General features: G+C 49.7%; 2 protein-coding genes across 2 annotated transcripts; both read left to right on the forward strand.

The window, feature by feature from the left end:
* Window positions 1-17,309: 17,309 nt before the first annotated feature.
* On the forward strand, window positions 17,310-33,352 carry MFAP5 (microfibril associated protein 5). The gene is given in 11 exon segments (XM_054163574.1): window positions 17,310-17,344; window positions 17,346-17,466; window positions 17,469-17,520; window positions 17,901-17,963; window positions 22,199-22,250; window positions 23,085-23,096; window positions 26,514-26,569; window positions 27,786-27,821; window positions 29,514-29,601; window positions 30,845-30,918; window positions 31,836-33,352. Coding segments are annotated over 11 exon segments (711 nt in total). The 3' UTR covers window positions 31,958-33,352.
* Window positions 33,353-44,777: 11,425 nt separating this feature from the next.
* AICDA (activation induced cytidine deaminase) lies at window positions 44,778-52,526 on the forward strand. Its single transcript, XM_009907911.2, has 6 exons — window positions 44,778-44,853; window positions 44,997-45,057; window positions 49,921-50,068; window positions 51,272-51,542; window positions 52,177-52,292; window positions 52,473-52,526. Exons 1-6 carry the CDS (start codon window positions 44,778-44,780, stop codon window positions 52,524-52,526), a joined length of 726 nt encoding a protein of 241 aa, XP_009906213.2.
* Window positions 52,527-70,808: the final 18,282 nt, after the last annotated feature.

Raw genomic sequence — 70,808 nt, forward strand, 5'->3', positions numbered from 1 at the left:
TTCACATCTGCTGTTTTCAAGAGGAAAGAAAAAGTCCACATTGTAAAGTAGAACTGAGGAAGAACAACCTCCTCCACCAGTATAGCTTGGAGGCTGACCTGCTGGAGAGCAGCTCTGGGAAAAAGCACCTGGTAGACCTGGTGGACAGCAGCTGACCATTAGGTAGCAACGTGCCCTCAAAGCCAAGGCAGCCAGTGGCATCATGGGGTGAATTAAGAGAGTGACAGCAGGTCGAGGGAGGTCCTCCTCCCACTCTGCTCTGCCCTGGAACGGCCTCATCAGGTATCCTGCATCTAGGTCTGGGCTCCCCAGTTCAAGAAGGACAAGGATCTGCTGGACAGTGTGCAGCAGAGGGCCACTACGATGATGAGGGCACTGGAACACCTACATTATGAGGAAAGGCTGAGAGACCTGGGGGTGCCTGGAGGAGACCGAGGGGCACAACAACCTCAGGGAGATTTTCAAGGCTTTTATCTACTGCTGCCCATCTGGTCATTCTTCCCCTGGTTCTTCCTGCTTCTGAATCTGGTAACATTTGCTATTCCCTCCCATTTGTTGATGATTTCTCTGCTCTTCTTTCCCCACTCAGGTGAAGACGTACTCCCAGAACCAGAGGATGAAGCTGAAAAAGCTGCCAGAAGCACAGGCTGTGGACCAAACAGGCTCTGAACCTCATGCAATTAAGAACACAGCACGTGGTTCAGCATGACCTTTCAGTCTCACAGAATCACAGAATGGTAGGGATTGGAAGAGGCCATCCAGTCCAACCCTCCTGATAAAGCACTTTCATCTACGTCAGGTTGCACAGGAACACATCCAGGTGGGCTTTGAAAGTCTGCAGAGAAGGAGATTCCACAACCTCTCTGGGCAGGCTGATCCAGTGCTTTGGCACCCTCACAGGACATAAGCTCTGTTTCTTATACTTAAATGAAACTACTTTTGCACTGCCCTAGAATTAGGCAAGACATGTTTGGGTTTGGGGGTTTTTTTTCTTGTTTTCATATAGAATCATAGAATCAATAAGGTTGGAAAAGACCTCAAAGATCATCGAGTCCAACCTGTTTTGTTTTGGTTTTTTTTTTGCTAGTGAATGTGAGGTCTCTCCTGTCTCCTATATTCTCAGGAGAAAATTTGCACTGTTCCATAGTGCAGTGACAACATTGGCTAGTGCCCCTGGTTTTCATGGGCCACAGTACCATGTTTCACCCTCTAGGAAAGAATATAATTGGCAGTAAAGAGTGGACACCTCTGAACATTAAACATTCTTGGCACCTTTCTTCTGAGATGTTTCTGAGGCACTTTGAAATACAGACTGTATGGATTGGCCCAAAGCCTGGTTTCATGGTTGATTCCATCTTTTGCCACCAGCTTCACTAAAAAAAAAAAAAAAAACAAACCAGACATTTAATCCTGAAGCCAAAATCTGCAGGAAATGACTCTGTTATTCACGTCAGAATCGCAGAACCAGGCTGGTAAGGGTTGGGAGGGACTTCTTCAAGATCTATTCCATCATCAAGGGAGACCTCATTGCTCTCTACAACTTCCTGAAGGGAGGCTGTAGCCAGGAAGGGGTTGGTCTCTTCTCCCAGGCAACCACCACCACAAGAGGACACAGTCTCAAGCTGTGCCAGGGGAGGTTTACGCTGGAGGTGAGGAGAAAGTTCTTCACAGAAAGAGTTGTTAGCTGTTGGAACGTGCTGCCCCCAGAGGTGGTGGAGTTCCCATCCCTGGAGGTGTTCAAGAGGGGACTGGAGGTGGCACTTGGTGCCATGGTTTAGTTAGTCCTGAGGTGTTGAGTGATAGGTTGGACTTGATGATCTCTGAGGTCTTTTCCAACCTTATTGATTCTATGATCACACTCCCCCTCCCTGCCCACTTCACCCCTCACTAGAGTAGGATCACTTACAGTAAAAAAAAAAAGCTTCATAGAGTGTCTCTGGTAGGGTATGGAAAAGCTTGTGATGGAAAGCCAGTGGAATGTCCAGTCTGAGTTGTACAGATTCGCTTGTGTGTGCAGTAGCTACTCACTTGGTCAGCTAAGTGATGTTTCTGCTTCCCATTTGGATGAGTGGATAATAAATAAGACAAGGCAAATAAACTCTTGTGTTCACTCAGGAGTCTTTGGGTTCACACATGCACACAGATGGTCTCAATTCATAGAATCATAGAATAAATAAGGTTGGAAAAGTCCTGAGAGATCATCAAGTCCAACCTATTACTCAATACCTAACACCTCATGACAACTAAACCATGGCTCCAAGTGCCACATCCAAGCCTTTTTTGAACACCTCCAGGGACAGGGACTCCACCACCTCCTTGGGCAGCACATTCCCAATTCTTTCTGGGAAGAACTTTCTCCTTACCTCCAGCCTAAACCTCCCCTGGCACAGCTTGAGACTGTGTCCTCTTGTTCTGGTGCTGGTTGCCTGGGAGAAGAGACCAAGCCCCGGGATTCTTGGATAGTCTCAATGAGAAAATGGCCTTGTCATTGATGTGTCCCCCTCCATAAAATGAGGACCATGCTAGATGGTGCAAAATCCTCTTTAGCTTGATGCAGGCTGTGTTTCTCTCTGGTTTTGACCGTTATGCTGATTCCTGCTGTGCACAAACTCCCCAGGGAGAGCAGAGAGCAGGTATTCCTGCCAACGCAGCAGCCTCCCGGCTTTAAAGGGGCCTGCAGAAAGTTCCAGGTTTCACTGACTCAACCCCGCAAGTATTCCTGCCCAGCTCCATCTGCCAGCTGCTCCGGGCCTGCCGCCCGGAGCCTGTCCCGGAGCGGCCACCCCGCGGTCCCTTTCTCTGCAGACCGCGGTGGCCGCGCTGCCACACTGCCCCTTCACACGCGGAACCCGCCCGGCTCCCACTGCTTCCTCATGTCGCCCCCGTCATTGCTTCAGCATGACCGCTGCTCCACCGCCCCCACGCCAGCGGCTGCCCCTGGCACCCCACGGCCGCCGCGGGCACGGCCGGCGGGGCGCGCATGCGCACTGCGGGCTGCGTGCGGGGCGTGGGGGACAGGACGCGGCAGGGCAGTGGCGCTCCAGCCCCGCTCCAGCCCTGCAGCGGCAGCCGGCTGAAACCGGCAGCGGCCAGCTGGAACCGGCGGCAAGCAGGGAGGTGTCAGCGTCTAACCTGTCTGCCCTCGCCGCCATCGCGTCCAGCGCAGTGCCGCTTCCGTTCGGACAGTGCCCCGGGGCGGGGCGAGGGGCGGCTGTGCGAGTGGGTTCCAGCCTGCTGCCGAGAGCGCTGCTGCCGTGCCGGAGCTGGCGGCGTCCTGGCAAGGAGAGGGCACGACGCGGCCGATTCCTCTGCCGGGCGCTGGAAAAGGAGCAAGCGAGCAGGTTGCTAGGGTGGAAAATCCTTCTTTGGATGTGAATTCTGGGATAAAAGAAAGGAGTTGTGTGTGCAGGTGGTGGAACAGAAGGAGCAGGACCTGCCTTGTTCCCAGCATGTGAAATGAAGACTGCAGAGGCTTAGGGCACCAGGCTCCCAGAAGGAAGGGGCACCGCAGGGCTTTTCCCTGCCAGCCAGCAGCCGTTTGGAGCCATGAGGGAGGGCAGCGTGCATCTCCGTGAATAGGAAACTTTGGAGAAGGTCAGCGGCTTCTGCTGCCCTTATTCTGGGCACAGTTTGAGAATCGAGGGACACAGAACAAGTAAGGCAGGCAGAGTTACGAACAGAAACAAAGGGATAGATGAATAGCAGCTGGTAGGCTTCAAAGGCTGGTACAGAACCAGCCGCTCCCCTTCCCAAAGACCCGAGTGAGTTTCTTCCAGCTAAGTGGCAGTTATGCAGCAGGGAAACAGCAGTATGGAGGAGCTGGACAAAAGCAAAACCCTGCTTATGATGGAAACAGTAATTTGGGAGGAAAACACATCCTTCTGCCTTCTTTTTGTCTGCCTGGCCCTTTCTCCTGTTCTTCTCACTCTGCATCATTTTTCCTTTACCATCTGGAGAAAGAACCCTTCTCTTTCCTGTCTGCCTGCTTTTGTTTCCTCTCCCATTCCCTCTTTTCTGACTCCTCTTCTGCCCTTTTCTGTCTCTTTGTCCGTTGTCTTTTGATGAATGCTGTTGCAGTGATGACTTAGGATTTCAGTGCCTGTTGGGAAGGATCTGATGTAACCACAGGGTGGCCGTACCTTGCAGGCACTTTGCTGCATTATGACTGATAAACATCTGCCCTGTGAGCTGAAGAGCTGCAGGTTAAATCTCCCTGAGTTTTGCTGCGTTTTTTTTCACGGTTGCCTTCGTATTTTCCCCCTGTGTCCAGAAAGTTGGTGGCCGGAGCTGATGAAATTATGTTGCAGGGAATGTGTTTTTAAGACCTCTCATTCGTGGGGAGTGGATTCTTCATCTAACTGATACCCCCTCTCACCACTAGCCAGCACTAGTTAAACACCCAGCACCTGCCTGCCTGCCTCCATCTACCCATGGAGACTGAGGGGCTGGTGCCTGCAGCTCAAATTCACATCTCCTGTTGCAGAGCCTGACACTGTTGCAGGCATTGCTCCCTGCAGTGTGAGAGGACTCTTTCCCTTCCCTTCTTGTGCATCCAGGTGCCAGGGGAGGAGGGGGGATGGAGGTGCCTCACAGGCAGGCCAGAACTAGGTCAGCATAGCTGGGAACTGCAGCTGGTGCAGTGCGACTGGGGAGGGGGGAGTGAGAGGAGCTGTGCTGATTGCATGGCTGCCAGCACACATCCTCCCCCCGCAGGCCCTCACCCCCTGCACCCACCACCAAGCCAATTTCCCACCACCCTGGGTCCTGGCCATCACCTTTACCCATCAAGGAGGTAAGGCTGGTGGGGATAGGCAGGAAGAGACCCGCAAAAGCATAGATTGGAGAGGAGGGTGGTAGATGATGCTGGAAGGCGGATTGACAGAAGTTAGCAATGGAGAAAGGAGCTGTATGGGAAGGAAGAAACGGAATAAAATCTGGGCAGGGAGTAGGAGACAGATGGAGAAAAAAAAAATTAAAAAGGAAGAGGAGAAGCCTGAAAGGCAACAAACAATGACAAGTGATGTTTCAGCACTTGCAATTGGTGCAGTGGGGAGGAGGTCATCTGCATTCCTCACAGTGTTCGGGCAAAAGGACACATCCCCCATGCCAGAATCCATCAGGATATGAAACTGCTGCAGGCAGACACTGCCCACATGCTCACCAGCACCAGTGGTACAGGTGTACCTCACTACAGCCCAAAGGCCACACAGTTAAAGCACACTCAGGTTCGTAGTCTGCCTTGTTTGACCTTGGGAGTGTTTCTGAATTTCCAGCATTCCCTCTGTAACAGCTCCAAAGATATTCAGACTGCGAGAGTTGTGTTCTTTTGTTGTTGCTGTACAACCTAAGTCTTACTTTTCTCTCGCTCTGACTTTCTCTCCTCCCTTTCCCTATGGCTTTCCCATTTTCCCTGCCTGTCTGCCCTGTTGCTCACTGAGAGCCTTGTGCTCGGAGCTGGGGTCCCCAGCCTGCTTGAAACCCTGCGGCCTTGGAGAACTGCACGCACCCCCAGCCATGCCCTCCCCATTTCCTACACACACACACCCTTCTCTTCTCATCAGCTTCGCTACATCCTTCCTGTCCTGATGTCCCTCCTTCCCAGCCTCCCTCCCTTCACCATCCCTCCCCCTCTCTCCCCGCAGTGCTCTCAGCCCTCACTGCAGTGCAATCCATCACTCCCTGCCGAGGTCCTCAAGCCAGGGGAGGGGAAAGCCTGGCTCCCTGGCAAGCAGGGGGTGAGCAGGAAGGGCAGCTATCGCCTCCGCTGAGAAGAGGGAAAGGCTCGCAGTATACAGATCCTTCTGGAATGGAAACCTCCCGTCTGCTTCCAGCTATTTTATTTATTCGTTTACTATTTAGTCTCTTTGTTCTCAAAGGAAAATTGTTTGTGCCAACATTCCATTGAAGGTGACTGCAAGGAAACCAGGGTGACAGAGAGAAAGCCAGAGTCAGAAAACCTCGTGCAGGGAGAAACTGGGAGAAAGAAACAAAAGAAAGAAAGAAAAAGAGGGAGAGAAATTAAAGGAGAAACAAAGAAAGGAAAGGAGAAGGAAAATAAACATACAGAAGATGAGAGAAATTAAGAGAAAAATACTAGAATCAGGAAAAAGGGGGGGGGGGAAACTACCAAGAATTAAATCAAAACTCAAGATGGCAGGCAGAGCAAGAGCTCTCCAGCAGGGTACAATAAACAGCCAAAAGAGCCTTGCTGAAGCAGATAGGTTGATTTAAAAAAAGCATTCAGATATTTTCATAGAATTGTAGAATTGCAGGGGGAAAAAAAAAGAATTGGAAAATAAAGCTCATGGAGTCAAATCATTTGAACAGGCAGATGCAGAGTGCTGTGATTTGGATGTAAATATTCCTGTACAGCTGCAAGGAAATGAAATTCTGGTGGGTTTTCTTTTTTTTTTTCATTCTAAGGAGTTACAAATGAGGAAATAATGGGTGAATAGTTGAAATCTTATTTTCCCATAATGGTGCATCTCAGGGCAGCTGCACTGGTGGACAGAGGCAATAAATTATGAGAAGAACACCGAATTAGGGTTTTCAGCTACCCTTTTGCAGTCGTCTTGTAAAGGTGGTGTTTACGCTGACGCAAAATAGCCTCCGTTTGGGTGCTGTTTTCATCTCTTTCAAACTGAGGTGAACTGGATCAGTGCAGGCCTTTTAAAGGCAGACATGCCACATTAGGACAGATCTTCATGAGCACCATTTTTCTGGCTTTCTGTCTGCCACTGAGTCAGAGCGGCAGCTGTAGATGGGGAAGGTCAGAAGAAAATGCAAGTGACCTGGTTGAAGCCAGCTGTGCCTGTGGGAAAGACAGCAGTGATCTACATGAATGCAGCTGCAGTAATGCCCCAGATCTTTGTTTATTCAAATTCTTCTGTGCCAGCTGTAGAATAAAATGTAACCAAGTATTGAGCAGATAAGTCAGCCTTTGCAGTCCCTGCAAGACTGTAGGAAAGGGAGGGGTGAAAATCTGAATGATGGTGCTTCCTAATCCTCCCCATGATACGAGCTCCTGTCAATTTGCTAACATGTAGCATAATTCCCTTTTTTCAGTGCAATTGCTGTTCTCCTCCCTTGCATTCTTCCAGAAGCAGGCTAAGTGCTGTCAGTGCTGACACTGAGAAGGTCTTTTAACAGTTTCCACATTTGGGATGTGGCTAGATTTAAAACAAAAAAAAAAGGCCTTCACAACAGATGTTTTTCTAAATCACAGAATCATAGAATCAACAAGGTTGGAAAAGACCTCAAAGATCATCAAGTCCAACCTGTCACCCAAGACCTCAGGACTACTAGACCGTGGCACCAATGTTACAGAATTTACAGCAAATCACTATTAAAGTCACCGGTTTTGCCCCTTTCCCTCATTGTGCTTAAAAGCTTACTGAGTTGGAAGGGACCTCTGAAGATCATCTAGTCCATCATCCTATTAGAGCAGCATCCTCTAGAGAAAATCACAGAGGAACACGCCCAGGTGGGTTTGGAGTGCCTCCAGATAAGAAGAGACTGCACAACCATCTCCTCCAAGCCCAGGAGCACTGCATCCTGAGAGGAAGAGCAGTCCACTATAAGCAAAGACCAGGTTTGAAACCATGTAAAGAACCTGAAGGTGCACAAGTCCATGGGCCCTTGGAGGGAACTGGCAGATGAAGTTGCCAAACCACTGTCCACCATATTACAAAAGTCATGGCAGTCTGGTGAAGTCTCTGCTGACTGGAAAAGAGGGAACTTAACCCCCATCTTCAAAGAGGGGAAAAAAGGAAGACCCCAGAAGCTATGGGCTGATCAGTCTCGCCTCTGCCTGGCAGCATCATGGAGTGGCTACTCCTGAAGGCCTTGCTAAGGCATATGGCAAATGAAGAAGAGGTGATTGGTGTTAACCAACATAACTTCACCAAGGGCTGGGTGAACTTTCTGTGCCTGGAAAGATCACAGAGCAGATCCTCCTGGAGGCACTGCTGACTCAGAAGAATAGTGAAGAGGTGATTTGGAACAGTCAGCATGGCTTCCCCAAGGGCAAATCCTGCCTGACCAACCTGGTGGCCTTCTCTGAACAGGTGACAACATCAATAGCTGAGGGGCAAGCAACTGATGTAGTTTCCCTGGAGCTGAGCAAAGCCTTTGACACTGTCCCGCACCACATCCTGGTCTCCAGGTTGGTGCCACATGGGTTTGATGGGTGACCACTAGATGGATGAAGAACTGGCTTGATGGCTGCACCCAAAGAGTGGCTGACAATGGTCCATGTCCCAGTGGAGGCCAGGGACAAGCAGAGTCCTTCAGGGATCAGTCCTGGGACCAGGCTTGGTCAACATCTTTGTGGGTGCCATGGACAGTGGCATGGAGTGCATCCTCAGCAGGTTTGCTGATGACACCAAGCTGTGTGGTGCAGCTGACAGCTGGAGGGAAGGGATCCATCCAGAGAGACCTGGACAGGCTGGAGAGGTGGGCACAAGCCAACCTCATGAGCTTCAACAAGACCAAGGGCAGGGTCCTGCAGCTGGCTCGAGGCAATCCCAGGCACAAATGCAGGCAGGGACTGGCTGGAAAGCAGCCCTGAGGAGAGAGACTTGGGGGTGCTGGGGGAGGAGAAGCTCAACAGGAGCTCTCAGTGTGCACTTGCAGCCCAGAAAGCCAATCAGATCCTGGGCTGCAGCACGAGAAGTGTGGCCAGCAGGGCAAGGGAGGGGATTCTCCCCCTCTGCTCAGCTCTGCTGAGACCCCACCTGGAGTACTGCCTCCAGGTCTGGAGCCCCTACTACAAGAGGGATCTGGAGGTGCTGGAAGGTGTCCAGAGCAGGGCCACGAGGATGAGCAGAGGGCTGGAGCACCTCTCCTGTGAGGACAGACTGAAGGAGTTGGGGCTGTTCAGTCTGGAGAAGAGAAGGCTCCCAGGTGACCTCATTGTGGCCTTCCAGGATCTGAAGGGGGCTCCAAGAAGGCTGGGGAGGGACTGCTCAGGCTCTCAGGTAGTGATAGGACTAGGGGGAATGGAATGAAGCTGGAGGTGGGGAGATTCAGGCTGGAGGTGAGGAGGAAGTTCTTCCCCATGAGAGTGGTGAAGCCCTGGAATGGGTTGTCCAGGGAAGTGCTTGGGGCCCTGTCCCTGGAGGTGTTTAAGGCCAGGCTGGCTGAGGCTCTGGCCAGGCTGATCTAGTGTGGGGTGTCCCTGCCCATGGCAGGGGGGTTGGAACTGGATGATCCTTGTGGTCCCTTCCAACCCTGACTGATACTATGATACTATGAAGGAGTTACAGCATCAGTGGCTAAGGGAAAAGCAACTGATGTCATCTACCTGGCCTTGTGTAAAGCGTTTGATGCTGTCCTGCGTGATGTCCTTGTCACCAAATTGGACAAGTACAGACTTGAGGGGTGGACCACTCACTGCATAAGGAATTGGCTGGATGGGCACACTCAGAGAGTTGTGATCAATGGCACAATGTCCAAATGGAGACTTGTGACAAGTGGCATCCCTCAGGGGTCGATACTGGGACCAGTGCTGTTTAATGGCTTTGTCAGCTGCATGGACAGGGGGATGGATTGAGTGCACCCTCAGCAGGTTTGTGTGTGGCACCAAGCGTGTGGTCCAGTTGACACACTGGAGGGAAGGAATGCCGTTCGGAGGGACTTGGACAGGCTTGAGGCATGGGCCCAAGCCAACTTCATGAAGTTCAACCAGGCCCCTTTTCCTGTCAGTGGACACCATCCTCTTGACCTCTATGCTTTGAATATTGATCAGCATTGATAAAGATCCTCTCTCTTGGTCTGTCTTCTCAAGGCTAAAATGCCTAAGGTCTCAGTCTCTCTTCATCAGACTGCTGGTCCAGCCCCCTCATCATCTTTGTGTGTGGCCCTCTGTAGAGCTGAAATGACGTGCCCTGTTCAGGCACTGCCATCTGCCCTGTTTTCACCAGTACTCTCCATTGCCCTGCTACTGGACTCACAAGGATGTGTGAGGATCTCTGAGAGGCATCTCGGCACTCGAGCACTGAATGTCAGAGTAGCCCCTCTGGGGTGTGCCTTCTGCAGTTGATCTGCTTTGGGGGGGTGCTGGCAAGAGCACCACTCCTGGGTTTTGACTCTTGGGGCAGGCAAAACTACTAAAATCAGGTTTACCTTGCAGGACTGCTAAAAAGCAATAAAATGGTATGAAAGGCTGGATCACAAGTGTGTTGTTTGGGAAGCACAGCTGTGACTTGATCTCCAGCAGACCAGCTCTGGTAAACCTTCTGCAGAGGTGTAAGACATTCCTCAGCTTCCAAGCAGGGACTAGTTACTGCTGGTCTGACTAGTCAGCCAGGTCTAGTTACTGCTCTGATGTGAATCACCACACTGCTATGGGAGGATTAGTACTGCTTAACTTCCTTCCAGGGTTTGTGAGATCCAGAAGAGATGGGAGAAGGGGAGGAAGAATCCATCATGTCTTTACTGGTGTTGAACTTGTGGCTGCAGCCTTATGTGTATGGCAAACTTAGAACCATAGAATCATTTCATTTAGAAAAGACCTTTAAGATCATCAAGTCCAACCATTATCTAACTCAACCAAGTCTGGTGCTAAACTGTGTTCCTCAGCACCGCTTTGAGACATCTCCAGGGGTGGGGATTCAACCACCTCCCCAGGCAGCCTGTTTCAATCTTTGAGAACCCTTTCAGTCAATAAGTTTCCTCTGAAATTCAACCCAAACCTCCAGGGATCAGTGCTGGGCCCCATCCTCTTTAACATCTTTATTGATGATCTGGATGAGGGGGTTGAGTCCATCATCAGTAAATTTGCTGACGACACCAAGCTGGGGGCAGGAGTTGATCTGCTGGAGGGTAGAGAGGCTCTGCAGAGGGACCTGGACAGGCTGGGCAGATGGGCAGAGGCCAAGGGCAGGAGATTGAACACATCCAAGTGCCAGGTTCTGCACATTGGCCACAACAACCCCATGCAGAGCTACAGGCCGGGGTCAGAGTGGCTGAGAGCAACCAGGCAGAGAGGGACCTGGGGGTACTGGTAGATGGTAGGCTGAACATGAGCCTGCAGTGTGCCCAGGCAGCCAGGAGGGCCAATGGCATCCTGGCCTGCATCAAAAAACAGTGTGGCCAGCAGGAGCAGGGAGGTCATTGTGCCCCTGTATACTGCACTGGTTAGGCCAAACCTTGAGTCCTGTGTCCAGTTCTGGGCTCCTCAGTTTAGGAAGGAGGTTGACTTGCTGGAGCATGTCCAGAGAAGGGCAACGAAGTTGGTGAGGAGCTTGGAACACAGCCCTGTGAGGAGAGGCTGAGGGAGCTGGGGTTGCTTAGCCTGGAGAAGAGGAGACTCAGGGGAGACCTTATTGCTCTCTACAACTACCTGAAGGGAGGTTGTAGACAGGCAGAGGTTGGTCTCTTCTCCCAGGCAGCCAGTACCAGAACAAGAGGACACAGTCTCAGGCTGTGCCAGGGGAGGTTTAGGCTGGAGGTTAGCAAGAAGTTCTATACAGAGAGAGTGATTGCCCATTGGAATGGGCTGCCTGGGGAGGTGGTGGAGTCACCATCACTGGAGGTGTTCAGGAGGAGACTTGATGGGGTGCTTGTTGCCATGGGTTAGTTGTTTAGGTGGTGTTGGATTGGTTGATAAGTTGGACACGATGATCTTGAAGGTCTCTTCCAACCTGGTTTATTCTATATATTTTACAGGAGAGATTTATTTATTTGTTAAGCTTAAAATGTTACCTGTCTCCCTAAGAGAGTGGTCTTGGGAAAAGTGCTCTGAGAGAAGCTGTATTTGAGCTCACCTGCTTGGAGACGGTGTTGAGGGACATGTGAAACAGCCCAGAAGAATTGGCCCTGAGACAGTACAAAGTTCCATAAAGGAATAATCATAGAATCAATAAGGTTGGAAAAGACCTCAAAGATAAGTCCAACCTGTCACCCAACACATCATGACTAATAAACCATGGCTTCAAGTACCACATCCAATCCCCTCTTGAACACCTCCAGGGATGGTGACTCCACCACCTCCCTGGGCAGCACATTCCAATGGCCAACAACTCTTTCTGTGAAGAGCTTCTTCCTAACATCCAGCCTAAACCTCCCCTGGCGCAGCTTGAGATGGTGTCCTCTTGTTCTGGTGCTGGTTGCCTGGGAGAAGAGACCAACCCCCACCCGGCTACAACCTCCCTTCAGGGAGTTGTAGACAGCAATAAGGTCTCCCCTGAGCCTCCTCTTCTCCAGGCTAAGCAACCCCAGCTCCCTCAGCCTCTCCTCATAGGGCTTGTGCTTCAGGCCTCTCCCCAGCCTTGTTGCCCTTCTCTGGACATGTTTGTGATAGTAAGAACAGAAGAGCAGAGAATGAAACTTCAATGCACAGTGAAGATCCTGACAGCTTCTCACCATAGCCTTCTTGGCCATGAGAAGCCTGAAGCACAAGGCCAAATCACCAGCCAAGCAGCAGAGTTCACTGACTGCCTCTTCTAATGTTCAGTTCTTCGTGGACTCCTGTGGGGAATTCATGACTGCATGTCTGCCTGCCCTTTGCTGATTTGGAAACAAAGGGGTGAACAATTCCTTATTCTTGTAGGTAGGACATCAATCAGAAGGAAGTAGATCGTGTTCCAGCATTCACACTTCTAAAATGAGTTGGATAGAAAGTCAGATGTGAACCTCCCAGTACTGAGGATGGATTTGGAGTGATCTTATGTCCCTTCCCAGAGAGAATCTCAGCAACACCTGTGAAACAACTGTTAGCCATCAGGTATTAACTGATCCCATTCAACAGTGTGGATCCCAAGAAAATCAATTGCAGCCCCAATTCACATGACCAGTAGAGCTGCATTACTGACAGGATACATCTTAGAGTAGTTCATTCATCTCAGCACTCAGATGTGACTTAATGCCCAGTTATCTTGAGGATATGTGAAGGGCAGGGAGGCAGAGAGAGGGAAAGAAATCAGCAGGTACTTAAATGCCTCTCCAAGACCTTTTTAAGTAGGATGCTCCAGGATCACTTACCTCTCTGCTGAGGTGCAGTCAGCTCTGGGATGAAATGCACCAGGAGGCTGTAATTCCCAGGAAGGCTGGTTTTATGTCTCACCCAAAATACCTTGCTCCCCTGGTAACATAATGGTATCAGTACCAACTTGGAAGAAAGAGAACTTTTTGCTGAATCACTGTCACTGCTTCTGATCATAGGTAAACACCTATCAGCACTGAGGTCAGTACAGCTTAAGGGAATGTATGTATGGAAGTGTTTCCTTTATGAGTCATCTACACTGCAGCACAGTTCTCCTTCACACCGTACTGTGGCACCAGGACCTGACTTTAGAGGGAAGACTACTTCACCTTGAGTCTTCTGTGGTAGATGTCCCCAGGATACCTTTGGCTGCACACAAAACAGAAGATGGAAACGTGTGTAAGAAAGGTGCAGAAAGAAGTTAATTACTCATCTCTCCCAGCCATGAGGGATGTGCAGCCATCTTTTGTCAATGTCACGGGGCAAGGGTAGGGAAAAAATTAACCAGGTTCTTTCATACCCCCAAATTATAAACAGTTGTAGATAGGATAGGATGGAATGGAATGGAATGGAATGGAATGGAATGGAATGGAATGGAATGGAATGGAATAGAATAGAATAGAATAGAATAGAATAGAATAGAATAGAATAGAATAGAATAGAATAGAATAGAATAGACCAGGTTGGAAGAGACCTTCAAGATCATCGTGTCCAACCCATCAACCAATCCAACACCACCTAATCAACTAACCCATGGCACCAAGCACCCTATCAAGTCTCCTCCTGAACACCTCCAGTGATGGTGACTCCACCACCTCCCTGGGCAACACATTCCAATGGGCAATCACTCTCTCTGTGTAGAACTTCTTCCTAACCTCCAGCCTAAACCTCCCCTGGCACAGCCTGAGACTGTGTCCTCTTGTTCTGGTGCTGGTTGCTAGAGACAAGAGACCAACCTCTGCCTGTCTACAACCTCCATTCAGGTAGTTGTAGAGAGCAATAAGGTCACCCCTGAGGCTCCTCTTCTCCAGGCTAAGCAACCCCAGCTCCCTCAGCCTCTCCTCACAGGGCTGTGTTCCAAACCCCTCACCAACTTCGTTGCCCTTCTCTGGACACGCTCCAGCAAGTCAACCTCCTCCCTAAACTGAGGGGCCCAGAACTGGACACAGTAGTCGAGGTGCAGCCTAACCGGTGCTGAGTACAGGGGCAGATGTAGCAGACTCACAAATAGAAAAGCTGAAGAGGTCCTTCATGCCAGATTAGGGCCTGCAGACAGAGCCACGTGTCTTGAAGAATGTGCTTGGGTTGCAGAAGTTAAAATGCGGCTTTGCATGCCAGTGTGCTGCAGCTCCCTCCTGTGTCCACAAAGAGCAGCGAGAGGCCTCCACTTCCTTACAGAATCACCGATTCCTGCAATCATTGCGCTTGCAAAAGACCTCTCAGATCACCGAGTCCAACCATTCTCTGACTCCACCAAGTTTGGTGCTAAGCCAAGTCTCTTAGCACGGCTACTTCACTGCAGTTTGTCTGGTATATAAAATACTGAACTGCTTCTTAAGCTGCAATTCCATCCCCAGCAGCACACTGCCACCCAGCTGGAGAGAGGCCAATGAAGGGCCATAAAGATGGTGAGAAGGTTGAAGCATCTCTCTTACAAGGAGAGAGTGAGAGACCTGGGGCTGTTTAGCCCAGAAAAGAGAAGACTGAGAGGGGATCTTATCAATGTTTATCACTATCTAAAGGGGAAGGTCAAGAGGATGGGGCTGGGCTCTTTTCAGTGGTGTCCAGTGATAGGAAAAGGGCCATTGGGCACAAACTAGAGTATGGGAGTTTTCACTTAAACATGAGAAAAACCTTTCCTTTAGGGGTGCTGGAGCACTGTACCAGGACACCAAAAAGGTTGTGGAGTCTCCTTTTCTGGAGACTGAAAACCAACCTGGACACGTTCTTGTGCAACCTGCTCCAGACAAACCTGCTTTAGCAGAGGGGTTGGACTAGATCATCCCCAAAGGTCCCTTCCAACCCCTACCAGTCTGTGACTCTGTGTCTGGAGGTGAATCCTGTGCTCTGTGGAAGATGGTGGTACATCCACACGTTGCAAAAACATGTGGCATCAATGAAAGTTTCCAAATCAATTTGTTCAGAACACAAAAGACCTTCACAATGTTGTAGTTAAGCACTAGTAGAGGTTTGAGTAACTACACAGAGGCACAGAGGGAGGCAAAAACCAAACCAAGCTGTGGGGAAAGGTGCAGCCCAAACATGCTGCTGCGTGGAGTTCCAGAAAAAGCCAAGGCTCTGAGAGGATTCCTCCAGTTATAATTTCCATCACTTTATTTCTGTTGTTTAATCACATTCTGGTCATTTCCAGTTGCCTGTGTTTTAGCCAGTCCCTGGAAATGTGAATGGTGGTGTCTCACGCCAGTGAAACAGAGTCATGGTGCTCGGGTCCAGAGGGCTGCCCTGTGAACAGGGAAATGCCTAGCTTGCCCCATTCCTTCTACTCCACTTCTGGTACTGCCCACCACCAGTGCTTTCCAGCCCCCAGGAGTCTTGGGAGGACTGGAAATAAGAAGGAGCAGTCGTTCCATCTTTTGAGCACTGCCACAACCAATGCACAGTGAGTGTTAGGTAAGAAGTGGTGGCTTCAGTAGCTTTACGTGTGGGCAGCACTCTTCTGGATCTCTGGCAGCAAGGTCATAGTGAGGATTTCCTTAGTAACTGTGTACAAGGCATCAGAGGATTTTATTCCATGCCTGCAATTTGTTGAGAACAAACAAGGGTTACCTAGCTACCAGGGTAGGCCTTGGAGGACACAGCTTTCTCCAGCAAGGTTTCTGTCTTTCACTGCTGTATGAGGAGGGGAGCTTGGGTCATTTCATGGCTTTCTTCTTGGCTTCAGGACTGCTTGTGCCTTGAAGCTCATAAAAGAGTGTCCTAGGGCAACACAGCCTGCTCTCACAAGCCCCTCTTCCCCCCACAGAGACAGGAGGGAAAGTGACACGAAAAAAGCCTGTGTTGAGATGAAGAGTTTTACTGGGAAGGCTCCAATGCACAATGACCTTAGCCTGTTTGCAGAGAAGCACAAATTCAGCAGCAGCAGAAGGCAGTGACCTGCCCCCACCCCACCCCACGGAAAAGACCCACACCCCAAAGCCGGCAGCCAGGAGCAGCAATCAGCAGCGGAAGCCTCTCCTGGTACAAGCTGAACTCCAAGCCCCAGGATACTTTGCTCCAGCCAGCACTTTCATTTTGAAGCTGCCGTGGCGGCAGCGGGGTATAGAATATCGTCGGCAGATTCAACTCAACCCATGACAAAGAGGCACCCTCCAACCAGTGCCTCTCCGGGAGGATCCTGGAGGAGGGGTTAGGGGCGAGCAGCTGTTCCAGTGGCACCTATGGGCTTGCCCCTTGCTCACTCACAGCACGCTCAGAGGCACAAGGGAGTCTGAAGGATGGCAGGGAGGCTCAGCTCTCATTCTTCCTCTGCCTTTCTCAGTTTCTGCCTTACCCATTTTGCTACTTTTTAATTTCCCCTCCCCCACACATTCTCCCTATTCCCCACCTTTCTCAGACTGCCCCGAATGCCAGCCGCGTTGCAGAACAGCCCCCATGCCCTGGTGCCTGTTCATTGCCCACCCCCAACATGAGCCTGGTCCCCAGGGGGAGCCCCAGTCCCCATCTTCATCCCTCTGGGAGTCACCAGCCCCCCACCCCGGGACAGGTCAGTCGTTTGATATCATCACTGACACTGCCAGCCCCTTGACTGCCCATGGCCAGTGAACACCGATGTCTCCCCTACCCCAGTCCTCCCCACTGCCCATTCCCACTGCCCACACCCAGCTACTGGAGCAGACTGGGAGGCCTGGAGCCTTCTCTCTCACCATCCAGGAATCTGAAGGAGCATGGCTCATGAGGTGCGCTGGGTGGGCCGTGTGTCCGGAACATGACAGCCTGGGGGAGAACCGGGGAGAAGGCAAGAGTCCTTCCCAGCACCCGGGCCAGCCAAGCACGCTGTTTAGGCAAACAGGGATGCGGGCTCTGTAGAGTGTCCATGAGCAAGAGACAGGCAGGGGAACAGCAAGAGAAGAGGACTGGGGTGGAAAGATGCAGCATCCCTGTGAGGAAACACAGCTGGATACAGCAGCCTGTGTAGCAAGGCAAAACAAAACAGGAGGCGAATGCGTAACGCAGACACAGGAATCCGTCCCTGGTGCTGGGCTGTCCTGGGGGAATGGGAGGAGCAGGCTCCCTTTGGAGGATAATAAACTGTGGAATGAGGGTGTGGGCTGCTGCTCCTTGCTCCCCCCCTCATTCCAGATGCATGATGACACCACATCCCACCATCTCTCTGGCTTCTCCTTTTTCTTTCTTTTTTTTCCCTCTCCCCAAAATCATATTTTGAGGACAACCAAAAGTAGAACGTGTTCTGGGTGGGGCCGCATGTGATTTACCCAATAGCCAAGGCAGGGGGGGATCACTGAAGGGAAAGACAAAGCGTCTGCTGCTGAAGGGAGTGGAGACAAAGGGCTGCAGTAAGTGATGAGGACTCTATTTGCTCAGTGCTCCTCAAGATAATTTAAAAGTAGAAGAGGAGGGAGGTAACGAGGAGAAATTTCTTTGCATTCTGGGCATGGGGGGGGGGGGCTTATCCACCTGGATGAGGAAAGAGATGGAGACTGGAGAAAGAAGGCAGGAAGAGAAAAAGCAGATGGAGTTACAGATTCTGTCCAAAGTGTTTCAGAAACACTTGGAAAACTGGCTAGATTGGGAGAGAGAGAGGTGGGAGGGAGGCTGGGAAGACTAAATGGTCATGAGAGGGAAACGGAGACAGCAAGCAGAGTTTTTGTGCTACAGAGAATATCCTTGCTCCTGCTTTAGCTTTCCTCTGACTCCTCTCTCCTCTGCCCCACAGGGATGAAGATCTCTGGAGCCTGTATACTGTTGTGTCTCTTAGCAATCTCCTTGTCCCCAGCTGGTGAGTCCTTACACCCTTGGGGAAGATTTCTCCACTCTGGCCCAATGGAGTTTCCTACTCAGACTAGCATGCAATGATCAAAGAAGGACAGAGACATGAAGATGGACAGTGAAGGGGGAAGGACCAAATAGGAAAGGCAAGGTGGATATAGGGCTATAAGGAAAAAAACTAAGAACTGCAGGCTCATTCCCGTGTGTCCACTTTCCAGTAAGTCCTGGGGGTCACAAGATGCAGAGCTTCACAGCTTCCACTGCAGAAATGTTTGGGTAAGCAAAACAGCCAGGTCCACAGCTAAGAAAGGTTAGATGTGGCTTGTGCTTACGATAGGCTGCTGTACCACCTGTGTTTGCATGACCTGAGCATTCCCCAGTGCTCCACAAAACTCCTTCTGTCACAGCTGTGAAGCATTTGCTGTCACTAGAGAACAGCCTTGCTCTGGGCCACTCACAGGCCAGGAGGTTTTGTATTCTTCTTTCTTTTTATATATATAGCTGTTTTGAGAAACCTAATCCTCAGGGTTCAAGCCGCTCTCTGCTTTTGTTGCTCTCTTTTGTTTCTCCAAGTCTTTGTTTGCCTGGAGTCACTTTGCCAAAAATTCAAGTGGGATAGAACTTGTTTAAAAAAAACCCAAACCAAAACTAAAACCAAACCCCCAAGCAAACAAGAAAAACCCAAGAGGGCAACATCAGGCATTATAATCAGCAGACTCAGAACAGACAGTGTGAGAAGATTAAATCCAGTGAGTGGCAAAAAAACTTCTCCCAGGAAAGACTGTATGTAGGAAATAGATAACTGCACCTATCACGATCAAATCAGATTATTCCAGTCTCAGTCTTCTTGATCCTTCCCTCCAGCTGAAGCTTGATTCTGCTGCCAGCGGCACTCTTCCCCCGAAAGGTGCTCAGTGAATGAAGCAGGGAGGTGAGGCATGCAAGAGAGGAGAGGCAGCCTACAAAGTTAGAGACAGAAAAACAAGAGGCTGTGGTTTTGCAGCGACATGCAGGAGGCCTGAAAGGGATAATGCTTTTTTTTGTGTGCATTTTATTTTAGCATTTCTGGGGCTTTGTTTTGTTATGTTTTAACTGGGATAATTACAGGAACCACCAGCTGGTCTGGTCTCTCATTGTCTCTTTTGGGTAAACTACAGGTTCAGTGAGTTAGGATTTCAGCTGCAAGGGTGAATTTATTGCATCTTGGATGATAAAGTCCAGTTGTTTATGAAGCGTGGGAGTTTGGTACCACAGCAAACACAAACTGAAGGGATTGAAGGTCAGGTTAAAAAGTCGGCTCTTTTGTCTGCTCATGCAGAGGTTTTGTGTTCTGTTGTTTTAGAACTGGAGCAGTTTTCTAGTTAAGAGCTAGGGAGGGGGAAAAAATAATCTCATAAGACTTTGCAATATTAGAGAAAAAATGAGGAGAGCCTCCCTGCTTTTCCCATATGACTCCTGTTGCAAAGCTGGCACTGCTGGCATCTGCAGTGGCTTCTGAATTTTCATTTGGTATCAGAAACGTGTGAGAGACTGTTCAATATCACTTTTCTCCTCTACTTGTTACCATTAAGAGATTAGCCAGAAGAGGGAAAGTTTGGGGCTGCATTACATTAAGTTATTATAGGTCACTGCTGGGGTCACTTGCCAGCAGCTGAGCCCTTGCTGCCAGCTGCATGGGGAAGGGAGAAGCAGGGTCCAGTGACTCCTGTAATGCTGCAAAGCAGGATCATAGAGTGGATCCCAAGTGTCTCCCTGCAGCCTGCAAGGGACTGCTCTTGGAATGAGGAAGAATGAAGACAACTCCAGACCTGATAGTTTTACCCTTGCAGTCCTCCCATTAAGAACAGGAGGCTAAAGACTGAGCTCCTAAGATGTAGCAGAGTATATTGATTTTGGGGCTGTTCTTGTGCACATCCCTGCAGTTCCCCAGATACTGGACTTTTCCTGCCAACTCCTTCCTTCATCCCACCCCAGTTACGCAGACATTTCCCTCCTCTGTGGCTGGCAGGAAATATTTTCCATTTCATGACTGCTTTAGGAAGCAGCTCTCTCACTCTTTATATTTGGACAAATTAACAGCCTAGCTCAGTTCCAATTTCTCCTCTTCCACACAGCATACACCACCAAGCCTGTACTCAGCACTTGTAAGGCCACACTTTGAGAACTGGATTCAGCTTTGGGGCCCTCTCTACAAGACACTGAAGTCCTGGAGCAGGTCCAGAGAAGGGCAGCAAAGCTGGTGAAGGGTCTGGAGAACAGGTCTTGTGGGGAGCTGCTGAGGGAACTGGGGTTGTTTAATCAGGAGGAGGCTGAGGGGAGACTTTCTTGCTCTCTGTAACTACCTGGAAGGAGATTGTAATGAGGTGGGTGTTGTGGTGTTGGTCTTGTCTCCCTAGTAACAAGTGATAGGATGAGAGGAAATGGCCTTAAATGCCCAGGCAGAATGATGGACCAGATCATTATTTGCCTAAGGAGCTACAAGCCCTGCAAACTGTTTCTTACTGTGCCAATGACTCCGTTTGTGGTCCCAAGCAAATAATTTCCATGACTCAGTTTCCTCTTTTATAGAATGGCAGTAGGGATTTTGACCAACCTCCAGAGCATGGGGACAGCATTTGTTTACAAAAGCATCAAATGAAGTTCCAGGAATACCAAATCTGGTAGCAGCTCTGGAGGTATTTACAGTCTTGTCCCTGCAGCTAGCCTTTAATGCTGGTGGAAACATCAGGGATTGGATCAGGATCCATTGTATCCACAAGTCTTTAAAGAACAAACCCTGCCAGCAGTGGAGCCCAAAGGAGAATATTTCCCTGTTCAGCAGAGGGCAGTGGTGTTTTCTGGATGGATGAATAGAATAGAATAGAATAGAATAGAATAGAATAGAATAGAATAGAATAGAATAGAATAGAATAGAATAGAATAGAATAGAATAGAATAGAATAAACCAGGTTGGAAAAGACCTTTGAGATCATCAAGTCCAACCTCTCACCCAACACCATCTAAACAACTAAACCATGGCACCAAGTGCCTCATCCAGGCTCTTCCTAAACACCTCCAGGGATGGTGACTCCACCACCTCCCTGGGCAGCACATTCCAATGGCCAATCTCTATTTCTGGGAAGAACTTCTTCCTAACCTCCAGCCTGAACCTCCCCTGGCACAGCTTGAGACTGTGTCCTCTTGTTCTGGTGCTGGGTGCCTGGCAGAAGAGACCAACCTCCACCTGGCTACAACCTCCCTTCAGGTAGTTGTAGAGAGCAAGAAGATCTCCCCTGAGCCTCCTCTTCTCCAGGCTAAGCAACCCCAGCTCCCTCAGCCTCTCCTCACAGGGCTGTGCTTCATTCCTAAACTGAGGAGCCCAGAGCTGGACACAGGACTTAAGGTGTGGCCTAACCAGTGCTGAGTGACCTCATTGCCCTCTACAACTACCTGAAAGGTGGTTATAGCCAGGAAGGGGTTGGTCTCTTCTCCCAGGCAACAACAAGAGGACACAGTCTCAAGCTGCGCCAGGGGAGGTTTAGACTCGAGGTGAGGAGAAAGTTCTTCACTGAGAGAGTTGTTAGCCATTAGAATGTGCTGCCCAGGGAGGTGGTGGAGTCACCATCCCTGGAGGTGTTTAGGAAGAGCCTGGATGAGGCACTTGGTGCCATGGTCTAGTCATGAGGTCTGTGGAGACAACAGGTTGGACTCGATGATCCTCGAGGTCTCTTCCAACTTTAGTTATACTGTGATACTGTGATACTGAGTAAAGGGCAGAATGAATTCCCTGCTCCTGCTGGCCACACTGTTCCTGATGCAGGCCAGGATGCCACTGGCCTTCTTGGCCACCTGGGCACACTGCTGGCTCATGTTCAGCCTACCATCTACCAGGTCCCTCTCTGCCTACCTGCTCTCCAGCCACTCTGACCCCAGCCTGTAGCACTGCCTGGGGTTGTTGTGGCCAATGTGCAGAACCTGGCACTTGGATGTGTTCAATCTCCTGCCCTTGGACTCTGCCCATCTGTCCAGCCTGGCCAGGTCCCTCTGCAGAGCTCTCCTACCCTCTAACAGGTTAACTCCTGCCCCCTGCTTGATGTCATCTGCAAACTTACTGCTGATGGACTCAATGCCCTCATCCGGATCATCAATAAAGATATTGAACAGGATGGGGCCCAGCACTGATCCCTCACAACAATTTCACAAAGCCTGCAGACTATAGAAATCCCTCTTTCTGTCCTTTCTTTGATCTCCTCTCTTCTCTTGCAGACTGGTTTCCATGGGTGGTCCATGGGCAAGAAGCGGAAAGTGCAACTGGTAAGTTTTGGCGGCGCACTGTGTGCTAGGGATTGCTTGCCTCACCCAGTTGTCTTGTGTAGTTGCAGCCTGTTTAATTACAAATACTTTTCTTTGTTTCCTTGGCTCTGACCTTCTGAGCTTGCCTTTCAATGAGGATGAAGCCAGCCCTCTGAGAGCCCGCTGAGCGCTGTGTGCCCTTTACAAATAGTTCACAAGCATTGAGGTCCTGAATGCCTAAGCTGAAGCGTGTGCAGTTATGTCCACAGTCAAGGGCTGTGGAAGATCCACAAGAACTGATAATTCTTCAGCCATGAGATGCTCAGGAAAGTGCTGCTGCTCCACAATATCCCAAGAAAAAGGGTGCCCAAGTGGCATGATGTTTTAGCAAGTGAGGCCACTGAGACAGAATATTGACTGGTCTCCATACTGGCTCTGTTGGTGAGGACTGAGTTGCTTTAGGCACTCTGGACCTTTTCCAGAAGAACCACAAGGTCCTGCCTTTTATTCAAACTGAAGCCTCTGGCTCAGGCATCAGATACTTCCCAGCCATGCTCCTGCCATGTGTAATACCTTGTGGGGCTTCCCAGAGAACTATGCAGAAACCAGTCCAAAACATGGCCACCAAGTTTCCCTTTGCTTTACAATTGATACCTCCATCACACTTACCCCACTTTTGCTGTCAGTTACCTTTCAAGGAAACTCCTCTACTAATGAACTTCTGCAGTTCTGGAGCTCCCTCCTTCTCTGCAGTGGGTGCCTCAGCTGTCTGTTCTGCTGCAGAAGCCATGAGCACCTTCATTTCTGACATCTCTTTCCCATCGAGATGCCCAGGGTGGCCATAGCTGCGAAGTCAGAGTGTGAATCCCGAGCTCAGCAAGCACTGCTGCAACATGTGCGCTGAGAAATCCATTCACAGGCCAGCGACTCAAAGAGAGGATCTGTACAAGTGGGATGGGGGTACTGTGTTTATTTATGTTTTTACTGGATTGGATCCCACTGTTTCCTGAGCTTAGCACAGAGGGTAAGGTAACTCCAGCTAGCTATGGCTAGTTATGTGCCAAGTGAGAACTGTTTCTCAAGGACATTCTCTTTTCCAGGTGAAGCGAGTTCTGACTCTCTGATCAGCATCTCTGGTAAGTTCCTCTCTTGACAACTTCAGGCTGCTTCTTTTCACCTTTATTCCTGCCTACATAGACCCAGAAATCACCTACCACCTCAGCAACTCTCCTTCCCCACTTTTGACACGTAGCTTTTCAGTTCTTCCAGCTTTTACGGCTGTCTGGGCCATGTCCTTTCTGTGCTCCATGGAGATTTATTTAGGGTGGCTTACCTTAGTGACCTGTTCTCCAGGGAAATGCCAGGTTCACCTGGTGCACTAGGGCCCTCTGACAGAGGTGGCAAAACTCCCCCCACCCCAAAAGACAGTACTAAAGCAAGCTCTGGAGGGTGGTGGAATGGGGAGGTGGAAGTATTGTCATGCCTGTGGTGTCCGCAGCTGTGTCACTGGGGGGCAGCAAAATGTATGCGAAGGAGCGGGTGGAGGGTTGAGGGATGAGCGCTGGGAGCATGCTGTATGCCTCCTTAGAAAGCCAAGCCTTGCTGTGCAGATAGCCCCGGGGGAAAGACAGGAGCTGACAGTACTGGAGACGTTTACAAGACAGATTAACCCTGCCTTCTGCTGGCCTCACAATGGGCAGTGGAGGAGAGGGCCAGAGGCTCAGCAAAGAGCCTACTCACTTTTTCTCTGAGAGTCCTGTCCCAAACCCAGCACCACTGGCCTTGGCAATGGTTTCTCTCTCTGCTGGGACAGTCTCTCAAACACGTTTCTCTGAGCTTGAAACCATTTCCTCTAGTCCTGTTGCTTGCCACCAAGGGGAAGAGGCTGGCTGCCTCCTCTCTCCAGCCTCCCTTCAGGTAGTTGTACAGAGCAATGAGGTCTCCCCTCAGCCTCCTCTTCTCCAGACTGAGCAACCCCAGCTCCCTCAGACACTCCTCACAGGCCATGTGCTCCAGGCTCTTCACAAGTCCTCCTTGCCCTTTTCTAAACATGCTTCATAACCTCAATGTCCTTCTTGTGGTGAGGGGCCCAGAACTGAACACAGTATTGGAGTGTGGCCTCACCAGTGCCAAGTACAGAGGGACGATCACCTCCCTGTTCCTGCTGGCCACTATGCTTCTAATACAAGCCAGGATGCCATTGGCTTTCTTGGCCACACTTTTGACATATTTAACTAACTGCCAACTAATACCCCCAGGGTCCCTCTCCAAGTCACAGCTTTCCACCACACATCCCCAAGCCTGTAGCTTACCGTGGGGTTGTTGTGACCCAGGTGGAGGACCTGGAACTTGGCCTTGTTAAAATTCATACAGTTAGGCTTGGCTCATCAGTCTAACCTGTCCAGGTCCCACTGCAAAGCCTCCCTACCCTCTAGCAGCTCAACACAGCCACCCATCTAGGTGTCATCTGCAAACTTACTGAGGGAGCACTCAGTCCCCTCATCCAGATCACTGATAAGGACATTAAAGAGAACAGGCCCCAGCGCTGGCCCCTGGGGGACACCACTAGTGACTGGGCACCAGCCAGGTTTCACTCCATTCACCACCTCTCTTTGGGCCTGGCCAGCCAGCCAGACTTTTATCCAGTGCAGAGTGCACTTATCCAAGCCCTGTGCCATGAGTTTCTGGAGGAGAATGTTGTGGGAGACAGCGTCAAAGGCTTTACTGAAGTCCATGCAGACAATGTCCATGGCACTTCCCCCATGCACTAGGCAGGTCACCTTGTGGTAGAAGGAGATCTGATCAGTCAGGCAGGACCTGCCTTTCCTAAACCCATGCTGTCTGGGCCTGATCACCTGGATGTCCTGCTAGTGCTGTGTGATGGCACCCAGGATGACACATACCATAACCTTTCCTGGAACTGAAGTCAGACTGACAGGCCTGGAATTCCCTGGACCATCCTTCCAGCCCTTCTTTTAGATGGGTGTCACATTTGCCAGTCTCCAGTCAGCTGGGACCTCCCTGGTTAGCCAGGACTGTTGGCAAATAATGGTGAGTGGCTTGGTGAGCACTTCTGCCAGCTCCTTACGTACCCTGGGGTGGATCCTATCTAGCCCCATAGGCTTGTGCACATCTAAGTGGCACAATAGGTCGTTGATCATTTCCTTCTGGCCTGGTAGGTGTTGGAAGGGATCTCAGAGATCATGTAGTCCAACTCCCCAGGCAGAGCAGGTTCACCTAAAGCAGGTTGCACAGGATGGTGCCAAGTGGGTTTTGAATGACTCCAGAGATGGAAATTCTACCACCTCTCTGGGCAGCCCATTCCAGTGCTCCACTACCCTCATGTTTAGATAGAACTTCTGTGTTCAAGTTTGTTCCCATTACCTCTTGTCCTTTTGCTGGGCAGCACTGAAAAAAAGAGCCTGGGTCCATCCTCCTGACCCCCACCCTCTAAGTATTTATAAGCACTGACAATATTCCCCCCTCCATCATCTCTTAGGCTAAAAAGCTCCCAGTCCCTCGGGTTTTTTTCATGAGAGAGAGATTCTCATCCCCTAATCACTTTCATAACCCTTTGCTGTGTCCTTTCAGTCATCTCTCTCCTTGGACTAGGAAGCCCAACAGGCAAGGAGGCAGCAACACTTGTCTGCTGCTGGGAAGTGTGCTGTATGTAGGAGAGCTCGCCTGTGAGAGCAGTGCTGTTCTCCTGTACAGCTGTTCCATGGTCTCTCCTCTGGCCTGTGGCTCTGCTTCTCAGCTGGCTAGAGTACTGTGGATGAAGTGACCCTGTCATTGCACAATATTGGATGAAAAACAGTGGAGGCATAATGCTGCATATGCAAAAGGTTCCTGGTGGGAATGGGATGTGAAAGCAACCTGTGTCAGTCTCTTGTTCAGTGTGTGAGATATGACAGTGTGTAGGAGGGTAGATATGACTTGGTGTTCAGACCAAACTGGCAGTGGCTAACCTACATCTAAACCTGAAAACACCACATGTGGAGCCTTTACGTCACACTCATGCTTCAAAGCACTTGTTGCTGAAGGATGAAGAAGAAACTCTTCACAAAGGACGTGCCATGGAACCCATTCCTGCTCTGCAGCTTTCCATCAGCTCTGGGATACCCAGCTTACTAGCAGGGAAAGCCTGCAGTTACTCTGATGGGTCAGATATCATGTTCAGCATTGCCTATGAACCAGACAGGGGATGACTGCTGGTCAGGAGTGGTGAGCCACTGGCAGAACTGTGGGAGGGGGAAAGATGCGGAAGGCTCAAACTAGGATGGCTCAGAGAATCTTCTCTTTTTCCAGATGCAGCTGTCACACCACCGGTGCTGCTTAGTCCTGGTGAGTTTATCCTCAGTTCACAGTCAAATGCTGTGGACCACACCCAGCACTGTCCATGCCCAGTGCCTGGCACGCCTGGAACCCTGCCTTCCCCGCTGCCCATACCCCCAGCACCAATAAGACTCCTTCTCTCCATGGACATGTATTTTGTTTGTGCTTTGGCTGACACTATGGCACATGAACAGAAGAAGTAGAAGTCCTCTGTAACTACTGATAACTTGTGCCTGGCAGTCAGTCCTCCAAGCTCCTTTCCAGATTCATAGAATCATAGAATCAATAAGGTTGGAAAAGACCTCAGAGATCATCAAGTCCAACCTATCACCCAACACCTCAGGACTAACTAAACCATGGCCCCAAGTGCCACATCCAATCCCCTCTTGAACACCTCCAGGGATGGGGACTCCACCACCTCCCTGGGCAGCACATTCCAATGGCTAACAACTCTCTCTGGGAAGAACTTTCTCCTCACCTCTAGCCTAAACTTCTGCTGGCACAGTTTGAGACTGTGTCCTTTTGTTCTGGTGCTGGTTGCCTGGCAGAAGAGACCAACCCCCACCTGGCTACAACCTCCCTTCAGGGAGTTGTAGACAGCAAGAAGGTCTTCCCTGAGCCTCCTCTTCTCCAGGCTAAACAACCCCAGCTCCCTCAGCCTCTCCCCATAGGGCTTGTGCTTCTCTCCCCAGCCTTGTTGCCCTTCTCTGGTCACTGAGTAAACAAGAAAATGTCTTGGTTTACCATGTTACAGCTGGGTTGCTTACCAGAGGGAACCACAAAACCACCTCCTTTTGACCCCTTGTCTTGGACAGTAAAAAAAACCAACCCAAAACCAAACCCAAAGGTCTGGGGATGCTGTTCCTTACAGAGTCACTGTTCCTTAGTAAGAGGCAGGTTCCTTTGCTTCAAGCCTAGATGGACAACAGTTACAGCAGCTAAATACATTCACCCAACTTTTTGAATCTAAGCTAAGATGCCCTTACAGTGTAAGTGAACAGCAATGGTAATGCTTGGCAGATCCTTAGCATTGTTGGCTGGGTAGCTGGCACTACATTAATATTGGATTTGTGCCTTCCCTTGTGATTTCATGACAGCAAAAATGACATTACTTTCCACATTAGAAGTTGCAATGGAGCTTTCTAGTTACTAGTTTTGAGTAAGATGATGTCTGGAGAGGTAAAGATGGCAAATCACAAAGACTTTCCTACCTTCTGTCTTCCAGTTCAGTCTGACAGTGGAACTGCAACTCCTTCATCAGGTAGGTTTAAGTTTGCTGCCTGTGCCTCCTCCTAGACCTAAATTAGCCCACTCTGTTACTCAGGAAGGTGCTGGCAGATCACAGAATCACAGAATGGTAGGGGTTGGAAGACCTCTGAAGAGCAGGATCCCCAAGACTCAATCACACAGAAGCACATCCAGCAGGTTTGGGTGCCTCCAGAGACAAGAGTCTCCACAACCTCTCTGGGCAGCCTGTTCCAGTGCTCTGCCACCCATAGTGGCTCTGTGACCCGCAAAGTGAATTCTTCCTTCCTCTGTGCATGGAACCTCCTGTGTTACAGTTTGTGTCCATTTCCCCTTGTCCTGTCACTGGGCACCTGTGAGAAGAGTCTGGTTCCATCTTCCTTACACTCACCCTTTAGATACTGATAAGCATTCATGAGGCACCCCCTCAGCCTGCTCTTCTCAAGGCTTAACAGCCCCAGCTCTCTCAGCCTCTCCTTGTCAGAGAGATGCTCCAGTCCCCTCAGCTTCTTAGTGGCTCTCTGCTAGACTCTCTCCAGTAGATCTGTGTCCTTCTTGAACCAGGGTCAGAACTAGATGCAGTATTCCAGATAAGACCTCAGCAGAGCAGAGTAGAGGGACAAGAGAACCTCCATCAATGTGCTGGCTGTACTTCTGAGTGCATCCCAGGATGCCATTGACCTTCTTGGCTGTGAGGGCATGTTGTTGCCTCATGGTGAGGCTGTTGTCCACTAAGTCCCTCAAGTCCTTTTACCCAGAGCTGCTTTCCAGCAGGTCAGCCCCCAGGATGATACATGGGGTTATTCCTGCCCAAGTGCAGGACTCCACACTTGTCCTTACTGAATTGCTTTGGGTTTCTGCCAGCCCAGATCTGCAGCCTGTGCAGGACTTGCAGAATGGCAGCCTGAGGAGGGGTCACACACTCCCCCTAGTTTTGTACCAACAGCAAACTGTCTGAGAGTACACTCTGTCCCTTAGTCTAGGATGCTGATGAGTATGTTGAACAGGACTGGATTCAGCCCTGACCCCTGAGGAGCACCACTACTATGGGCCTCCATCCAGATACTGCCCAATGACCACAACCCTCTGAGCTCTGTCCTTCAGCCAGTTCTCAATCCACCTTGCTGTTCAGTCATCCAATCCACACTCCCTGTGGTAGCCTGTGAGAATGCTGTGAGACAGCGTTGAAAGCCTTGCTGAAGTCAAGGTAGCCCATCCACTGCTCTCCCCTCATCCAGATCAGATATGCTGAGTCAGTATTTTTTCACTGTCAGTGGCCAAGATCTGGCTTTTCAGAAGGCAATACAGGAAACCCATCATAGTTAGTTACTGGGTTCATTGTCCAGAAAACAAAGGATCTGGGTTTGTGTCCTGAAGTGTGAGATTGCAGATCAATTAGAAACACATCTTGAAAATGTGACCATGATTTACACTTTGCTCATTTATGTCCAACCTCTTTCCAGCATTTGCCTTCCACACCGAGGATCCCCAGGGGGTTTGTCTGGCATTCCGCTGGTGTCTTGTGAGGCAAGGGGATCAGAAATGTCTGCCTTATTTTCCTCTTCTCTAAACTATTCCCATCTCTCATGTGAGAGTGGAAAATAGAGGTTAGGGGCCTCCCCTGGGAGCCTGGAGGAGAGTCCCTGGTGCTGAAGCTGTATGTGTGCCAGAATGATGCTGTATTGCTGCTCTCTGTGTGTGTTCCCAGACTGCCGTGAAGAAAAGTTCCCTTGCACACGCCTGTACTCTGTTCACAAACCAGTGAAGCAGTGTATCAGCTACCTCTGTGTCACCAGGTAAGAAACCAGCAGACCCTGAGAAAAGCCCTGAAAACTCTTCAGAAACAGCAGACTCTTCAGCAGTTGCTTCCTTTGAAGGCTAGGGGACCCCTCAGGGAGGATGAATCCTGTCCTCAGAGTATCTGTTTAGAGAGATCAATTCAAGCAGCGTAATAACTGTTACCTGTGCAGCACCAGGAAGCTGCCCTATGTTATAATCTGTGTTTAAGGTATTTGGGTATTTCATAGAATTGTTTTGATTGGAAAAGATCTCTAAAATAGTTGAGGCTGACTGTCAACCTCCAACCACCATGGCCATTAAACCATGTAATAACAATAATAGTAATAATAGAGTAGACCAGGTTGGAAGAGACCTTCAAGATCATCGTGTCCAACCCATCAACCAATCCAACACCACCCAAACAACTAACCCATGGCACCAAGCACCCCATCAAGTCTACTCCTGAACACCTCCAGTGATGGTGACTCCACCACCTCCCTGGGCAGCACATTCCAATGGGCAATCACTCTCTCTGTATAGAACTTCTTCCTAACCTCCAGCCTAAACCTCCCCTGGCACAGCCTGAGACTGTGTCCTCTTGTTCTGGTACTGGTTGCCTGGGAGAAGAGACCAACCTCTGCCTGTCTACAACCTCCCATCAGGTAGTTGTAGACAGCAATAAGGTCTCCCCTGAGCCTCCTCTTCTCCAGGCTAAGCAACCCCAGCTCCCTCAGCCTCTCCTCACAGGGCTGTGCTCCAGACCCCTCCCCAGCTTTGTTGCCCTTCTCTGGACACCTTCCAGCATCTCAACATCTTTCCTAAACTGAGGGGCCCAGAACTGGACACAGGACTCAAGGTGTGGCCTAACCAGCGCTGAGCACAGGGCAGAATGACCTCCCTGCTCCTGCTGGCCACACTGTTCCTGATGCAGGCCAGGATGCCATTTGCCCTCCTGGCTGCCTGGGCACACTGCAGGCTCATGTTCAGCCTACCATCAACCAGTACCCCCAGGTCCCTCTCTGCCTGGCTGCTCTCAGCCACTCTGACCCCAGCCTGTAGCACTGCATGGGGTTGCTGTGGCCAATTGTGTCTACACCCTCCAGGGACAGTGACTCCACCACCTCCACAGACTGACACTGAATGCAGGATTTGCCTCCTCACCCATGATTATACATGTTTATTGCCTGTATCCCTCTCTTGTTTCTTTGGGTCCCTGCTCCTTTTGCTGCTGCCCTTGGCCTGTTCCTGGTGATGCCTCAGTGTGCGTCGCATGTACATAATAAACAAAGAGGTGTGCTCTCGCATTGTCTGCAAGGAGAACGAGGTCATGCAAGGTGAGTGACAGCACAGGCTAGCCTAGAAGAATAGCTGCAGCCATCTGAGAAAGTTTCCAAGCTACCTGATTACCCAACCCTAATCCACGGGTAGTAGTTTCTTTGGACTTGGTTTGGGGGATCTCTAATGCAGCACAGCCTTGCGTCTGGTATCATGCCATGGAAAACACCCAGCGGTAGACACTGTATCACCAGCAGGTATGAGAGCTCTTGGTCAGCTCTGCTAGCCCCAGACACACCCTTACTGAAAGCTGCATTCCTCTGTGGTTAAAGAGTAACTCTCAGTATGCATGAACAGAAACAGAATCCAGTTTAGATTTCTCACCCAGCCTTTGTTGCAGCAGAATGTGTGTGACTCTAATAGGTATTGTACGTGAATAGAGCCAGAAGGAAATTAATGAGAAACTAAGAATCATAGAATCAATAAGGCTGGAAAAGACCTCAGAGATCATCAAGTCCAACCTGTCACCCAACACCTCCTGACTAACTAAACTATGGCTTCAAGTGCCACCTCCAATCCCCTCTTGAACACCTCCAGGGATGGGGACTCCACCACCTCCCTGAGCCACACATTCCAATGGCCAATGACTCTTTCTGGGAAGAACTTCCTCCTCACCTCCAGCCTAAACCTCCCCTGGCACATCTTGAGACTGTGTCCTCTTGTTCTGGTGCTGGTTGCCTGGGAGAAGAGACCACCCCCCACCTGGCTACAACCTCCCTTCAGGGAGTTGGAGAGAGCAATGAGGTCTCCCCTGAGCCTCCTCTTCTCCAGGCTAAGCAACCCCAGCTCCTCTAAGGGATGAGTATTTCCAACAGTTTCTGTAGATGCAGTGTAGGATGTGCCTTTAACTTTTCTGGTGGTGAAGAATTTGAAGGAAGCTCTGACAGTGTGTTAACCTGTGTCTGCTCTGTCTTAGATGAGATCTGCCGTCAGCTGGCTGGCCTTCCCTCTCGACGTCTCCGCCGGTCTGGGCAGCCTGCTAACCTCCCTTGCAGACAGCTCCTGGAGCAGCAGCGCAGCCAGCCTGACGCTCTCTGAGCTACCAACAGTAGGAAAGAAAAAGGAAGGGAGGGAAGTGAAATCATCATCCACTACCTGCAATCCAAGACAAGTCCTTCTCGTTTGTGATTTCCCCACCAATTCCTTGCTTCTGTGCCTTCCCCCACATCCTCTTCTTCAGGTGCTGCAGTACACAGAGTCCCCACTCTGCTAGTCTGTCACGGTGGCTGTTGTCATCTTGTACATCTGTTGCTGCAGGTGTGGGATGCTCTCCTGTTTTCTCTCAAACTCTATTTGGCAAGGCCACGAGCTGCTCATTTCCCAGAGGCCCTTATAAATGTGCTGCATCTTCTCTTGCTTTGCCCCTGCAGAGAGGCAGACATGGGGACAGTATGTATGAAGTCCTCTTCAATGGTACAGATGCCCTAAGCCACATCTCGTGCAGAGGAGTGCAACCTTTTATGCCCTGGAAGTCCTCAGCCTAGGTTTCTTGCATGGTATCAGTATGAGTTCAGAAATGGCTAGGTAGCCTGGGCTGCTCATGTCCTCCCGAGCCACTGAGTTTGCTGTGTGATAGCACAGCCTCCTCCTGTGTCTGCTGGCCTCAGAGAAGTGACAGAGCAGTGAGGTGGCTGTCCTCCACCCAAGGCAAGCCTCGTTGTCTCTGCGTGGCAGCAGACCATTTATAACAGCCTCTGGGAAGTTCTTTGCCTCAAACCTATTGCCTCCCTCACACACAACTGCTGCCAAAAGGAAGAATTCTGGATTTAGTGTAATGCTATATTTTTCTCAAGAAGATTATCTTGGAACAGAGTGCTGCCACTTCCTCTGCCTCCACTCCCCTCCTCCACTGAAGCAATCCCTTGATGTCCATTTCAGGCAAGTTCCAGGTATGGCTTCCTCTGCTCTTAAGCCCAAGAGCTCACAAAGAATGTGTGTGTTCTCCCAGTAAAGGGAACTTGCAATGAATTAGCTTGCCCTGGTGACTTGTCTTGGTCTGGCTACCTCCACACTCTCCAGTTTCTAAGCCTGCTTTCAGTATCTCCATTTGAGTTCCTACCTCCTGACTTGGGAGCTCCTGCACAAAGCAGAAGGGAATCACAAATGCATTCTGCTAGCACTGGATGTCTGTGGTGTGCCCCAACAAAAGTACCTGGAACTTTATTTTCCAGCTATATGGTGAACATTTCCAGGCATATGGGCAGTTTTCACTGTGCAGTTGGGTAGATTAAGTGGGAAAAGCTATCTGGAGTGTATTGATCAGTGTGACTCATAGTGGCATGATTCTGTGGGGTGCTGGAGAGCTGAACAGTTTATCTCACTGCAGCAGCAAGACTGTCCCTAAGCATTGTTCCCAGCTAACAGAAAGCCTGTTTTCTGGAGTGGGCATTCACCCCTGTCACACATTGTGCTCTAATGCTGGACTGGATGTCATTCAACCTTGAGGAGCACTGATCTGCTGTATAGAGCCAGAGTCACACAATACAGGGGACAGTTTGCTGCACAGAGGCCGACATATCCCCCCCACCCTCCCACCCCTAAAACCAGAAAAGAGAGCAAAACAATGAAGGTAAGAGCCTCTTGCTGAGGCTTGGGTTTGTGCTGTGTGCAGCAAGAAGCTGGTGTAGGTGATTACACCCTCTGCAGACACAGGTTTGTTCCATGTAAGGGCAAAGTTGGCCAGAGCTGGCCAATCTAAATCTCTCTGTATTGATCCAGTACACAGGATAAAGAATTCCAAGTTACTTGGTGGCTGGAATGTCATCCTCTGCATCAAGGCATCACACCACTACAGAAAAGATGATGCTCCTCTTGAGTACTTGAGGCTCCTGAGACGAGGGGTGGAGGGGGAAGTTCTCTGTCCTGAGGCTGTACATGTTTCTGTAGACAGAGAGGCACTCAGAGCTTGATCTCAAAGACACTCAAGCCACTGGCAGCCACTGACTTCTGTGCTGGGACATCTGGAGAATTTGCCTATGTGGGGGAAGCTAGGATGAGACATTAGAGGGAGCTCTTGGAAACTGGACCAGGCCAATGCCCACTCTGTATTTAGAACTGAATGTAAGTTGATATAGATATATAACTGTGTAACATATATACTGTATGCCCTATAGGAATTTGACATCCATACAGTTTGGGGAATGGTTAGAAGCCTTTCTGCTGCTTACTTTCAGCAGGGACAGGAAGAAGTGCTCCCCTCCAGGAGAACACTGTTTCAGTGCTAGAGTCCATATAGTGCATACAAAAATATTAAAAGAAATTTTATTTCCTGCTGTTCTTGGCAACTGTTATGTGTTTGAGTGTATTTGTCTCTAGCTGTATTTACTCCACATTTGATGCCAGCCCAAACCTCTCTGTCATTTGGACCTCCTCGCTAGTCCAGTCCCATGTTGCCACCCCCTTTTCATTCATAAATCACAGGACTTCCTGGGAAGCCATTGTTTGTTTGTTTATTCTAGAGATACAGTAAATTATCTTCAGGTGGTTTTCTTTTCTCACAGGTGGCTGTGCTAGATTTTCCTTACAGTTGGACAAGCTGGGCCAAGGATAAGTGTGGGAGATTTAACAAGGCCAAGAGCCAGGTCCTGCAAATTGGGCTACAACCACCCCATGAACACTCCAGGCTTGGGGATGAGTGGCTGGAGTAGCAGCTGAGGGAACTGGGGTTGTTTAGTCTGGAGAAAAGGAGACTGAGGGGAGACTTTCACACTTTCTACAACTACCTGAGGTGGGAGTTGGTCTCTTCTCCCTAGTAGCAAGTGATAGGGCAAGAGTAAATGGACTCAATTTGCACCAGTGGAGGTTTAGGATGGATATTAGGAGAAATATCTTCCCTGCCCAGGGAGGTGGTTGAACCCCCATCCCTGGAAGTGTTTAAAAGCTGCAGGGATGTGGTACTGAGGGACATGGTTTAGCACCAGCCTTGGCAGAGTTGGACTCAGTGATCTTAAAGGTATTTTCTGACTGAAATGGTTTTATGGTTAAACTTTTCCGGTCAAGATCATAGATAAAATCCCACTGAAAGCTAGCAAACTAACTGCACAGAATCACAGAATGGTAGGGGTTGGGAGGGACCTCTAGAGATGCTTGAGTCCAACCCCCTGCCAAAGCAGGATCGCCTACAGCAGGCTGCCCAGGGACACATCGGGCAGGTTTTGAACGTCTCCAGAGAGGGAGACTCCACAAGCTCTGTGGGCAGCCTGTTCCAGTGCTCAGCTAACTTCACAGCTAATCAGGTTGCTCAGAGCCTTATCCAGTTGAACTTTGAAAAACAATGAGGAAGGCTGGAGCATCCACAGCCTGTGCCACTGCTGCACCACACTGCAGATGGAAAAGAGTCTCCCGAGGCCAAATTGGAAACTCCCTTGTTGCAGCTTCCCCTGTTGCCTCGATTGTTTTTGCTGTGCACTTCTGAGCAGACTCTGTCTCCATCTCCCCTGCAGACAACTGAAGAAAATAGCAAAGAGAAACATTTCATTCATACAGAGGCTGCGTTCTGCTGCAAAACAGAGAATTTTAATCATCAGAATTAATTAGGTTCCTTTGGGAAGCTCCATTAACAAAATGCAAAGCACGATGAGAGTCAGTGGTCCCGTTAAAGGGTTTACACTCTGTGTCCCTGGAGCAGGAGACTTTGTGCTCATACAGCATGTGCTTTTTGTGCACTACCTTCTCAACCTGAGACCACTTTCAATTTCTCTGCCTGAGGGTTTGGTAGCTTTGGGTTTCACTGGTTTGCTCTTAGCTGTGTCTTTGTGTTTCTGGCCTGTCAGCTTTCATATTCTCTAAGCTCTTCATTGCTTTATTGTCCATGGCAGCTGCCAGTGTATTGGCTTTCTGTGGGATTTCCTTCACAGCCACAGCTAATCTGGGCTTCTCATCAGTGCCAGTCAAGGCTCAAGTGGTTCTTGGCCTTTGCTGTCTTCTTAGCATCCTTTCTCTTGGCTTGTGACTGAATTTAAAGGAGCCAGCAGTACCAAGTCCTCTTCTGCTGCTCTTGTGTGGGCTTCTGAGCCCTAGTCTGATGCAGCTCTTTTCTTTCTGTACTGCATGGTCTTCAGTTCCCTCTCATAGTTATGACAGACACTTCTGTGCTTCTTGGACATAATCAGCTCCCTGGAGACTGGAGACTTGGAGACTTTGGATCTTCCTGCCACCTTCTCTGGATCCTTGGCCAGTGCTGTAGCAGCGAGAGCAGCACTGGCGTATACAGCAGCAGTTACACAGAATCACAGAGTGGTAGGGGTTGGAAGGGACCTCTGAAGGTCATCTACTCCAACCCTCTTGCTTCAAGCATGGTGGACAACACAGCCTACCAACGTGGTGTTTTGACCAACGTTTTGGGTTCACATGGATGTGCTGTAGCGTGCCACCTCCTGCCTTGGCTGCCTTGTACCTTCAAAGCCTTTCCATGCTGAAGGTGTGCAGTGGGACTTACTGCTCTGACTGTTCCCTTGTGGAACTGAATTCAGACAGTATTAGAAGACACACCCAGCAGAAAATGCTCACACCACCCTGCCTCTTGTCTGGCACCCAAATAGCACAGGCCAGCTGGAGCAAGCTGTGTTGGCCACTATTATGGATTAACAAATAAACCCTCCTTTCTTCCACAGCCCAGACTCAGCCTTTGTCCTGGGCTTTTCATAGTATCATAGTATCAGTCAGGGTTGGAAGGGACCACAAGGATCATCTAGTTCCAACCCCCCTGCCATGGGCAGGGACACCCCACGCTAGATCAGGCTGCCCAGAGCCTCAGCCAGCCTGGCCTTAAACACCTCCAGGGACGGGGCCCCAACCACCTCCCTGGACAACCCATTCCAGGGCTTCACCACTCTCATGGGGAAGAACTTCCTCCTCACCTCCAGCCTGAATCTCCCCACCTCCAGCTTCATTTCATTCCCCCTAGTCCTATCACTACCTGAGATCCTGAGCAGTCCCTCCCCAGCCTTCTTGGAGCCCCCTTCAGATACTGGAAGGCCACAAAGAGGTCACCTGGGAGCCTTCTCTTCTCCAGACTGAACAGCCCCAACTCCCTCAGTCTGTCCTCACAGGAGAGGTGCTCCAGCCCTCTGCTCATCCTCGTGGCCCCGCTCTGGACACCTTCCAGCACCTCCAGATCCCTCTTGTCATAGGGGCTCCAGAACTGGAGGCAGTACTCCAGGTGGGGTCTCACCTGTAGAAGAGGGCTTCAGAAAATTTTTCTGCCTGGTGTGGTGTGGTCAGAAGTAATTTTCTCATCACCTCTCCTTGAGCCCAGCACCACCATTATGCCATGTCCCTTGGCTCCTCTGTCCATCAGCTGGTATTTTTAGAGTTGCCCTTTGGTCTAGTTTTGGGAAAGCATCTGAACTCCACAATCCCTGAAGGTCTTGTTGCCTTTTCTGTTCCCAAAGAGTCCCCAGGGTCACTGCTTCAGGTTACATTTTTGCCAGTCCAACTTAGCAGCTTTTCTGGGGGCTTGCCACCAGTTGGTCCAGTTCAGGATGGGACCAAGCTGTGCCTGTACAGCTCTAACCTGCCTGTGCCTGCACAGACATTGTAGAAGAGATGAGTGACCATGGTGTCCCCTCACTGAGTACACATTTGGCAAAGGGAAATTAACTGGTCTTTTCCAACCTTATTGATTCTAGGATTCTATGGTTCTATGTGTAGATGCTGTCTACAACTACCTGAAGGCAGGTTGTAGCCAGGAGGGGGCTGGTCTCTTCTCCCAGGCAACCAGCACCAGAACAAGAGGACACAGTCTCAAGCTGCACCAGGGGAGGGTTAGGCTGGAGGTGAGGAGAAAGTTCTTCCCAGAGAGAGTTGTTAGCCATTGGAATGTGCTGCCCAGGGAGATGGTGGAGTCACCATCCCTGGAGGTGTTCAAGAGGGGACTGGATGTGGCACTTGGTGCCATGGTTTAGTAGTCCTGAGGTGTTGGGTGACAGGTTGGACTCGATGATCTTTGAGTTCTTTTCCAACCTTGGTGATTCTATGATTCTATGCAGGAATTGAAATACAGTGGTTGTGGAGCCACATCTGAGTGGGAAGCAGAAGCCATGCTCTAACCATTGTCTAACCCCAGTGTACATCAGTGAATTCAATTTTCCCAGAATAATAATTGATCATGAATAGTTTCACAAGTTCTTTTTTTCTCCTTCCTTTTCAATCTCTTCTTTCTCTCCTCTGCTTTCCAGCAGCTTCTACCAGCCCTTTCATCCAAGCAGAGCATGCTTTTTGCTGGAAGATGAAAAGGTATTTTTAAGCTCAATGAAATTAGCTGGGAAGTTCACAGCTAGCTCAACCATGTCACCTTTCTGACCTCACTGGCTACAGCAGAAGCTTGGGAGCCTCCCATGTGGTCATGGTTAAAGAAATAACCGACACTAACAGCCAGCAATGCCAAGCAAGGAAGGAAGGCAGTGGAAATATTATAGCAAAGAAAGAGATCTCATCATGCAGATCCTAATTCTTCTGTCCTGACACTTTGATATTAGGGAATAGAGGTTAGTGATGGCATCCCACAAACCTTCTGGATGTGGCCAGTGAAAAGAGCCTAGAAGCAGCTACAAGAAGTAGCAAGGCTCCTGGAAGTGCTTGCTTTGGTGATAAGAAAACTCTGTAAGATGCAAGAACACTGTTCGTAAGAGTCTGCAACCAAGCACAGCTTGTACAGCTGCAGAGAGCTCAACACTTCAGTGCAAGCCAAGTAATATGCAACATACTGCTCCCTACTGAGCTCCTGAGCTCCCAGGCTCCCGGCCTCTCCAGCAAAGGAGTTTGCCAAAGACAGGGAAATTGCAATCAGGATTTCCCACTGAGGCCCCAGGTGCAAGCTTTTTGCAGCAAGTAGCATGAGCTGCGGCAACTGCACAAACAAGAGCTAATAACAGGCAACTTTGGTCTGTGAAACCATAACCACAGCTGGAAGGTGAGTCTCATTGTGAAAAACTGTGGTGTAAAACTGAGTTTCTCCCTGTGACTGGTAGATGGTTGCAGAGATATGGAGCCATTGACTTCCATTGTAAGAAGGGGGGAAGACGTGATTTTGAGCAGGGCCTTGGGTGTCCAGATCAAGGGGCTGAGGTGTAGGAGGACAAAGCAACAACAAAACAGCCTGCAGCTTCCTGTGCAGAAAGAGGGAGTTCAGTTTTGTGCAGTGTGGGGTCAGAAGCCAAGTCAGAGGGGCTTGGCATGCTGGAATGCAGAGCTGCATGTACTGCCATGGGAGGCTGCAAGGTGCAAGCAGGTCTGCTGCATTCTTCCCCACCCTCAGTTCTCAGCATGGGAAAGGTGTCTTCTGCTTTGATCACAGACTGTGCTTTTATTAGTGTCAGTGAGACAAGCTGCCAACCATGCTACAGCCTCAAGCTGGAGAGGACACTTGAGGACATTGGTGGTGGCAAGCTGGTGACATTTCATATGTACATTCATGATGAGGAACCCACTCACTAGGGCTCAAACTTCCCAACCAGCTCAGCCCTCCTCCTTGCTTCCTGCTGGTGATTCCTACAGGTGTCAGTCACTGGCACACTGGGATGGAACTGCTGCTTGCCTAGAGACATGGGGGGAGGGGGGAGGAGGGGGAGTGTGGATTAATAGAGGCAGAGAGAGAAAAAAGTTGTAGGGTCACAGAGGCAGGATTAAGGGTCATTAGTTCCTTCAAGAAGTCCCAGGCTGGGCAAGCAGACAGCTGCAGGGCAGGAATGAGAGGCACCCACAGGATTGTGCTTGAAAAATGTGTTCTCAATTCAATAGTTTCACCCCAATTTGTCTCATCCTCCAGAACCAAAACAAGCACAGCAGCAGAACAAAAATAAACTGCTGAGTCAAATCTCTGGGTAAGTGCTTTGCAGTGCAAGCCTGGAAAGCCAAATTACTATTAAAATGCATAATAATATCTCATTGCACATCTTACAACCAGATGCCCTCGATGCTCCATCAGGGGCATTGTCTGCAGTCCTGCAGCAGTGCACAGCACAGGGGTCCAAGGTTTCATAACCCCAACTCCCACATATCCAAAACTCCTACCTTCTCTCCATCCCACTTCCCTTTCACAGCCTGGGATTCCTGCTTTAATCTAACTTTGCTTCAATGACACTCACCCCATAGATCTTTACATTGGCATTTGCAAGCCCCTCTCACACCCTCCCCTAGAGATGACTGCCCCAGGAGACCTCATACACGTCCTCACAGCTTTCATATATCTCCATGGTGCTGCATTTTCCACGCTATGAGACAGTGCTACATAGAATCATAGAATCAACCAGGTTGGAAAAGACCTCAGAGTTCATCAAGTCCAACCTGTCACCCAACACCTCAGGACTAACTAAACCATGGCTTCAAGCGCCACATCCAATCCCCTCTTGAACACCTCCAGGGATGGTAACTCCTTCTATCACAGTATCACACAGTATCACAGTAACTAAGGTTGGAAGAGACCCCAAGGATCATCAAGTCCAACCTGTTCCAACAGACCTCACAACTAGATCATAGCACCAAGTGCCACGTCCAATCTCCCCTTGAACACCTCCAGGGACGGTGACTCCACCACCTCCCTGGGCAGCACATCCCAATGACAAACGACTCGCTCACTGAAGAACTTTTTCCTCACCTCGAGTCTAAACCTCCCCTGGCACAGCTTGAGACTGTGTCCCCTTGTTCTGGTGCTGGTTGCCTGGGAGAAGAGACCAACCCCCTCCTGTCTACAACCACCCTTCAGGTAGTTGTAGAGGGCAATGAGGTCGCCTCTGATCCTTCTCTTCTCCAGGCTAAACAACCCCAGCTCCCTCAGCCTCTCCTCACAGGGCTGTGCTCAAGGCCTCTCCCCAGCCTTGTTGCCCTTCTCTGGACACGTTCAAGTGTCTCGATGTCCTTCCTAAACTGAGGGGCCCAGAACTGGACACAGGACTCAAGGTGTGGCCTAACCAATGCAGAGTCCAGGGGCACAATGACTTCCCTGCGCCTGCTGGCCACACTATTCCTAATACAGGCCAGGATGCCATTGGCCTTCTTGGCCACCTGTGAAGAACTTTCTCTTCCCCTTGAGCCTAAACCTCCCCTGGCACAGCCTGAGACTGTGTCCTCTTGTTCTGGTGCTGCTTGCCTGGGAGAAGAGACCAACCTCTGCCTGTCTACAACCTCCCATCAGGTAGTTGTAGACAGCAATGAGGTCTCCCCTGAGCCTCCTCTTCTCCAGGCTAAGCAACCCCAGCTCCCTCAGCCTCTCCTCACAGGGCTGTGCTCCAGACCCCTCCCCAGCCTCCTTGCCCTTCTCTGGACACCTTCAAGTGTCTCAATGTCCTCCTTAAATTGAGAGGCCCAGAACTGGGCACTACTCAAGGTGTGGCCTAACCAGTGCTGAGTACAGGGCAGAATGACTTCCCTGCTCCTGCTGGCCACACTGTTCCTGATGCAGGCCAGGATACCACCTTGACCACCTGGGCACATCCTACATCCTAAACAGAATGTTGCCTCTACATTTAAAGCAAATTGGGTTTGATACCCTGGACTGGAGCAATGGTAGTGGTCTGCCTGGCAAAGGTGCCTGAGTAAGTGCATTACCGCTGCGTTGAGGCTCTCTTCAAAACAGGGTGATGACTCTTCATGGAATCAACACAGAATATTAAGTAACATCCTTATAAGAAATAAATGATTTCGTGTATGCTTGCATTAACTAAGCATGTTACTTTACCTGTACTTAGAATCATAGAATCATTTCAGTTGGAAATGACCCATAAGGTCTTTGACTCCAGCCATTCTCTAACTCTACCAAGGCTGGTGCTAAACCATGTCCCTCAGCACCACGTATCTGCAGCTTTTAAATCCTTCCAGGGATGGGGATTCAACCACCTCCCTGGGAAGCCTATTCCAGTCTTTGGGAAGCCTATTCCAGTGTTTGAGAACCCTTTCAGGAAAGAAGTTTCTTCTAATATCCAACTCAAACCTCCACTGGTGCAATTTGAGGCCATTTGCTCTTGTCCTATCACTTGTTACCAGGGACAAGAGACCAACCTCCACCTCACTCCAACCTCCTTTGAGGTAATTGTAGGGAGCAAAGAGTTCTCCCCTCAGCCTTCTTTTCTCCAGACTAAACAACCCCCAGTGCTCTCAACTACTCCTCACAAGATTCTTCACCAGCTTTGTTGACCTTCTGTGGACCCTCTCCAGTGCCTGAATGTCTTTCTTGTAGTGAGGGGCCCAAAACTGAACCTAGTACTCAAGGTGTGGCCTCACCAGCACTGAATACAGGAGGACAATCACCTCCCTGGCCCTGATAAGCACATCAGCTTATTTATTTGCTTGTGTCTAGCTGCAAGAAACCTGACTGTTCCCCTGCTCAAGGTCTCTGCATGTTGCAACAGCACTTGTTGAATAGAGAAAGTTTTTCTGCTTGAGGTTTTTGCTTGAGCCAAAGGGAAACAGGTGTCAGCGTTTCTGGTGTTGGGCACAAGAGCCAACCAACTGCTGCTGCTGCTGCTTGTTTCAAAGTGTGATTTCTGAGCAAAGGGTGAATGGAAAAAAAAATAAGTGTATATATATCAGCACACAGCTTCCTGTTGACTAAACAAGCAACATTTCCTCTGCTTTGGGCCTCAGTTCTTACTTTGAATTATTCATGACAATTTTGCTCTCTGATTTCTTGGCAGTTTGCTTTCTGACTCTTCAGTAACAGTAATGGTGATGCTCCTCCCATAGACTGCTCTTCAGCCTGGTGCTGTTTGTGGTTCAGGTGTTTAGGAAGAGACTTGATGGGGTGCTAGGTGCCATGGTTTGGTTGATTAGGTGGTGTTGGATGATAGGTTGGACTCAATGATCTCGAAGGTCTCTTCCAACCTGGTTTATTCTATTCTATTCTATTCTATTCTATTCTATTCTATTCTATTCTATTCTAAAGACAGGGAATGGAGCCACAAGCACAAGACCCCTGAAGGGGTGCTAGGATGTTTTTCTGTGATCCTCATAAGCTGGAATGGTGTCTGAACACGTCAGCACAGGACCCTTCCTAGCCTTCTGACAGTATCACAGTATCACAGTATCACTAAGGTTGGAAGCGACCTCAAGGATCATCGAGTCCAACCTGTCACCCCAGACCTCATGACTAGACCATGGCACTAGCCTTCAACTCTCCACTAGCCTTTGACTGTAACTGACCCAGAATTTAATCAGAAACAGAGACTGAGTAATTTTTTTCTCTCCTGTGCCCAGTTCTTTCTCCAAAGAAGTGCATTGAGTGTAAAGGCAGAAAGTGGTCAGTGTCTCTCCTCAGGTACATTAGCTCCTAGCCAACAAAGGTCCCACCATACATTAGAGATCTGGCAATTTACAGTCAGGGAGGAGGCTGGACTGGCAATTGTATCAGGCATCAGCAACCTTTCCATGGTTTTCCAAACTATTTTTCCTTTTTCACCAGAGCAGAGGTAACATCTGCTGATGAGCAACATCTTGCTTGGCCGAGAGACTGCAGCTCCTGCTTTAGGCAGCACTGCATAGGAGCTGAATGTCTCCCTGAAGATGTCACCATAGACTTGCTGTGAGACATTAAAACACATCCACACCAGTGTATTCCTGCTCTGGGGATTTGAGCTAGAGGCAGGGAAATGCTGCCACTGACTTTGTGCATTCACACCTCTAGCTTGAGGGAAGTTACTGGTCAAAATGAAGGACTCTAGGAAGCTTACATCAGTGTTTAGGCTTGAGAACCCCACCAAAGAGTGACATAAAGAGGGTTCATTTGCTCACTTGTTTGTTCTTTCCTTTTCCTCTCTCTGGAGACCAAAGAGGCTCTCATCATTTAAGGACAAGAGCTGGTGTTTTCAAACATGAAGGAATCAATTCCACTTACAGGCAGGGCCAGAGAAAGGATCTAGTTAAACATTTTGTGAGGCCTGACATGTCAAACCTTTGAGAGAAATCATTACACACCAATGTAACTTATGGGGAAGACCAAGCTGGCCATGAAAAGATTACTTGACTCCTTTCAGAGCAGAAGATGTTATGTAAAATTTTCAGCAAGCTTTTAGTTATGGAGATTAGGAGACAGAACAAGAACAAAGCTGAAACTACCTTAATTTATCTGATGAATCATAAACAGTTGTGATCTCCAAGAAGCAGACCTCCTGGGGGGTGTTGCTTTTATTTTTCCCTTTGTTTGTGCCCTGTGCAGCAAGGATCCTCCTTGCATCAGTAGAAGGAAAAACTGGTGTGAAAGGGTGACAAAACGACTCTTGGTCTGGCCTAGGTGCTGCTAGGGCAAAGGCTGAAAGGGCACAGGTGTTCCAGTAGCAGGAGTGTCCCCTTTGACACTGCTAGGGTGGGGATTTTCAAGCACTGCAGGAGTCAGATCCTCAGAGGATAGTTGCCACAACTCTTGAGACCAATACAGTTGCCATTTGTTGAGTGTGTGCCCTATCCAAACCCTTCCCCAAGGAGCAGGACAGCCCAACCCTGGAATTCCCACATGTGCTTCCCCTTTTCCTGAAGTGTGCCAAGACAGCCACTCTCAAAGACAAGCGCTCTCGATGTGCTGGGCTAGCAAGTCATCTGCTCTGGTCTGGTGACTCATGTCTCCTTGTGATGTTTTTGCATATACTGGTTTCACACAGCCCCAGCACGCTGGAAGCCAGCAAGAATAATGAGGAAAGTAAATCAAGCACAGAAAAAATTAAGAACTAGCCTGGCATGAGGTAAACAACATCCCTGCTTCCCAGCCATAGCACTGCCGGTGTCCTGCTTGAGGAGGAAGCGCAGCAGAACATCCCCTGGCTTCCTCCTCAGGAAGCTGCTGCCAGATTCCTTGGCTGTCCTTCAGCCCTCCAGAAGAGCTGGGCAGGTGCTGCAGGACCACGGCTGAGCGGAGCCGGGGCGGCAGGGCGCGATGCTGGCGGAGCGGAGCGTGTGCGTCCTGAGCGTGTGCATCCTGAGCGTGAGCCCAGGCGTGACAGAGCACAGCTGTACCACCTGCTGGGCACACACACCGCGTAAAAGCTCTCAGCAGCCTCCCTGCCAGCGGCACACTGCGACACCAGGGCCGCCTGGATCGACAAGTTCCTGCTCTGAGCTATTCTCCACTGGTCCTTTGCGTGTGGATTTGCAGTGGAGGCTTACCACTGCTGCTGGCATATTGACATGGCTCAGGTACCCATGGCCATGCTCGGGTGCCGAAGTAGGGCCAGAGACTCCCCACCAAGCCCCAGGTTCACTCCAAAGCTGCATCACTCTCACTCTCCACACACCTTCAGGTTTGTTCCATGATGCAAAGCAGCTGCTGGGCCTTTTAGGGAGGACATAGAGGAAGAGAAGGGGAGAAGTTTGGTATTCTCTGAGCTCCTTCCCTCTGGGTGGCTGCAGGGTGATGCACAGAGGTCCCTCCCTGGTAGGGCAGGGCAGGGCAGAGTCACCGTCTTCACTGCACAGCTGTGTAACGTGAGGCCCGGTGGGATAGTGTGGTTTTGCCCACATTCACATTAGCGGTGAACGTGCTCCCAGGCCCCCCTCTAACCACTAGACAATGCTTCCTGCCTTCTTATGTTACTGGTAGTAACTCAGAATAACTTTGCCTGATGGGGAGGACCCAACAGGGAGTGCAGTGGGTGAGGTGACCAATGGGTGCTGAGCATCTTTCAGAACTGATGCTCCTTCGCATCTCAACGCTTTGATCTTCACCTCTTGCAGATCCAGAGACCTCTCTGACTCCTCCCTCAACCACACCCTGATGAAAGCCAGCAGGGGATAGATAGGAGTGAATGGGGAGGGAACAGAGGGGACAGTCCACATCATTCTACATCAAGTCATAGGGCTGCACAGACGGAGCCTGCAAGACAACCTCCTTGCAATCCCATCACCTGAGAGAGACCCTGGCAGCCATGGACAGGTAAAATGAGTGCCTTCAGTTTCTTTCTTCCATAAGAAATGAGGATCATTCCCTTAGAATTAACCAGCTCTCCATTTGGTGCTCACTGTCCCTTTCCCCATCTGACTCAGTGATCCCATGCCCTGCCCCGTCCCGCTCTTGCACCTCGCGTCTGTCGTTCTCTCACTTTGACTGGCCGTCACTTGGTGTTCTGCTCTCTGTCATTTCTCTTTCTCATGACTATTTTCTTTTCCCCTGCATTCTTTCTTCTCTAGAAACCCAAGTTAACAAGTCAGAGAAAGATGAACATCTGGGTGCTGTCAGCTGCTTAGGCACCTGCCCACTTTTCTCTCCTTATTCACCTGTTCATTCTCTTGCACCAGATTTCTGTCTCACTCTCTTTCTGCTGCTCAAACACTTGTGCTTGTAAGCACAGACTGTTCCAGCGCTGGATTCCTCTGCTTGCACTGCAGCTACTCTGCCAGCTAATTACCACTGATCCCTCTCTGAGGCTGCATGTCATTCACATACTCAGGGGCTTTCACTCTGGTTTGAGTTGGCTTCACTAATCTTTATTGTAGGAGAGGGTCCCTCCTCAGCCTTCTTCAGTGGCTGGGTATAACCACAGCTCTTGTGTCTTTGCTGCTTTCTTGAGCTATGGTCTAGCTCAAGGAGTTGCAGATGGATCAGGTAACTCATATCTAAGTGCACACTTGCTCAGTTGCTCCCCACATCTGTTTGGTCATTCTTCCTCTCCTACCAGACACATTCTGAAATCCTCCCCAGCAAGAGAAGCCCAGAGACAGCGAACTCCAGAGAAAAGAAAACAGGAACTGATGTTAATGAACATTTCTAGCTGAACTTCTGTGCTTCAATATTGTCTCCACTTCATTCTGACACTGAGCAATAACCCAAGTGATCAGAACTTTGTTTTTCCAGTGTTTGGGGACATTTATTGTTCTTCATCCTTATTTGCATCCACCTGCAGCTCTGCAGGGACAAAGCCACTGAGCAGAGGAAAATGGGAAGAGTGAGAAAAATCTGAAGCATTTTGGAAGCAAATGGGAAAGTCTGTTTCCCTCAAGTTTCTGGTGTGCTGAAAAGATATTTCCATGGGGGCTTTGGTGCAGCATCAACATAGTTATCATTGTTCTTCACCTGGCTTATGTGGTTAACCCCTGCTTGATAGTTTGTGAGGGGGGCAACTCTGTGTGTGTGTGTGTGTTAGGGAATATACACACATGCTCAAAATGTTACTACAAAGGCAGGAAAATAGGCTCAGTCCAAGGTGGTAGGAAAGTGCAACAGTTCTAAGTGTGAGAAGTAAATTGAAAGTGGTGATGGGGGATGTGTAGTGGGTAGGGGAAACACAGGTGCACATGCCAGAGAAAGGGATGATGAAATGCAGCAGTAGTAGTGTGTCCTCTGCTCCTGCCAGTCTGTGAGCCCAGCAGAGCATGGCTTTGGCAGGGCTTGCAGGACAGACCTCAAAGAACTACCAGAGACTGTTGTCAGGATAAATAAAAGGTTTAGTAGGGATGCTTTACCCTCTGAGTGTGTACAGGTGTCTCTCAAGCCTTGACTTACCTGTGGATTTTCTTCTGGAAGAAGGCGTGCCACAACTCCCATAGGCTCTGCTTCTCTGGGGACATGTCTGTATAATCACAGGCTGGTAGGAGATGGAAGGGACCTTCAAAGATTATCCAGTCCAACCCTGCTGCTAAAGTGAGATCACCTAGATCAGGTTGCAGAGAAACACATCCAGGTGGGTTTTGAAAGTCTCCAGAGAAGGAGACTTCACAACCTCTCTGGCAGCCTGTTTAGTGCTCCAGCACCCTCACAGGAAGAAGTTTATGTTCAAGTGAAACTTCCTGTGTCCTAGTTTGTGCCCACTGACCCTCACCCTGACACCCCTGAGAAGAGCCTGGCCCCATAAAGACTGAGTGTGTGTGCTTGCTCTTTGTGCATGAGCAGGACAGGCTAGAGGTGGCACTGAAGGGAGGAGGTGCTTGCCTGTCTGTGGGATGAATGTGCCTCTTTGGAGAGGTGTGGTGTGCAATGAGGTGTGCTACAGGAGAGCAAAGCCAGTGTGGGCAATAACAAAAGGCAAAAGGATGTGTGTGACTTACATTACCTGTCGTACAGTGGCCATGTGTGAGGGTGCACAATGGATAGGAGTTCCTGCAGGAGCCCGGAGTATGCCACCATCAGCTGGAGATTCAGTGCTCAGCAGCACTTAGGCTTCTGGTGACAGTGGCCAACAGATGACAGTTGTTTATATTGCTTAGGCTGTCAGAGTTATAGCAGATTTCAGTTCTTACCAAACCCAAATTACCTTTTCCTACACTCACTGGAGAATTCCCAGAAAACCCAGCTCAGCATCACTTTAATTGACCTCCATCCACCTGCTGAACCTCAGGGCATCAGAAGGAAAAGGTGACAAAGGACATGGTTATTTTTAATGCCTTCACTTCTGGTTTGCATTGCTAGGGGGTTATGAGTATCTCACCTCAGTGAACACAGCTGTTCTCAGCTGCCTGCACGGCAGCAAGACTGCTAGATTTGGCTAGTGGCTGCTTTGCCCTCCCTGTCCTGCTGCTGTCTCTCCCCAGCAGGACCCCTGGGTGTGGAGGCAGGCCTGCCCCCCCGAGTCTCAATGTTTGTCTGATGTGAGAGTGGTTCTTGTGCCTGGAGATGTGTCAGCATTCCTACCCCGCTGCATTTCCTCTCAGCACCTTACCCAAGCCACTGGCCCTACATAGGTTCAGCAGTGCAGGGGACAGCTTTGGGCAATGCTGGAAAGAATCTCCTTCCAGCGCTCTCTAAAGAGACTCTAATTTGTTCCATTCCTTGCCCTGGTGGATTTCAGAGTTTCATACAGCAAAAATAATGGGTTTAAATGACTGAACTCCAGACCCTGTGGGATTCCCAGGTCTTCTCATACACATCCATCCTTCTCCCTCACTGGTGTCCATCTTTTGGATATTTGCAGATATTTTCATACTCTATCCAGCCATAGTTGCTGTTGGGTTAATAATCATAGAATCAATAAGGTTGGAAAAGACCTCAGAGATCATCAACTCCAACCTGTCACCCAACACCTCAGGACTAACTAAACCATGGCTTCAAGTGCCACATCCAATCCCCTCTTGAACACCTCCAGGGATGGTGATGGAAATGATTGTAGGTGATCAGGGCTAGTTACTGCTTTTGTAAAAGTTCATCTATAGCAAACTTAAGGAGCTGAGAGCCCCTTTCTGATCAAATAAATACAATTATGTGATAAAATAATGCCAATGCTAAGAATTAAAATACAAAAGGCACCTTGTCACAGCTCTGGAGACTTTAAGACAAGGAATTATGAGATAACAGTGAAATTACATTTCAGCAAGAGCAAAATAGTCTTTCACAGCAACAGAGACCTGATCAGCTCCTTCCACAGCCTTCCTGTGTTAATTCTTTAACAGGCATTGCATAGTTGTTTACTGCTAGGAAAATGAATTAGGTAAAAAGTAAGGCAACTACTTAGCTCCACTCTTACCTGCCTTGAAGATCTCTTTCCACATTAAGAGGTCTTCTGAAGTTTGAATTCTTCCTCTCACAGCTTCTTCTTCCTGTCTTAATTTCTTAACCCCACATCAGAGCTAAGAAAATTCTGTCACTGTTTTGAAGCTGGACCTGAGACTCAAGATAGAATCATGGAATCATAGAATCAATCAGGTTGGAAAAGACCTCAAAGATCATCGAGTCCAACCTGTCACCCAACACCTCAGGACTACTAAACCATGGCACCAAGTGCCACATCCAATCCCCTCTTGAACACCTCCAGGGATGGTGACTCCACCACCTCCCTGGGCAGCACATTCCAATGGCAAATGACTCTCTCTGTGAAGAACTTTCTCCTCACCTCCAGCCTAAACTTTCCCTGGTGCAGCTTGAGACTGTGTCCTCTTGTTCTGTTCTCTTGCTGTTCCCACTCACAGTCACTGCTTCATCCCCACAGTCACGGTTGCATCCTCTCCCTAACACGCTGCATGCCGATCACCAGTGCCCTCATACTGAGACGCCTGGCCGTAAGGAGGATGTTTTCAGTGCTCTCAGCAGACACATGGCCAACTGGTGGCTCCAGGGTGGAGCTGATGTCAATTCTCTTTTGCTTCTCCTGCAGCCTCCTGATGAAAAGAAAACTCTTCCTCTACAACTTCAAGAACTTGCGCTGGGCCAAAGGGCGTCGTGAAACCTACCTGTGCTACGTGGTGAAGCGCCGGGACAGTGCCACCTCCTGCTCCCTCGACTTCGGGTATCTGCGCAATAAGGTACGGGGAGCACCTAGCATCCTCTGCTTATAGCCATGCCGAGCTGCATGCGGCAGCAGGGAGAGGAGAGCTGCAGCAGCAATGCAGGCAACTAACAGAGGCGTCCACAAGCATGGACACTGCAGTGGGATGCAGTCTCCAGGTAAACCTGTGCTTTATGCTACCCCTAAGTGCATCGCCAACAAGAATCCATACTCCCTGCAAAGTGCTGGGTGCTGCACTTCGGTCACAGCAACCCCATGCAGAGCTACAGGCTGGGGTCAGAGTGGCTGCAGAGCTGCCAGGCAGAAAGGGAACCTGGGATAGTGGTTGATAGTAGGCTGAACAGGAGCCAGCAGTGTGCCCAGGTGGTCAAGAAGGCCAAAGGCATCCTGGCCTGCATCAGCAATAATGTGGCCAGCAGGAGCAGGGAGGTCATTGTGCCCTGTGCTCAGCACTGGTTAGGCCACACCTTGAGTCCTGTGTCCAGTTCTGGGTCCCTCAGTTTAAGAAGGACATTGAGACTCTTGAAGGTGTCCAGAGAAGGGCAACAAGGCTGGGGAGAGGCCTTGAGCACAGCCCTGTGAGGAGAGGCTGAGGGAGCTGGGGTTGCTTAGTCTGGAGAAGAGGAGGCTCAGGGGAGACCTTCTTGCTGTCTCCAACTCCCTGAAGGGAGGTTGTAGCCAGGTGGGGGTAGGTCTCTTCTGCCAGGCAACCAGCACCAGAACAAGAGGACACAGTCTCAAGCTGTGCCAGGGGAAGTTAGGCTGGAGGTGAGGAGAAAGTTCTTCCCTGCAAGAGAGACTGGCCATTGTAATGTGCTGCCCAGGGAGGTGATGGAGTCACCATCCCTGGAGGTGTTCAAGAGGGGATTGGACGTGGCACTTGGTGCCATGGTTTAGTAGTCATGAGGTGTTGGGTGACAGGCTGGAGTTGATGATCTCTGAGGTCTTTTCCAACCTTATTGATTCTATGATTCTGTGATTCTATGATTCACATTTGCCTCCTTTTCTGCTTAGCTCCCACTCATTCTTCTTGGTCCTCCCTCCACATTAGTGCATTCCAGCCAGCCTTCCACTTGCACACCTCTGTGCCTTCTCGCTCTTACTTTAGGACCTGCCCTCCCCCTTGTTTCTGCTCGTCTCACACACCACCCAGCTCACATCTCCCTCCTCTCCCCTCTTACACTCTGCTCCTCACTGCCCCTTTCCCTCTTTCCCCAAGATGGGCTGTCACGTGGAGGTGCTCTTCCTGCGCTACATCTCAGCCTGGGACCTGGACCCGGGCCGTTGCTACCGTATCACCTGGTTCACCTCCTGGAGCCCTTGCTACGACTGCGCCCGCCACGTGGCCGACTTCCTGCGCACCTACCCCAACCTCACCCTCCGCATCTTCGCCGCCCGCCTCTACTTCTGTGAGGACCGCAAGGCAGAGCCTGAGGGGCTGCGGCGCCTGCACAAGGCAGGGGCTCAGATTGCCATCATGACCTTCAAAGGTGAGCTGTGCAGGCAAGAAAGAGATGGCAGAAAGCTATGAAGGGTTAGGAAGACCAGGGAGGGTGGGAGAAGCTGGAACAAGGAGCAGAGAAGATGCCACGAGGATGAGCAGAGGGCTGGAGCACCTCTCCTGTGAGGACAGACTGAAGGAGTTGGGGCTGTTCAGGCTGGAGAAGAGAAGGCTCCCAGGTGACCTCATTGTGGCCTTCCAGGATCTGAAGGGGGCTGCAAGAAGGCTGGAGAGGGACTGCTCAGGCTCTCAGGTAGTGATAGGACTAGGGGGAATGGAATGAAGCTGGAGGTGGGGAGATTCAGGCTGGAGGTGAGGAGGAAGTTCTTCCCCATGAGAGTGGTGAAGCCCTGGAATGGGTTGTCCAGGGAGGTGGTTGAGGCCCCGTCCCTGGAGGTGTTTAAGGCCAGGCTGGCTGAGGCTCTGGCCAGGCTGATCTAGTGTGGGGTGTCCCTGCCCATGGCAGGGGGCTTGGAACTAGATGATCCTTGTGGTCCCTTCCAACCCTGACTGATACTATGATACTATGATGGCAGGATGTGATGGTTTAGTGATCCTAGGAGAGGTCATTGTCCTCTCTGGGGCAGTCTTGAGCACTCTTAACTCCCTTGTGCTTTGCACAGACTACTTCTACTGCTGGAATACATTTGTGGAGAACAGGGAGAAAACATTCAAAGCCTGGGAAGGACTGCATGAAAACTCTGTCCATCTGTCCAGGAAACTCCGACGGATCCTCCTGGTGAGGGCCTTCACCTTTCATGTCTCCTGTGACCTTTTCCCCCAACTTTCTTCATATCTCCTCATTTTCTTCCCCTTCTTCCACCTCTCATGCCATCCCCTCCATTCCTTCCTCCTCTCCCACCTTCATAGGTTCCTGCTCACTTGGCAGCTGACCTGTCATTCCTGTTTTGCCTTGCAGCCACTCTACGAAGTAGATGATTTACGAGATGCCTTCAAAACTCTGGGACTTTGAAGTGAAAGCTGTGAGTGAGCAGAAGACTTCACAAACACATGTTCTCTTTCTCTTACAACAGATCTTTCTCTTCTTTCCTCTTTACCTCTCACTGCCTTCCAGCATTGTGTCTTGAAATAAGACTATCCTTAATTTTCAATTTCCAAGAAAAATAGGGTGATCTCCTGAAGAACATTCCCCAGACAAACATCTCATCCATCGCTAGCTGGGAATCTCTGACATTGTCAGAGAGTTATTTGCCCTCCCTTGGCCCCTATAGAGCTCATTCCAGTAGTCCACAAAATGGAGTTCTGGTTTTAGCCTTGTCCAGGTAGGACTAAACAGCCTGCAAAGCTTCTTGTGTGACTGTTCTCACTGGCACCATATTGATCTGCACATTTCATGAGGGCTTTGGAGAACACATCTCTTGCCCCTTAGAACTGCACTACACTGAGCTGCTCTGTGTCCTCCCCAGTGAAGCAGTTTATTTGTCCTTCTGGATGTAGGTGGCAAGTTGAAAACCATCACCATTTAAGTGGTGTAGCCTATGTCCTAACAGCAGAATTGGCCAGCTATGGGAAAGCTTCACTCACAGTATAGAAGTGAGTCCTGGACAGCCCAGGTAGCTTAGCTTGAAAACCTCACTTCAAGACTGCTGGTCTTCTAAGTGGGTTGTGTGCAGGCCCACACTCTGTGGTACCTCCTACTGAGAAAGGAGGGAATTTTACTAGCTGTAGGTCCAGGTTTTGTGTCCCAGGAGAGGTTGAAACTAGATTATAAAAGCCTAAAATGAAAGCAGAAGACTCACTAGCCAACATTTCCAAGTATGAGCTGCAGTTCTGGGTGTCAAACAAGACACAGCCTATGCACAAATAGGAAGTCCACTCAGCTCTTGTTAAATATGTTGAGAGCCAGGGTCAGTACCAATCAGTATGTGCACTTCCCATACAGCCAGGAAAGAAGCCACCACTTCATGTCTGCAATGTTTCTCCAGCATAAATCTACTGGAAAACACACTTCATGTCAACAGCATGGAGTTGTCCTTCAGACTTAATTTCTCATTCATACAGGCTGAGGCTGTGTGGAAATATTGTCATCCATGTTTCTTCACATACCTCAGGAAGAAGCTCCACAGACCTCACTACTGACATAGCAGCACGAACTGATGTAGTTCAGACCTGCAATATGCTTTCTCCCTAGCCCTGTCCTCTGATGGAGGCACCTTAAAAGTCCCACAGTTTTCTGGTTTTATCTCAGGCCTTTTACAGCCCATAATGTGGCCAAATGTGGCTAGCTGGTCACTGGACAGACAACTGGCCAGAAAAGAACCACCTGGCATGAGCAAAGCTATACAACCTGTGCCTGTAGGGCACACAATCAAAGCATCCTCCTGTCTGTGGACTCCTGATCTATGGACACAGCCATTACCAAGTTGAAGGCTTGGGTACACTCACTATGACCTTCCCATTACTTAGATTACAGATGGATTGTCCTCTGCAGTCTAACTTCTTGAGGCTTTGCTAAGGCTAAGCATGTTCTGCATTCTGAGAGTGTTCTGTTACTTCCTTCATGGTGGCTGAGACTTCTCTGCTCCATCCTCTTCCTTTTTCTGGGTAAGGCTGGAGGCTCCTGCATTACTCCTCAAAATACCTCCTCTGGTGACTGAGCAGCTGCAGGAGAATAGCAGAGTCCTGCTCCCACATTCCTCCACCTGCTGAGAGAGGTCCCAGCCAGGTGCATCACAAGCTTCCTACAACCTCAGATTCCCAAGGAGCTCACATTGAGGAATTTCTACCAGGAACAGCAAGGAGAGTTCCTTGCAAAACATTGATTTGCAAGCATGGTGCTGTATATTTGTTTGATATGGTGGGTACTATTTATGTAAATAAAGGGTTTGCAAATGAGATCTCATTTTGTCATTATTTGGGTACTGAGGGGGTGAGGGAAGTAAAAGCTGACATCTCCTTACTGATTTCTGAAGACACAACCTGGCACTGTTCTATTCAACCCTCTTTTAGCTTTTGCACTTGTGTAGCTGGGAGGCTGTGGACAGTGTGACCCAGCAAGCCCTGCATGTGGTGCTGAGAAATGTGGTCCAGTGGTAGTAGCTTAGCAGTACTTTGTTTCTTTTATTGGTGTCCAGTTCTGGGCCCCTCAGTTTAGGAAAGATGTTGAGTTGCTGGAAGGTGTCCAGAGAAGGGCAACAAAGCTGGGGAGGGGCTTGGAACACAAGCCCTATGAGGAGAGGCTGAGGGAGCTGGGGTTGCTTAGCCTGGAGAGGAGGAGACTCAGGGGTGACCTTATTGCTCTCTACAACTCCCTGAAGGGAGGTTGTAGGTAGCTGGGGGTTGGTCTCTTCTCCCAGGCAACCAGCACCAGAACAAGAGGACACAGTCTCAAGCTGTGCCAGGGGAGGTTCAGGCTGTATGTTAGGAAGAAATTCTTCCCAGAAAGAGATATTGGCCATTGGAATGTGCTGCCCAGGGAGGTGGTGGAGTCACCATCCCTGGAGGTGTTTAGGAAGAGCCTGGATGAGGCACTTGGTGCCATGGTTTAGTTGATTAGATGGTGCTGGGTGATAGGTTGGATGTGATGATCTCAAAGATATTTTCCAACCTGGTTAATTCTATTCTATTCTATTCTATTCTATTCTATTCTATTCTATTCTATTCTATTCTATTCTATTCTATTCTATTCTATTCTATTCTATTCTATCCTCTCCTATCCTCTCCTATCCTCTCCTATCCTATCCTATTCAATTTTGCTGAGCCCTAGGTGAACAGTTGGACTTGATGATCTCAAAGGTCTCTTCCAAGCTCAACAGCTCTAAAGCAGAATAATCTCAGAGTGGAATGTTTGCTGGAGCTATAGGAATATGTCTCTCCTGCTATAGATACAGCAAAACTGGTACAAATGTGAGCTACTGACACGCCTGCCAGTGACTGGGAGTGTAATGTTTTGGGTGCTTTTTGCATGCTCAAGCTGTATACATCCTTACTGGAAACATGAGGCCAAGGGGGCTGCTGGAAACCACTGTGCCCATGGGTTGGGAGTTGCTCTTTCATCCTCACTGAACATCATCTTGAATGGCTCTGCATGCAGCCACTTTTATGACCTTTTGTCAGTCAGATCCTTTGGATGTCCAGGTGGCCAAGAAGGCAAATAGCATCCTCACCTGCACCAGGAGCAGTGTGACCAGCAGGACCAGGGAAGTGGTTGTGCCCCTGTACTTAGCACTGATGAGGACACATCTTGAGTACTGGATCCAGTTTTGGGGCCCTCCACAAGAAAGAAATTGAGGTGCTCAAGGAAAACCAGAGAAGGGCAATGAAGCTGGTGAAGGGTTTGGAGAACAGGTCTCACAAGGAGCAACTGAAGGAATTGACATGGTTTAGCCTGGAGAAAAGGAGACTGAGGGGAGACCTTCTTGCTCTCTACAACTCCCTGACAGTGGACTCAGGTGGGAGCTGGGCTCTTCTCCCCAGTAACAAGTAGCAGGATGGGTGGAAATGGTCTCAAATTGCACCACGGGAAGTTTAAGCTGGATATTAGAAGAAATTTCTTGATTGAAAGGGTTCTCAAAGGCTGGCACAGGCTGCCCAGGGAGATGGTCGACTCCCCATGGGTTAGCAGCGGGACATGGTTTAGCAGTGTACTTGGTAGAGTTAGCTAAGGGTTGGACTTGATTGTTGTAAAGGTCTTTTCCAACCAGAACAATTCTATCATTCTAAGTCTTATGAAAGCTAACATATGCTTTCCTGCCTGGGGTGCTGAGGTATGGCATCCACCTGCTCTCTGAAAGCTCCAACTCTGCAGCAGAGCCAGGTATGAAACAGGTCTTTGACAACAGAGGAAACAGGATAACCTGTTATTGGTGGTGTGGAAAACCGGGCACGGCTGCCATCTCCTGGTGCGGGAGGATATCTGGCAGCCTTTCCGAGGGTGTTGGCTGTAGGGATGTTGTTCCTCACTGCAAACAGCTCCGAGAGTCTGCCTCTCGGCAACCCCCCGAACATGCCCCAGCGAAGAGCAGGACACTGACATCATTCCACAGCTGCACAGAGCTTTGCTCCAGGTCAGTACACAGTGTCCTTGGACATCACATTGCAGTAATAAGAAACAGATTACCATTAAACAATGCAAAGACACCCTCCAAGCCCTCACAAATCAAAGAGGGATTTGCAGAGCACATCACTCCTCCCCCTGCTCCACTTACTCTCTCTCCTTCTCCTGCATGCTTGTACTTGGAAACCAGGACAGAAAGAGGCTTCAGGGTGGTGGAGTCCAGTCTTCTGCTACTTGCCCCTTTAGGGGGTTTTTAGCCTAGGTGTCTCCATGTCTGACATTGTTCTCTAGCACAAGCAGCTTTTTCTGCCTTCCCTGGTGCTGACCTTTTTGTGTTTCTATGGGCAGCAATGTCATTATTTAATCTCAGATGTATTAAATACTTGCAGCAATGGCAACCAGACTTGGTTTGTGGGCAAGACATAAAGGAGGTTGGTACAGAAGAGACAATGCTGACATTGCAGACAATGGCAGCAGTGATAATTTCCCCCAGGGATTTCCCCCAGGGATCAGTGCTGGACCCCATCCTCTGTAACATCTTCATTGATGATCTGGATGAGGGGGTTGAGTCAGTCATCAGCAAGTTTGCAGATGACACCAAGTTAGGAGCAGATGTTGGTCAGTTAGAGGGCAGAAAGGCTTTCCAGAGGGACCTCGACCGACTGGACAGATGGGCAGAGTCCAACAGGATGGCATTCAACAAGTCCAAGTGCCAGGGGCTGCACTTTGGCCACAGCAACCCCATGCAGAGCTACAGGCTGGGGTCAGAGTGGCTGAGAGCTGCCAGACAGAGAGGGACCTGGGGGTGCTGATTGACAGCTGCCTAAACATGAGCCAGCAGTGTGCCCAGGTGGCCAAGAGGGCCAATGGCATCCTGGCCTGCATCAGGAACAGTGTGGCCAGCAGGAGCAGGGAGGTCATTGTGCCCTGTGCTCAGCGCTGGTTAGGCCACACCTTGAGTCCTGTGTCCAGTTCTGGGCCCCTCAGTTTAAGAAGGACATTGAGACTCTTGAAGGTGTCCAGAGAAGGGCAACAAGGCTGGGGAGAGGCCTTGAGCACAGCCCTGTGAGGAGAGGCTGAGGGAGCTGAGGTTGTTTAGCCTGGAGAAGAGAAGGATCAGGGGGGACCTCATTGCCCTCTACAACTACCTGAAGGGTGGTTGTAGACAGGAAGGGGTTGGTCTCTTCTGCCAGGCAAGCAGCACCAGAACAAGGGGACACAGTCTCAAGCTGTGCCAGGGGAGGTTTAGACTCGAGGTGAGGAGAAAGTTCTTCACTGAGCGAGTCGTTCGTCATTGGAATGTGCTGCCCAGGGAGGTGGTGGAGTCACCATCCCTGGAGGTGTTCAAGAGGGGATTGGATGTGGCACTTGGTGCCATGGTCTAGTCATGAGGTCTGTTGGGACAGGTTGGACTTGATGATCCTTGGGGTCTCTTCCAACCTTGGTTATACTGTGAGACTGTGATACTGTGATAAACAGAGCCTCTGAAGGGGAAAGAGGAAGCTGGTTGCTGCAGGAGCAAAGATCAGAGCAGAAGGGCAGGTCCCAGGGCATGGCAAGTATTTTGAGTGCTGCCTTTGGCTTTTAAATCACTTTTCTGATAGGCAAATTTATCTTGAGGCTTCCAAACCCACATCAGATATAAGTGAAATTACCACTGCTGTTGCTAGTGGTGTCATCATGGTAATGAAGCATAGCAGCTGCAGGACTGGGGTTACTTTTGTATTCTTTAGCTTCAGGGGAGGTTTAGATTGAGCAATTCCTTTGCAGAAAGAGTGGTCAGGCACTGGAACAGGCTGCCCAGGCAGGTGGTGGAGGTACTCAACAAATGACACTTTGGCACATGGTGTAGTGGGCATGGTGTTGTGGGGTTGATGGTTAGACTGGATGGTCCTGGAGGTGTCTTCCAACTTTAATGATTCCAATTTTCTATTCTATGTTACTTTTGAAGGTGTGGAGATAGTATTGACAGAAGTAATCATCCTCCACATCAGTGAGTACACTCAAGTGCCATGGGAGGGAAGATGTTGATTTTTCCATGCTATAAAGCTGTCATTAGATGAGTTAAGGACTGTACTGCTCTACAACAATGCACAATGTTTTTACCAGTGTAGAGATACAGAGTAAGGTGAATATCCCTGCTCTCTTCTATGGTTACCTCTGTAGGCTTTATCAGGTGTCCTCAAGTTGGGGACAGAGTGGCTGGAGAGCTGCCAGGCAGAAAGGGACCTAGGGCTACTGGTTGACAGCAGCTGAACATGAGCCAGCAGTGTGCCCTGGTGGCCAAGAAGGCCAAGGGCATCCTGGCCTGCATCAGGAACAGTGTGGCCAGCAGGAGCAGGGAAGTCATTGTGCCCTGGACTCAGCACTGGTTAGGCCATACCTTGAGTCCTGTGTCCAGTTCTGGGCCTCTCAATCCAAGAAAGAGGCTGAGTTGCTGGAATAGAATAGAATAGAATAGAATAGAATAGAATAGAATAGAATAGAATAGAATAGAATAGAATAGAATAGAATAGAATAGAATAGAATAGAATTAACCAGATTGGAAAATACCTTTGAGATCATCAAGTCCAACCTATCACCCAACACCATCTGATCAACTAAACCATGGCACCAAGTGCCCCATTCAGTCTCCTCTTAAACCCTTCCAGTGATGGTGACTCCACCACCTCCCCAGGCAGCACATCCCGACGGCCAATCTCTTTTTCTGGGAAGAACTTCTTCCTAACCTCCAGCCTAAACCTCCCCTGGTGCAGTTTGAGACTGTGTCCTCTTGTTCTGGTGTTGGGTGACTGGGGGAAGAGACCAACCCCCACCTGGCTACAACCTCCCTTCAGATAGTTGTAGACAGCAAGAAGGTCTCCCCTGAGCCTCCTCTTCTCCAGGCTAAACAACCCCAGCTCCCTCAGCCTCTCCTCACAGGGCTGTGCTCCAAACCTCTCCCCAGCCTTGTTGCCCTTCTCTGGACACCTTCAAGTGTCTCAATGTCCTTCTTAAACTGAGGGGCCCAGAACTGGACACAGGACTCAAGGTGTGGCCTAACCAATGCAGAGTCCAGGGGCACAATGACCTCCCTGCTCCTGCTGGCCACACTATTGCTGATGCAGGCCAGGATGCCCTTGGCCTTCTTGGCCAGCTGGGCACACTTCATGTGTGGGCTCAGGCTGGGTGCCTCCTGTTGCTGCCACAAAAACTTCATCTCCAGTGTCCCAAGGGTCCAGCCCAGTGGGTGGACACAGGGAGCTGTGTATTTCATACCCATAATATCCTGTGCCCTATAAATCTATCTGCAAAGTCTTTCTCTTCCTCTTTCTTCCCTCTCTGCTCCCGTGGGAGATGCTCCCTATCAGGTAGCACTGGGGGAGTATCTCAAAGCCTCTTAGGCCTGGCAAGGCCTAATGCCAGGAGGAGAAGGGGTTGGGGCAGTCTCAGACCTTGGCCAGCTGAGACTAACCTAGCAGTGGTGGGGCAGGGAGAAAGAGCCCTGGGGGTTTTGGGTGTACCCTCAGGTGGGGAGAAGGGAAGTGCTGGGAGGCTTTTGGGTGTGCTGCAAGGGACTCTGTGTTCTTTGGGTTTCTTTTGTCACTGTGCTTGCAGCTTCTGTACAACACTCACTGCTTTTCCATTTCAACTTTCCATCACCTCTGCAATCCATTGGTGTGATGAGTGTCATTCTTTTGCCCCTCTCAAGGGCAAGAGAGGATCTGCCTGGCCTCAAACCAGGACATACCCCCCACAGACAGCAGGGGCTAGAACTGCTTCCTCCACCTGCAATTTTCTGGCTGTCTTGATCATCTGCTAAATGTCTGGAGACTTGGGCATCGACAAAGGGTGCAATAAGCATTAATCAACTAGCAGAGATTGGCATAGTTCCCACCAGCCTCTGCTTTATTCTTTGTGCTTTGTGCCTGCATGTTGTAGATCCTAGTAGCAGCACATTTGCCAGTGGGGTCACACAAGGGGCCTCCACTTGGAGGGTTTGGGAATCACAAAACATGGACTTCCCAACAGGATTTGTTTGGATGTTTTGCATCCCTGGAGGTGTTTAGGAGGAGACTGGAGAGGGTGCTTGGTGCCATGGTTTAGTTGATCAGATGGTGTTGGGTGATAGGTTGGATGCGATGAACTCAACGGTCTTTCCCAACCTGGTTAATTCTAGTCTAGTCTAGTCTAGCCTAGTCTTCTATCCTATCCTATTCCATTCCATTCCCCTCCCCTCCCCTCCCCTCCCCTCCCCTCCCCTCCCCTCCCCGCCCCTCCCCTCCCCTCCCCTCCTCTCCCCTCCCCTCCCCTCCCCTCCCCTCCCCTCCCCTCCTCTCCCCTCCCCTCCCCTCCTCTCCCCTCCTCTCCTCTCCCCTCCTCTCCTCTCCCCTCCCCTCCTCTCCTCTCCTCTCCTCTCCTCTCCTCTCCTCTCCTCTCCTCTCCTCTCCTCTCCTCTCCTCTCCTCTCCTCTCCTCTCCTCTCCTCTCCTCTCCTCTCCTCTCCTCTCCTCTCCTCTGAGCTTTCAAGATCTCCTGCCTCACCATTCCATTCAGTGTGTCCAGCTGTAAAAGTGGAGACTTTTTACTGTGCCCCTGCTGTGTTTGCCATGACCAGGGACTCCAGAGTGTGGAATTAACCAGGGAAGGCTGTGCACCCAGGCACTGAGCAACAAAAGCAAAGTTTTCACAGAGCTGACATTTTTTTCCCTTTTTATTCTCTTGTTTCCAGAGCCATAACCATAGGGAGAATAAAACCTCAAAATGGAACGAGATAATCCTTAGTAATATAATTGTATTGCAATAAAACCAGGGCTGTAGCACTGAGGTTCCATAAGCATTGCAATAGCATGCAGTCTCTTCTGAAACTGCACCCATCACCATAAATGTGATCTCCATGAGAAACTCTCAAAACCAGGATGGGTTGCTCTGGTTGCCTCTTCAGAAGAGATCAGAGCTTGAAAACTGTTGCTACTGTCCCCTCAGGAAGGTACACTCACACTCTGATTGCACAATCAGCAGATATGAGAGGCTGGAACCTGAGGCATGGTCTCCACCCCCACTGGACTCTCAGGAAGCCTTGTTGATCATTGAGTGGCTTGAGTTGGAAGGGGCCTTAAAGATTATCTGGTTCCAACCCCTAAAGCCATTGGAGGGGACCAGGTTGCTCAAAGCCTCATCCAGCCTGGTCTTAAACTGTTCCAGGGATGAGGTGTCCAAAACTTCCTTGAGCAACCTATTTCAGTGGTTCATCATGCTCATAAAGAACTTCCTAATGTCTAATGCAAATCTACTCTGCTCTAGGTTAAAACCACTGCCCCTTGTCCTGTCACCACATGCCAAAATGGATAATCCCTCTCCAGCTTTCCTGTAGGTTCCCTTCAGGTTCTGGCCCATGCAGAGCTACAGGCTGGGGTCAGAGTGGCTGAGAGCAGTCAGGTGGAAAGGGACCTGGGGGTGCTGGTTGATGGTAGGCTGAACATGAGCCTGCAGTGTGCCCAGGCAGCCAGGAGGGCCAGTGGCATCCTGGCCTGCATCAGGAACAGTGTGGCCAGCAGGAGCAGGGAGGTCATTCTGCCCCTGTACACTGCACTGGTTAGGCCACACCTTGAGTCCTGTGTCCAGTTCTGGGCCCCTCAGTTTAGGAAGGAGGTTGACTTGCTGGACGAGTCCAGAGAAGGGCAACAAAGTTGGTGAGGGGTTTGGAACACAGCCCTGTGAGGAGAGGCTGAGGGAGCTGGGGTTGCTTAGCCTGGAGAAGAGGAGGCTCAGGGGAGACCTTCTTGCTCTCTCCAACTCCCTGAAGGGAGGTTGTAGCCAGGTGGGGGTTGGTCTCTTCTCCCAGGCAACCAGCACCAGAACAAGAGGACACAGTCTCAGGCTGCGTCAGGGGAGGTTTAGGCTGGAGGTTAGGAGGAAGTTTTACACAGAGAGAGTGATTGCCCACTGGAATGTGCTGCCCAGGGAGGTGGTGGGGTCGCCGTCGATGGGGGTGTTCAGGGCGAGGCTTGACAGGATGCTTGGTTCCATGGGTTAGTTGATTAGGTGGTGTTGGATGATGGGCTGGACACCATGATCTTGAAGGTCTCTTCCAACCTGGTTTATTCTATTCTATTCTATTCTATTCTATTCTATTCTATTCTATTCTATTCTATTCTATTCCCCAGAGCCTTCTCTTCTCCAGACTGAACAGACCCGACTCCCTCAGCCTGTCCACATAGGAGAGGTGCTTCAGCCCTCTGATCATCTTTGATCCCTCCCCAACAGATCTATGTCTTTCTTGTGTTGGGGGCTCCAAGCTGGATGCAGTACTTCAGGTGGGGTCTCACTAGAGCAGAGCAGAGGAGCAGAATCACCTTCCTTGTCTCTTCAGCCCTGCTTTTCTTGATGAAGCCCAGGGTACAGCCGGGCTGCCAGTGTGCATTGCTGGCTCATGTCAAGCACATCATCAACCACACCCCCAAGTCCTTTTCTGCAGGCTGCTCTCAATCTACTCATCATTGAGCCTGTGTTTGTGCTTGGGATTGCCTCCACCCCAGTGCAGTGTACTTTGCCTGGTTGAACTTCTTGGGGTTGGCATGGGCCCACCTCTCCAGCCTCTCAAGGCTGTGGATGGCTCCCTTCCCTCCAGCATGTCAACCCACCACACAGCTTGGTGTCATCAGCAACCTTGCTGAGGGTGCACTGGATCCCACTGTCCATGTCACTGACAAAGATGCTAAACAGCACTGGTCCTAGTACCAAGCCCTGGGGAAGTCCACTTGTCACAGGCTTCCATCTGGACATTGATCACAACTCTTTGTTAGTGGCTACCTAGCCAATTCCTTATCTACCCAGCGGTCCATCCATCAAATCCATGTCCTTCCAATTTAGAGACCAGGATGCTGTGCAGGACAGTGTCAAACACTTTGTGTGAGTCCAGGAAGATGATGTCAATTGTTGTTCCCTTATCCAGTGCTGCTGTGACCCCCTCACAAAAAGCCACCAAATTTCTCTGTCAGGATTTACCCTTGATGAAGCCATATTGGTTGCCACCAACCACCTTCTTGTTTTCCATGTGCCCTAGCAGAACCTTCAGGAGGATCTGCTCCATTCTCTTGCTGGGCACTGAGGTGTAGCTGACTGGTCTGCAGCTCCCTGGGTCTTTCACAGTATCACAGTATAACTAAGGTTGGAAGAGACCCCAAGGATCATCAAGTCCAACCTGTCCCAACAGACCTCATGACTAGACCATGGCACCAAGTGCCACGTCCAATCTCCCCTTGAACACCTCCAGGAACGGTGACTCCACCACCTCCCTGGGCAGCCCATTTCTTATCTCCCTTTTTGAAAATGGGGGTCAAGTTTCCTCCTGTCCAGTCAGCAGGAACTGCCATGACTTGTCAAAGACCCAGGGCACCATGTCCTGGTTGCTTGGCTGAATCATCCAAACTTCCTGCTGGTTTCTCATGTGCTCCATTTGCTGTGTCCCATACCCGGCGATGCCCAGCCCATGACAAGAGCCTTCTCTGGTGGCAGGAGGAAGCTCATAAATCAAGACTGCAGCTGAAAAGACAGCCATGGGCTGGCTTTCCTGGTCTTGTATTTACAAGATGTGCTCCATACTACACAAGGTGACCTCAGGAGCATGCTGCTGGTGCTCATTAGAATTCGATCAGTCGCAATGGAGGTAGCCCCTAGCAGGAAGAAGGAAACACGACCAGTAAAACTTGGATGCCAATAGCTTAAATTGTCTCTTTGACACCATCCAGAAAATCAGCTGGAAAACCCGAAACATGCAGCATCTAGTCCCAGAGATTGCTCTGATCCACCTTCAGCATGTTAGATAGTCTCCTTTGGGACACAACTGCCCTGACAGCAGGGTAGCACCTCAGAATCCACTGTGCCAGGTAAGATCCCCTTAGAAAGACAGACCAGGCAACCTGAAGCATTTAAAAGGTGATAGGCTGCAGAGCAGAATGCAGAAGTGCAAGGTGCTGTGGAAAGGCAGAACTCGGGGAGTTAGAAAGGCCCTCTAGACATTTCTTGTCCAACAACATGTTTGCAGCATGGCTGACTTCAAGCTAGATCCAGCAGCTCAGAGGAAAGTTCTGCATGTCTCTGGTGAGGGAGGTCTGGCAGTCTCTCTAAGCACCTGCTCCACTACAGCGCTGCTGTTAGGGGAAACCTTTCCTTTCTGTCCAGTTGCAGTTTGTGCCTGTTGCTTCATTTTCCCTCTGTGCACCCTTGAGGAGAATCTGGCTGTCTTCATTTACTTTATGCTGTGGAAAACTTCTCTTAGATCCCACTTAGCCTTCCTCTCTCTTTCTCTAACAAAGTCAGTACCCTCAGCCTCTCCATGTATGGCAGCTGCTCCAGCTCCCTAATGATTGCAATGGTGCTCCAGCAAACCTTCCCTGGGTCCTCAGTGTCTTTATTAGGATAGGATAGGATAGGATAGGATAGGATAGGATAGGATAGGATAGGATAGGATAGGATAGAATAGAATAGAATTAACCAGGTTGGAAAAGACCTTTGAGATCATTAAGTCCAACCTCTCACCCAACCCCATCTAATCAACTAAACCATGGCACCAAGTGCCTCATCCAGGCTCCTCTTAAACACCTTCAGGGATGGTGACTCCACCACCTCCCTGGGCAGCACATTCCAATGGCCAATCTCTCTTGCTGGGAAGAACTTCTTCCTAACATGCAGCCTCCCCTGGCACAGCTTGAGACTGTGTCCTCTTGTTCTGGAATCATAGAATGATTTCTTTGTACCTAAGCTCAGGAAGGTTGAAAGCTAAGATAAAACATCTCCTGAACAACTGCTTCATAAGACCTGCTGACTGAGTGAACACTGCCACTGTCATTTAAATGTCTTGTTCAGGCAGAATTTTGTCATCCTGTGCATCCCTTCCTCTGTCTCCTGTGGTGCATTCTGCCACCCCAAATTCTACATGTGGGGATGAGTTCAAAGAAGAACTGGCTTTCCTCCAAACAGTGGCTATGCCAGGAAGCTACCTCCAGCCCTGGAGTTCTCTCCTGTCCTCTCTCTTTCTTCTATGGTATGGTTTGCAAGAAGCAGGGAATGCAGATCGCAGTTGTATGATACTTGTTTTGTGTAAGCTTGAACAGGAATCCACCCATCTGGGCTTTTGACCTTGCTCAGAACTGAACTGAAACCGGTGACCCTATCCTAAGAGAGAAAAGGAATGCACTTGAATCATGTTTGCACAGCTGAAAGACTTTTGGAGATCAAACAGCTCCAGTAAGCTGCAAGGTAATGAACTTGTAGCTGGTCTGGGTAAAGAGCTGAAATAATTTACCCTTTCTTTAGTGAAAAACCCAAATGTATTTGTGTAGTATTTGTGAAGTATTGTGTAGTATTTGTGAAGTATTGTGTAGTATTTGTGAAGCCCATGTCTACTCCTGGCCACAAAGGGACAGCGTAGCACCATAGCTCTTGGCAGTCTCTAGCCTGCTCCTCCTGCTGTTTATGAGGCACAAATGCTCATTTTTCCTGCTATTGTTTGTGCTATGGCACTGACAGACTCCTCCAAACTTCCTTGCCTTAGGGTTTTGCATTTATTTTTACTCTCACTATTCTTTTCAAGTATCTACTAACCAAAAATATATGGCAGAGCTCTCCCCAGTTCAGTAAGATGTATGAAGCAAACCTCCAGGGCCAATAGTCTTCTTCTCCATGGTGATATGCAACAAATTTGGTCCAGCAGTACCTGTAATCTGAGAAGAGAGATCAAGTCACTCTTGATGAAAGACATGCCCAGTTCTTTCTTCATGTAAATCATTTCTTCCTGAGGAAGACAATGGTAAAGGGCAGGAGAAAGAGGTTGGTCTGACAGTGCTCATGCAAGGGACTAACAATGACTTGCAGTTACACAAATGAGTTAGCAGAAAGAGGAACCAAAACTCTACAAATAGCCTGTGTCTAAAAAGGGGGGTTGCCAGAGAGAAGTCACTACACAGGGAAGTGGCTTAGGCAACCCCTGTCACACACAGCACATCAGCCAGGCTATGCTGAGGCAATCAGTGAGGGCAGGCTGCTGCTTTGGGAGGGAATGAAAAGGGAAGCAGAGTCTCCATCTCTGGAGGCATTTCAAACCTGCCTGGAGGAGTTCCTCTTTTATTTACTCTAGATGATCCTGCTCTAGCAGGTGGGTTGGACTAGATGATCTTGAGAGGTGCCTTTCAAGCAGTACCATTCTGTGGTTCTGTAACACAGTTAGGGCTGCTCAGGCATGTACCTATTGGCACCTTGTGCTTGATCACAGCAGCTTTGGGTGAGAGAAAAAATCCTCTTTTTTTTTCAGTCTGGATGATCAGAGGAAGCCTGGGATGAACATTGTAGCATTTAGAGGTTTCATGTCCTCTTCTCCCAGGCAAGCAGCACCAGAACAAGAGGACACAGTCTCAAGCTGTGCCAGGGGAGGTTTAGGCTGGAGGTTAGGAAGAAGTTCTTCATAGAAAGAGTAATTGGCCATTGGAATGTGCTGCCCAGGGAGGTGGTGGAGTCACCATCCCTGGAGGTGTTTAAGAGGAGCCTGGATGAGGCACTTGGTGCCATGATCTAGTTGATTAGATGGTGTTGGGTGAGAGGCTAGACTTGATGATCTCAAAGGTCTTTTCCAACCTGGTCTATTCTATCCTACTCTACTCTATTCTATTCTATTCTATTCTATTCTATTCTATTCTATTCTATTCTATTCTATTCTATTCTCTTGATCTCAGTGTTGCCAGGATCACCCTTCTGTTAACGTTCTGGTGGTAAAATCCCAGAGACAGGTCCCCTGATAAACAATATCCTTGAAGTTTGCATTTACCTGGTAGGTTTCATAGCTGCATGCTCCAGTAGTAAGCATCCAGACAGGTATGTGGGATTTATCTCTTCAAATATTCACACATATTCCTGTGCAATTTACTCTAGGACCCCTGCTCCAGCAGTGGAGCTGGACTGGCTGAGCTTCCAACCCCTACCAGTCTGTGATTCTGTAAATGCACATTCTTTTCTGCAAGCTACTTATCTGGACTATATTTACATCCAAGCATCAATAGGCAAGCAAGATAAACACACATAAAGACAGGCAAGCCAGATGTACCCTGTGATGCTTCATCTAAAAGTCTTCTATAGATATGTCTCTGTCGTTTCTCCAGCTATCAAGGGAAACCAATCCCTTGCTGTAGCTGGCAAGTTGGTCTTCATCCATATGCTAGGAGGGACAGGTTCTATCTGATGCTCACGATTCTTCACTGTATACAAAGGAGACTTGGATGGCTAGAGAAAGAAAAAACTCTCCTTGTTCAGATTTGGCACAAGGAAATAACCACATTGGTCCTGCTGCTTCCCCATATGGGAGTGGGGAAGAAATAAGGCAGAAGAGAGGAGCATTTCTGCAGTCACTATTGCTCCCCAGTGCCAGCAGTATCACTACTGCAAAGCACAACTGCTGCAAATGCACATCATGCCAGAGCTTTCAGTGCACACCTGGGCAAAGCCAAAGAGCTGCCAGGTTACCTGCAATGCTCATGATATGTAGAACCACTCCATCCGTAGCCAGGGCTTTGAGCCCGTGCCGGTTGCGGACATCCAGGTGTTTGAAGAGCTTGGCTGCGTGTATTGCCAAGGTCACCTTGGGATGTGCCCTCAGGAACTCCAGAATTCTTCTGGAGCAATTGCCACAGGGGGTGGTAGATAGAAACCAGGTGATAGAGCAAGAAACTGATGGCATGGCATTGAAGCAGTTCTCCAAGAAGTTGACTTCAGCATGCTGGGTAGAGCTGTTTGAGCACCAGTTCCTCCAGATGCTACCTCTGCTCCACCTGATTTCATACAGCAGGTACACCACCCTTGGACGACCCACAGGCACATAGTTTAATTTGAACTCATCTGGATGTATCTTCCACCTGCAACAAAAGTATCAGCAGTGTTATGATCCTACTGCTTCAGTGGTGTTTCATAGGATAGGATAGGATAGGATAGGATAGGATAGGATAGGATAGGATAGGATAGGATAGGATAGGATAGGATAGGGAGAACACCTACACAAATGGCATCAAGTTACATGGAATGGAATGGAATGGAATGGAATGGAATGGAATGGAATGGAATGGAATGGAATGGAATGGAATAGAATGGAATTGAATTGAACTGAATTGAATTGAATTAACCAGGTTGGAAAAGACCTTTGAGATCATCAAGTCCAACCTATCACCCAGCACCATCTGATCAACTAAACCATGGCACCAAGGGCCTCATTCAGGCTCCTCTTAAACACCTCCAGGAATGGTGACTCCACCACCTCCCTGGGCAGCACATTCCAATGGCCAATTACTCTCTCTGGGAAGAACTTCTTCCTAACCTCCAGCCTAAACTGCCCCTGGCACAGCTTGAGACTGTGTCCTCTTGTTCTGGTGCTGGGTGCCTGGCAGAAGAGACCAACCCCCTCCTGGCCACAATCTCCCTTCAGGTAGTTGTAGACAGCAAGAAGGTCTCCCCTGAGCCTCCTCCTCTCCAGGCTAAGCAACCCCAGCTCCCTCAGCCTCTCCTCACAGGGCTGTGCTCCAGACCCCTCCCCAGCGTTGTTGCCCTTCTCTGGACACCTTCCAGCAACTCAACATCTGTTTGTTGCCTGTTCACAGCATCAGCCAACTCTCCCACTCTCAGCCTCTACCATCACAAATAGGTAACCTAATGATCTAAATTGATGATAAAAGTATGATGAGAACTCCAGAAATTTTCCCCCAGAGAGGCCCTGATAAAACATCCAGAGCACCTCCTTGAGAACTGACGAGAGGATAATCAACTCCATTACCACTCTGAGATCAGCACAGGTCAAAGCAGTGAGACACCTGTTAGATCAGGGAAAGGGATGGTTTGAAGACAAGGCACAAGGCTTCTTAGCTTTGTGTGGCTCCAGAAATCGCCATGAAGCTGAGGCAGCACACTGCTGGAACTCTGTCTCTTACCCTTGGTTGTTCATTCTGGGTGCAGGGCCTAGATAGAAAAGATCTGTGAGTTACTTGAGAGAGCAGATCAGAAAGCAACTCTTCCTCTGCACTCCCTGCCAAACCTGGGATAGCCACTCTGGGGTGCAGGAGTGGTGGATTTCCACCTGGAAGCTAAAGATGAGGGTGGTTAAACTATGCTCTACATGAACCCTTTTGTGCACCTTAACACACCAGGGGTGACTGTGGTCTCACTCAAGTTTAACTTTAGTGACTTCAGCATTTCCTTTTCCCTCACTAACTGAAAAGGGAAATCTAATCCCTTATCCCTTTCTATCCTCCAAACCACTTCTGCCAGGCAAAGCTTGAGCCATTTTCCTCTTGGTACTTAAATGTCAGTCTAGACATTATCACAGCCAATGGTTCTTTCTTTTCTCAGTATGAAAGTGTTTCAAAGGATGAAAAAATAACAGTGGCAAGGAGAAAATATCAGTGCATCAAAGGAAAGTGATTTCTGACTACTGAATATCTACAGTGGGGCACCTGAGGCCTGCCTGGTTATGCACATTTTGTCTCCTGTGGTATCACAGTCTCACAGTATCACCAAGGTTGGAAGAGACCTCAAAGATCATCAAGTCCAACCTGTCACCACAGACCTCATGACTAAACCATGGCACCAAGTGCCACATCCAGTCCTCTCTTGAACACCTGCAGGGATGCTGACTCCACCACCTCCCTGGGCAGCACATTCCAATGGCGAACGACTCTCTCTGGGAAGAAGAACTTTGTCCTCACCTCCAGCCTAAACCTCAACTGGCACAGCTTGAGACTGTGTCCTCTTGTTCTGGTGCTGGTTGCTAGAGAGAAGAGACCAACTCCCTCCTGTCTACAATCACCTTTCAGGTAGTTGTAGAGATCAAGAAGGTCTCCCCTGAGCCTCCTCTTCTCCAGGCTAAACAACCCCAGCTCCCTCAGCCTCTCCTCACAGGGCTGTGCTCAAGGCCTCTCCCCAGCCTTGTTGCCCTTCTCTGGACACCTTCAAGTCTCTCAATGTCCTTCCTAAACTGAGGGGCCCAGAACTGGACACAGGACTCAAGGTGTGGCCTAACCAATGCAGAGTCCAGGGGCACAATGACCTCCCTGCTCCTGCTGGCCACACTATTCCTAATACAGGCCAGGATGCCATTGGCCTTCTTGGCCACCTGGGCACACTGCTGGCTCATGTTTAGGCAGCTGTCAATCAGCACCCCCAGGTCCCTCTCTGTTTGGCAGCTCTCAGCCACTCTGACCCCAGCCTGTATCTCTGCATGGGGTTG

Source organism: Dryobates pubescens, chromosome 8 (assembly GCF_014839835.1).
Source record: "Dryobates pubescens isolate bDryPub1 chromosome 8, bDryPub1.pri, whole genome shotgun sequence".
Taxonomy (NCBI): domain Eukaryota; kingdom Metazoa; phylum Chordata; class Aves; order Piciformes; family Picidae; genus Dryobates; species Dryobates pubescens.

Coding starts and splice junctions, on each gene's coding strand:
- AICDA (XM_009907911.2), top strand. CDS start 44,778: ATGCTGGCGGAGCGGAGCGTGTGCGTCCTGAGCGTGTGCATCCTGAGC. Junction 44,854..44,996: donor AGGCGTGACAGAGCACAGCT/GTACCACCTGCT, acceptor GTGGATTTGCAG/TGGAGGCTTACCACTGCTGC. Junction 52,293..52,472: donor AACTCCGACGGATCCTCCTG/GTGAGGGCCTTC, acceptor TTTGCCTTGCAG/CCACTCTACGAAGTAGATGA.